Source organism: Oryx dammah, unplaced genomic scaffold, assembly GCF_014754425.2.
Source record: "Oryx dammah isolate SB20612 unplaced genomic scaffold, SCBI_Odam_1.1 HiC_scaffold_28, whole genome shotgun sequence".
Taxonomy (NCBI): Eukaryota; Metazoa; Chordata; class Mammalia; order Artiodactyla; family Bovidae; genus Oryx; species Oryx dammah.
The window spans coordinates 111,272,605-111,343,951 of NW_024070212.1; the positions used below are offsets into that span (position 1 = coordinate 111,272,605).

The window sequence follows — 71,347 nt, forward strand, 5'->3', positions numbered from 1 at the left end:
CTGATCCAGGGATTAAACCTGGGTCTCCTGCTTTGCAGGCAGAGTCTTTACAGTCTGAGCCACCAGGGAAGCCTACAAGCCTCTAATACAGGAAGTAAAAGAAGCTTATAGCTCAGCTGGTAAAGAATCCACCTGCAATGTAGGTAGACCCCAGTTCGATTCCTGGGTGGGGAAGATCCCCTGGAGAAGGGAACGGCTGCCCACTCCAGTATTCTGGCCTGAAGAATCCCATGGACAGAGGAGCCTGGCAGGCTACAGTCCATGGGGTCACAAGGAGTTGGACGTGACTGCGCAACTTTCACTTACACTTTTCAGAGGCTTACAAACTCTGGTGAGAGCCTCCTCATAAGAATTCCTGGACAGAAGGGAACTGTGTGGCCTTCGCTACACAGTATTGATGGTCCTAGTTTTCTCAACCTCTTTTTTTTTTTTTTAAATTGTCCCCTAAGGAACCTCCTTAAGCATTTTTTTCCCTAATCACTCCCCACCATGAAAATGTAATACCACAAAGATACTATATATTTGATTATCCATATCTGTGCTTTGTACCTCAAAAACTAAAATTTCCTTCACACACACACACATCCCACCCCACTGTGCAAGAACCAATATTATCTGTTGTGGAGCAGTCTCACCCTGTTGAAAATTCATGCTCTTGGTTTTCACAGCAAACTCAAGGAAGCCTCGATGCGCGGCTAACACCATGGCTGCAGATATGTAAGCAGCCAGGCAAATTATAAACCCAGTCTTATCTGTGATCAAAATTAATCTTGGAGAATATTTATGGTCACAAGAGAAAAACTGTCCAAGATTTTGAAAATGTCATAAAACAGGCACCGAATGGCCTCCCAGAGGCAGGCTTAGGGATGTCCGGCTGCTTCTGAAGGATGATCTAGACTATGGGAGTGTGTGTCTTTGATTGACTGTGATGGTCTAGGCTATGTCTCCACGGGGATAGAAGCTTAGTTTCAGGAAACTGATCATGAAAATGATTCCTGTCTGTGACAAGGCAATGAAATTTTGACTGGTAAAGAATATAGATCTCTAGAAGTAAAATTCCCATTTTAACAGATTTTAACATCTTATTAGTTTCCCAGCTGGTGCTAGTGGTAAAGAATCCACCTTCCAATGCAGGAGACCCAGGAGATGTGAGTGCAATCCGTGGGTCAAAAAGATACCCTGGAAGAGGGCATGGCAACCCACTCTGGTTTTCTTGCCTGGAGAATCCCATGGACAGAGGAGCCTGGTGGGCTACAGTCCATGGGGTCACAAAGAGTCGGACATGACTGAAGCAAATGAGCACACAGGCAACATCTTACTGGTTCCTTCACTAATGAATAACTGAAAAAAATTGACACAGATTACATTTTACAATGTGCCTGTTGTTTATCGCCTGTTTATTGCCACTGATCATTTATCAGACTTGGGTATTGGTCACGGTTTTTGTAATTTTCTAAATTTCCCGATGCTTTGATTTCTTGGGGTCTTGTGGACCCGAAAGACTGCCTGGGGGATAGTCAGTTCCCAGAGTCAGCAAACAACTCCGCCACCAGCAAGCTTGTTAAACCAGTCCAGAGCCCACACCCAAGCACGTCCTCCCTCAGCCCCTCATGCTCTGGGCCACTATGCTGCTGCCGTTTAGTCGTGCAGTCGTGTATGGCTCTTTGCAATCCCATGGACTGTAGTCTACCAGGCTCCTCTGCCCATGGGATTCTCCAGGCAAAAATACTAGAGCAGGTGGCCCCTTCCTCCTCCAGGGGATCTTCTCCACGCAGGAACTGAACTCGTGTCTCCCGTATTGGCAGGTGGATTCTTGACCACTGAGCCACCTGGGAAGCCCTGGACCACTGTACACCTGCTCTAATCACGCTGGGGCCAGGGACCAGACCGCTCAGGGAGTCCCAGCACCCTGGAGCTGACTAGCTAATCTAGAGCTTCTCCCCTAGAGAAGCCACACCTGCACACGTTTCCCCCTTGGTCCCTCTGCCTCCTGCCCAAGCTGGTGCTTTCCTGTGGGACTGCATGGCATGGCATGCCCCTGTCTCTGTGCGTAACAGACTAGTTTTTCAAGGTGATCCTCTCCTGAGCTGTTGGGCTCACTATGAAAGTGAAAGTGAAAGTCGCTCAGTGCTGTCTGACTCTTTGTGACCCTGCCAGTCTCCTCTGTCCATGGAATTCTCCAGGCCAGGATACTGGAGTGGGTAGCTGTTCCCTTCTCCAGGGGATCTTTGATCCAGGAATCGAACCGGGGTCTCTTATGCCTGAGTAATAATAAAACCTAGATTTTAAAATTTGTTTTGCAAACCTCTTTCCTGTGCTCCTGGACCCCGGCATGCCTTCCTCACGGCTGCCGTGTGTCTTTCTGTAAAATAAGCTTGCTATGGAGAACTCCTAGGGACTTCCCTGGCTGTCCAGTGATTAAGACTCCGAGCTTCTGATGGAAGGATCCAGGTTCAATCCCTGGCTGGGGAACTAAGCTCCCACATGCTGCTCAGAGTGGCCAAAAAAAAAAAAAAAAAAAGAGGAGGAAGGAACTCCTAAAAGGAATTCCCTGGTGGCCTAGTGGCCTCACTACAGAGGCCCAGGTTCAGTCCCTGGTCAGGGAAACTTCCTGCAAGACAGTGACATGATGGGGCAGAAATACACACACACACACACACACACACACAAGAACTCTTATAAGGAACAACTCCTTTGCTACCCATCCTCAAAAGCTCAAGGATAGTCTAAAATCCAGCAACTCTCTAAGTGTGCTCTGCAGACCAGTAGACACATCACTTGAGAACTTGTTAACAATGCTGTCTTGGGTTCCACCCCATACGTCCACTGAATCAGAAGCTCTCACGATGGGCCCCAGAAATCTGAGTTGTACCAAGCACTCAGAGGATGCTGATGTTCTGATGCTGACGCTCCTGTTGTACAAGGCCCAGCGTGATCTTGGCCACATTCTCCATTAGTCCTGTCAACACCCTCTGCCCCACGAAACAACCTCTCCACTGGCAAGCACCCATGTGCCCTGCGTCTGCCACGTCTCTGCTCCCCCACACCTACCTGCTTCACTGCTACTCAATATCTTTGTTATTTGGCTCACCTGCTCTAAGACGACGAATCCCAAACCCACCGAATCAGAATACAGAGGAGCTTTGAAAAATTGTGAGCACCCCACAGCCCAGTTGGTCCTCAGGGGCCCCAGCACCTAGCCCCGCTCTGACAACAGTCAGTAAGTGTGTGCTGAGCCGTGGATGGATGTGCAAGCAGGTGACCAAGCTCAGAGAAGCGCCTAGGGGGAGGAGGCCCTACCTCCGGCACCTGCAGGCAGCGGATAAGAGCATTCATCACCACGGAAGGCTCGGCGGTGGCCTTCTCCGTGATGATCACCGAGGCCAGCCTCTTCCTCATGTCAAAACCTGCCCCTGCAGTGTCCGTTTTGGTTGACTCGCTCTCCATGATGTTGAGGAGGTTCGTGACTTGCTGGAAGGTACCTGAGGCAATGGTGGTCGATGTGAGGGCAAGATGACTGTTACAGTGGGTGCCCCTGGTGCCCCAGTCTCCCTGACACCAGCCCAGCCCTAGCTCCATCTGGGGCATGGGTGGGACCTTCCTGCCCACTGTACCGATGGGAAAACTGAGACCTTGGTTGGGGCTTACCCTCAAGGAGTTAGAAGAGAAAACGAGGCAGGAATGGAGGGAGGGGGTTGGTTTTCTTACCACTGTCATCTGGTTCCAGAGGTCCCAGGTCCTCTGCTTCCTCTGATGGGTCCTCATGTGACTCTGTTGCTGCTTCTGCCATCTCTTCTTCAAGTTCTTTGGAGGTAAGATTGATAATATTTGGCATGTCACCCATTCTAGGATGACCCCCCCAGTGAGTCCCACCCTGCATAACCCCCTTCCCTAGAGTGTGGGAGGAACCTGTAACTTGGTTAGACCCATATTCTAGTGATGGCTCAGCGGGTAAAGAATCTGCCGGCAAGGCAAGAGATGCAGGAGACTTGTGTTCGATCCCCGGTTCAGGAAGATCCCCTGGAGGGGGAAATGGCAACCCACTCCAGTGTTCTTGCCTGAAAAATCCTAGGGACAAGGGAGCCTAGCGGGCTACAGTTCAAAGGGTTGCAAAGAGTCAGACATGATTGAACATATGTGTGCGTGCGTGCACACACACACACACGCTAACCAATAGTACATGGCAAAGGTGAGGGGAACCTCTCGTGATGGTCTCACTCCCATGATTACATTATGTCTCATACAACTCCATCTTAGCACACTGGAAATTCTCATGCTGTCTTTGAAAAGTAAACAGCAGTGATGTAAACTGCCTGCGTCACAAGGAACCAAGGGCCTCAGTCCTATAACCGAAAGGAACTGGATTCTGGCAACAACCACATGAGCCTGGAAGAGGACTGGGCTTCAGAAAGGCTGTAGCCCAGGTGACATCTTGAGCGCAACCTGTGAGACCCCAGGCAAATGACCCCGCTGAGCCATGGACTCCCAACTAGACACTGTGAGATAATAAACGGTGTCATTTTAAGCCATTACATTTAGGTGGTTAGTCATGCAGTGACAGGCCACCACCCCTGCTTAGGAAGGGCCTTTGCTCCCTCTCTTCTGGACACAAAAAATGAATGATTAGTGAGGAATCCCCCTGAGAGGCCCTCATTGCACCTCTCAAGGGGCTCCTCCACACCAGCAGCTTCTGAATTGCTGACAAACACCAACACAGATGTCAACACGGAGGATCAAGACCTCCCTGATCCTTTTTCCTCCCGTCCCAAGTTTTTCAAACTCCATCCCAGCGTCTTTCACTATCCTGTGCTCCCTTCGTCTTGGGAGTCCTTTAAGGAGTAAGTCTGGGACCTATATACTGACCTTTTCTCCGAGTTCTCTCCTGGACAGAACAAAAATACACCACAAGAAAAGCCTCTGTTCTCTGCCCAATACACATCAACAGTACTGTGGATGATGGCAGGATGGGCTAACAAAGGAGGAGCCCTTTGGGGTCCTCAGTCATGACTCAATGGGGAGCAGGTCCCCTGGCAGGGTGGGGGGTGGGTTTCACTGGACTCATCACCGTTGGGTCCTAGACCCTTGGAACTCTCAGATCCAACTGCCTCTCTGAGCTCTGTGAACCCACTCTTGGAGGAGTGCACAGCTCCCGGTGATTAAAAACTCACATTAGCTTGTCACTCAACGTTTCTGTCACCCACATGTGTGGTGAGGTCTGGCGGCCTTTTTGGGGAAAGGAAAATTGGCGGGGGTGGGGATTCACAGCCAAGACCCCTGAGGATGTAGGCATAGGAGCCCAGGGTGGGGAGGTGTGGTCTGGGCAGTTGGAGGAGATGGGTGGACAGAGGGGTCCTGAGAAGAAGAGTCCTCTTCCCCAAGGACTGGACAGATTGCAGGATGGGACAGGGTGGTCTCACTGACAGAATAAGTAGAATATAAAGAATTTCAAAGACAAGTGAAAGGACCCTGTTTCCCTGAACCAAAAGTCAGGCTCGAAGAATGTCCTTGTCATTTACCTGAGAGAGAGCCCTGATCAGCAGTTTGAACAATAAAATAATGAATTTCTATGCATTACAGATCAAACCAGTCAATCCTAAAGGAAATCAACCCTGAATCTTCATTGGAAGGACTGATGCTGAAGCTGAAGCTCCAGTACTTTGGCCACCTAATGTAAAGAGCTGACTCATTGGAAAAGACCCTGATGCTGGGAATGATTGAAGGCAAAAGGAAAAGGGGACGACAGAGGATGAGATGGTTGGCTGGCATCACCAACTCAGTGGACATGAGATTGGGTAAACTCCAGGAGTTGGTGATGGACAGGGAGGCTTGATATGCTGCAGTCCATGGGGTCGCAAAGAGCTGGACACAATTGAGTGACTGAACTGAATTGTTGTTGCTGAAAATACCCTTCTATCCACCTGCATCTTTTTCTCCACTTGTTCTTTAATTTTGCCCACCCCTTTGTTGGCTTGTTTTCTTCTTTGTGTTACACATAGAAGTTTCAAATATATGGGTTTCCATTTGGAGCTGGGGTCATACTAGCTAGGATTTCTCCTGACCCCAGCCCACTTTAATCCTTCCCTAGGTAGCTTTGCGGAGAAGGCAATGGCACCCCACTCCAGTACTCTTGCCTGGAAAATCCCATGGATGGAGGAGCCTCATAGGCTACAATCCATGGGGTCGCTAAGAGTCGGACACGACTGAGTGACTTCACTTTTACTTTTCACTTTCATGCATTGGAGAAGGAAATGGCAACCCACTCCAGTGTTCTTGCCTGGAGAATCCCAAGGACAGAGGAGCCTGGTGGGCTTCCGTCCATGGGGTCACACAGAGTCGGACACAACTGACGCGACTTAACTTAGGTGGCTTTGGGAACACAAGCTGTTCACACCAGTTATGTTCTCAAAATCTTGGCTCCTGGTCCACAGATGCCAAATAGAAATACGTAGACAGAGTTTGGAAGAAATAGAAAAGAGTAAATTATTTTTTCCAGGCAAAAGCGAAACAGCAGGCTAACACCTCGAGAGCTGTGCCCCTCCCTTGGGGATAGAAAGAAGTTTTATATCCTCTAGAAGGTCATGCTTTTTTTTTCTTCCTCAGAGTTTCAGAATGGCCACAGCTGGTATCAGGCAACTCAGCCACTGGGTCTGGGGTCCCTAAAGTTATTGACTTGTGACCTTTCTGAAATATACAATGCTGCAAGAGAGTGTGGGCTTCCAAGGTGGAGCAAGTGGTAAAGAACCTGCCTGCTAATGCAGGAGACATAAGAGATGTAGCTTTGATCCCTGGGTTGGGAAGATCCCCTGGAGAAGAAAATGGTAACTCACACCAGTATTCTTGCCTGGGGAATCCCATGGACAGAGAAGCCTGGGGGGCTCCCGTCAGGTTACAAACAGTCAGACACAACTGAACAACAACCCCCCGTCTCTGTATCTACCACACGGAGAGCCATAGTTGCGCACAGTCAGGGTCTTTGGGATGGAACTGCAGTCATGTCACTTGAATAACCTTTGAAAGAAAAAGACAGAGGAGAGTGGAAGGTAGAGCAAATGTGGGCTGTGCAAGAAGGGGTGTGTGATAAGTGCCTTCTGGGGTCTGCTCCATACTGGTTAACAGGTCCACAGAAGGCAGACTGAGGAACGATGAGAGAGTTTAGTGGGGATGAGTGTTGGGCACTACATGGAGGATACTTGTTTTCTGACCACCTGGATTCAGTGAAGTAGAAACGGACTGCTGAGGGTCATGGGCTCCCTGGTGCGAGAGGCAGCACGCAGAGGCTGAAGCAGTGTGGACAGACATTGGGTGGGAATTTTAATTAAAAAGCCTCGGACCTAGGTGCCTTTGGGTCTTGCTCTGTTGACCTGTAATGCATTTGTTATTGTTTCAGTAGCCAAGTTGTGTCCAGATCTTTGAGACTCCATGGACTGCATCCTGCCAGGCTCCTCTGTCCATGGGATTCTTCAAGCAAAAATATTGGAGTGGGTTGCCATTTGAGGGAGGGCTGGTCAAAGAAGATGTGCTGGGTGCGGTGTAGGAGTGAGGCCAGCAGGTGCAAGGTTCAAGGGCCCAGGACTGGCTAACCCCCCCGGCCATGTCAGGTGGGTTCGGCTTAGATGGCCTTGGCAGAGATCCAGGATGGGCAGCGGGCCAGGCAGGGCTGAAGTGGTCAGTCAGCGGGTCAGAGTGTGGTTCTGGAGTAGGTAGGCTGAGACAATGCTGGCAGGGCAGTGGGGGGGTGGGGCCCTACCATCTCATCACAAGGCTGTGCACTGCCCAGGATGGCTGATCCCAGTGCCCCTTTCCTGCCTGCCCCCAGAAATTTTGGGGGAGGCTCCTGTCCTACATCATGGAGACGGACCACACGGAGGTCTTGACCCCCATCTGTGCCAGCCTCACCAATCTGGCCGAATGCCAGCTCCACGCCAAGGATGAGGAGGCCAACGCAAGCAAGAGCAGGCTTCCTTCTCCAGGAAGCAGCCCAGAGCCCAGAGAGCCAGGCCTTGTCAAAGATGCCGCCCTTGCCAAAATCCGAGGAGGTTAAAATCATACACTCTTTCTCTGGCAGCCCACTTCTCTCCTCCCCACCTGCCCCTAACCCTGGCCCAGACCCCAGGGCAGGGGTCCAAGCTCAGGCTTCCCCCAAGTGTGAGCTCTCTGGCCCCCAAGAGCCCACTGGAAGGACTGTATATCCCATCCGAGTCCTCTGGAACCACTCGCACCAGGCCCTCCCACTCGCCCCTGATGATTCACTTGTTAGCATCAGACCCTCAAGAAAGGGACTAGACCAACCTACTTATGGGGGACCCTGCCATCCAAGGGGGCTGCTGTCATGGTCCTGGGGCTTTGAGGATGGATGTGTCCGGTGACAGGAGGTGACTGGCAGCCTTACAGGTCCCAGCGATGGTGAAGGGCAGAGCCAGCTCTGAGCATCCGGCTAGATCACCCCCTGGTCTACCTCCTGCCCCAACCCTGAGTCTGGGGCTGGCTCCCTCCTGGGTGCTGCCCCTCCCTGCAGCTTCTCAGCAGGCCTGCCCCTCCCTCACCCGCTGGTCCAAAAGCTATGAGTTCCTGCTACTCCTGGGCTCCCAGCCTCCCAGAGCCTGCAGAGGGAGGGGAGGGGAGCAGGCCGGTGTCTAGTTACTGTTGGCTTAACAAGGCCAAGACTCACAGTAGCAGAGAAACACTCTCATGGCCAGCCTGGTGTGCACGCCCAAGAGGGCACATCCTGAAAAGAGCACAGTATATTAACACATATATATGGAATTTAGAAAGAAGGTAACATGACCCTATGTGCGAGACAGCAAAAGAGACACAAATGTAAAGAACAGACTTTTGAACTCTGGGAGAAGGCGAGGGTGGGATGATTTGAGAGAATAGCTCTGAAACATGTATATTACCATATGTGAAATAGATTGCCAGTCCAGATTCGATGCATGAGAAGGTTGCTCAGGGCTGGTGCATTGGGATGACCCTGAGGGATGGGATGGGGAGGGAGGTAGGAGGGAGGGTCAGGATGGGGAACGCATGTATACCCATGGCTAATTCATGTCAATGTATGGCAAAAACCACCACAATATTGTGAAGACTCCAATTAAAATAAATAAATAAAATTTTAAAAAAAAGAGCATCTTCTCAGCCCTAGCCAGTAGCACCAGGCTCCTTCTTCCCGGGATGGCCAGTTGTAATGATATTCTCTGTGGAAAATCCCCTGTCCTGACCCCTCCTGCATTCTGGAGGGCGATGGGATGCTGTTGGGGCAGCACCTTGCAGGGAGAAGCTCCCCCAGGGCACAGGAGCGGGGCAGCCTCAGTATCCTGTATCTTTCTCTCCCCAGTGGACCTGCCCGTGCCACAGAAGCTGCTGGCCCCTCTCCTGGTGGGAGGCTCACGGGGACTGTGCGCTGGCCTGGCCCCCGCTGTGTCCTGCGGCGCGCCTCCCATGAGCTCCTAATCCCCAGGGCCTCCAGGGGCAGCATGGAGCTGGATGCTTGGCAGGAAGAGCTTTCCAGCCTCAGCGTTGTCCCTCTGGGGAGATGCGGCAAGGGCAGCAGGCTCCCAGATTTCTCTGCTGGGCCTTTGAATGGCCCCAAGCATCCTCAGGACACTGTCAGCAGCCTGCCCTTCCCTGGGGGTCAGCTCTGCCCTGCACCCATGCATCTTCCTCCTTGTGTTGACCCTGCTCCGAGCTCCATGGAACCCTGGGTGGGCAGTGAGTCTGCACTCTTGTTTCTCTTTTCCTCTCTTCAGCATCCTCTGCAGGGATGCTCTGATCCTGAGAATCCTCGCAGCTCTGCTTGAAAGGCCCCATCCTATCCAACTCTCCCTTTATGGGTTTGGACAGCGAGGCCCCAGGTTGGGGTGCATGGGGCCTGGGGCTGCCCAGCCCGGGAGGGGCCCCACTGGAGTCTCGGTGTTCCCCAGGTACTGATGTCATCCCCCTACAAGGGGGGGGGGATGCTCAACCTTCTGAAGACCCTGAGCCAAAGCATTGCCCCCTCCATGGCTGACATGTGGGAGCTGGAGATCCCGCTGCTGGTCAAGTACCTGGAAGGTGAGATGTCCCGGGTATGTGTGCGAGCCACCCGCTAAGCGCACATGCCGGGTACTAGACGTGTGGCCTGAGCAAAGGAGCCTGTGGTGCTTGTGTTATCCCTACTGTACACCCCTACTGTACATGCCATGTACTAACCACCTGGTCTGAGCAAAGGAGCCCAGGGTGTGTGAGCCACCTCCAGGCAGTGTACCTGCCGTGTACAAGTCACATGGCCTGAGCCAGGGCGCCCAGGCTCCCGGTGGCCGGCACAGCCTACTCTGGTCCTTGGGAGGGTGGGGAGGGAAGTGCGGCGTGTGGGGAGCCCGTCCACGGAGGACCCCAGCTGCTGCATTTGGGAGGCGGCATGGAGGAGCGGCAGGAGGGAGGAGCACGGGTGGCCTTCTCTCTGCAGAACACACCGAGTTTACGTGGAACCAGAAGACGTGGGAGGACAAGCTGATTCAGGTAGAGGCGATCCCGCCACCTGAGGCCGGCGTGGGGGGCGGTGGGGAGTTTAGGAGCCCCTAGGGAACACGTCCCCTCCTGTCAGAAGGCTTGGGGAGCATGAGCAGCCACAGCAGGAGACCCCACCCTGGAGACCAGGAGCCCCGGAGGCGGCCCAGGGGAGCCCCTCCCGGCGGCACTAGCTCTGGGCCGGGGCTGAGAGAGCGAAGCCCTCCAGAGGCCGGGGAAGGCGCTAGAGAGGGACAGTCGCTGCTCAAGGCGCACAGCCCTCTGAGCACTGCGCACCTCTGCCTTCTCCCCCACCCCCAGTTCCTGAGAAACTCCCTCAAGAAGACTCGGGGTTCCAACTGGAGCCTGCGTCTGAGCAAAGAGCTGAACAACCAGATCGAGAGCTTCGACAGCCCCTCCCTGGAGAAGGTTGGTTCCCGGAGGCAGGGCTGTTCAGACAGGGAGGGGACTCCGGGGACAGCGCGTGGGAGAGCAGGTGCGCCTGAGGCTGTCCCCAGCGCCCCGGGAGGGGGGCGGCCGCCTGCTCTAGGCCCGGGGGCTGTAGTGTTTTGTTCTGTCTTGTTTTCCCTCAAGAGCCTGCTTTGTTGGAGCTGGGGGCAATGCCCCCCAGTCACCCGCTTCCCCAGTCCTCTCACCTCGCCCCCCACCTGCAGCGTCACCCTGCAGAGTCCCTGGCAAGGAGTGAGATGTCTGAACGTGTTCTGGTAAACAGTGCAAAGGGCGAAGGTGACACCGAACCCCAGGATGCCCAAGCGGGAAGATGAGGCCTGGAGGGGGACCAGGGCTGGGGCTGGGTGGGGAATCCACCTTTGGCAGGCGGGGTAGAACAACAGCATACCTTCTCTCAGACCCTGCCGCACACCCACCCCCATCCCTCCACACACTGGTGTCTCCTCCCCGCCTCATCCAGCTACTGGCTCATGACCACCGCATGTGTGTATATCATCGTTAAGGGGTCTTTACAAAACTATAAACATTGTTGACAATCAGAGAAGGTCTTGACCAATGGAAAGCATGTTCACAGATTGGAGGACAATATATTTAAGATGGTGACAATTGCCAATTTATCTATAGATTCAACACGACCCCCACTATAATCCCAGCTGGCTTCCTGCCCCCACCCCCAGAGACTGACAAGGTGATTCTAAAATTCCTGTGGAAATATAAGGGGCCTGGAATAGCCAACACAGTTATGATTTAAAAACGAACAAAATTGGAAGACTCCGATTTGGGGATTTCAAGACTTCTCGCATAATTACAGTAAACAAGCAGGGTGATACTGGCATCAGGACAGGTAATGGATTGATGGAATCGAATTGAGGGTCTGGAAATAGACCTCACATTTACTGTCAATTGATTTTCAACAAGAGTGCCAAGACAATTCAGTGGGAAGGAGTAGTCTTTTCAACAAATGGTGCTGGGAAGATGTGAATAGCCACTTACAAAAGAATGAAGTTGGGCCCCTTCCTCATACCATACAGAAAAATTAACTCAAAATGGACCATATATGTAAATACAAAAGGTGAAAATATAAAATTCTTAGAGTGAAACATAACTATAAATCTTCATGATCTTGGCTTGAGCAAAGTCTTCTGAGAAATAACACCCAAAAGCACAAGTGATGAAAGAAAAAATAAGTAAATGGAACATCATCAAAGCTAAAAAGTTTTGGGCTGAAAATGGTACTGTCAAGAAAGTGAAAAATCAACCCACCAAATGAGAAAATATTTGCAAATCTAGTTCCTGAGAAGGGAATTGTATTTAGAATATATAAAGAACTTTTATACTCAATAATACAATGACAAATAAGCCAATTTAAAAATGGGTGAAGGAAAAATATACAAATGGCAGGTAATCACATGAGAAGATATTCAAGATCATTACCATTAGGGAAATACAAGTCAAAACCACAAGACATTACTCTACACTTACAAGGATGGCTATAATAAAACAACACAGATGATAACAAATATTGACAAGAATATGGAGAAATTGGGACTCTGATATATTGCTGGTATAAATACAAAATGGTACAGTGTTTTGGAAAAACAGTTTGGCATTTCCTTGAAATGTTAAATATGGAGCTACCTATGACCTAGCAATTATGCTCTTAATTATATATGCCCAGAAGAAATGAAAACATATGTCCACACAAGAGCTTGTACGTAAATATTCAGAGCAACATCATTCAGATAGCCAAAAAGCGGAAAAAACTCAAGTGTTCATCAGTGGATGAATAAGTAAACAAACTGTGCTATATCCACACAACAGAGTATTATTCAGCCATGAAAAGGAGTGAAGTACTTACATCTGCTACAGAAAGGATGATCCTTGAAAGCATTACACTAAGTGCAAGAAGCCAGATGCAAAGGCCCACGAATGATATGGCTCCACTTATCTGAAACATCCAGAACAGGCAAATCTAATGCGACAGAATATTAGACGGGCGGTTGTCACGGACGAGGGGAATGTGGGGTGATTGCCAGTGTGTACAGGATTTCTTTTTGGGGGGTGATGAAAATGTCCTAACCTTGGCTGTGATGGCCATCGCACAAGTTGGTGAATGTGTGAGCTTAAAATTTATAAAACTTAATGGGCTCATTTAGCGGTATGTGACTTATAACTCAATAAAAATGTTTAAAAAAGATTTTTAGAAGTGTCAATTTAGGTTTTTGCTTGTTCAAATATGCACCCTTCATAACAGCATATGTAAAATAGACACAGCATGTCTGTCTTCTGTAAATGCTGTATATTTGTGGGTGTAAGGTCTTATCAGATGTCAGTTCAGGGCCAGATGCCCATTTGAAAGAAACTTGTATGTAGTATTTAATAAGCCAATGCATACAATTCAACCTTATTACAATAATTCACCTAGCTTAAAGGAAAGTAAACAAATAAATAGGGTTTCATTGGCTCAGATAGCTTAAAAAGTCATGACGGGATACTGTGCCTTAAGGAATTTCATCAGGACTCTCCCAGACTCTTCATCACTCAGACAGGCATCTTCTGGGGGTAGGGGGAGCAAGGCTGCTGAAGCCTCCAGATTTGTAATTCCAGTAGATAGAGTTGTTCTTTCCCCGAAAGTAACCATCATCTCCCCTATAAACAAACAAAACAAAAATACGACATAATGAAAAGAGACCCTATTCAAAGCAGCCACAAAAATGTAAAATTTGCAACCAAATAAAAATAGGGAATATGTGAAATATGTGGAACCAAGGTGAAGAACCCCAAATTACAAGAAGGGGCAGAAAGGCTGAAAGAAAGCCTGACCAAACATTCACAACCTCTGCTTCTTGGATAGGAAGTCTCCGTGCTCAGGTGCCCTTTTTTTCTCAAGTTAATCTGCAGTACAGGGACTTCCCTGGTGGTCCCCTGGTTAGGACTTTGTGCTTCCACTGCAGCGGGGAAGGGTTTGATCCCTCGTCACGGAACTAAGATCCTGCACAGCAAGTGATGCGGCCAAAAAAAAAAAAATCTTCAATGCAATTTACTTCTAATTTCCCAAAAGGGAAATTTGTGGAAATCTGACAGTTTTATTTGACAAGATTATTTCTACGTTTGCTCTAATGAAAAAAATGTAAGAGAATAATAGCTAAGAACATATTTTTAAAAAAGCTCATTAGAGAAGGATTTGTTCTCCCAGAACAAAGATGTAAGTGTATGAAATGAAATACAACCATGGAGTGACAGGAAGAATATACTAATGAATATTTTTATAGTCTTAACATGGAATAGAACAAACCTTCATATGCATGAAAAGAATCTTTTAGAAAGACAGAGGAAAAGAAAGAGACTGTACTCTGTGAAAATGAAAATTGTCTGCATGACCAAATGATATCAGTATGAATAAAATCAAAAGTGAAATGAGACACTGGGGAAATAGACCACAGGAGTGATCACTTAAGAAGTGAGTCTTAGGCTATGCCTGGTTTTATTCTTTCCTTTAAGTTTTTTTTTTTTTTAATGTGGACCACTTTTTAGAAGTCTTTCTTGAACTTGTGATGGTATTGTTTCTGTATTATGATTTGGCTTTTTGACTACTTGATTTTAAACCGCAGTTCTACAACTTCCTGCTAATTTGCTCGTCTCAAAATACCTATTTGCATTTAAAGTTGATGTGCGGATAAAATGAGATAATATTGAAGAAGAACTAAAGTGCCTATTGATGAATGTGAAAGAGAAGAGTGAAAAAGTAGGCTTAAAACTGAACATTCAGAAAACTAAGATCATGGCCTCCTCCCATCATTTCATGGCAAATAGATGGGGAAACAGTGGCAACAGTGGCTGACTTTGTTTTTCTGAGCTCCAATATCACTGCAGATGGTGATTGCAGTCATGAAATTAAAAGATCCTTACTCCTTGGAAGGAAAGTTATGACCAACTTAGACAGCATATTAAAAAGCAGAGACATTCCTTTTGTCTAGTCAAGGCTATGGTTTTTCCAGTAGTCACGTATGGATGTGAGAGTTGGGCTATAAAGAAAGCTGAGTGCCGAAGAATTGATGCTTTTGAACTGTGGTGTTGGAGAAGACTCTTGAGAGTCCCTTGGACTGCAAGGAGATCCAACCAGTCCATCCTAAAGGAGATCAGTCCTGAATAGTCATTGGAAGGACTGATGTTGAAGCTGAAACTCCAATACTTTGGCCACCTGATGCGAAGAGCTGACTCATTTGAAAAGACCCTGATGCTGGGAAAGATTGAGGGCAGGAGGAGAAGGGAATGACGGAGGATGAGATGGTTGGATGGCATCACTGACTCAATGGACATGGGATTGGGTGAACTCTGGGAGTTGGTGATGAACAGGGAGGCCTGGCGTGCTGCGGTTCATGGGGTCGCAGTCGGACACGACTGAGTGACTGAACTGAACTGAACTGAACTGATGTCTGTTCTCGCTAATTTTTCCCAAATGTACACACAACGCTTTGTAAACAAAAAATAAGAGAAATAATCCAACAATGGAGAAAGAATAGAGGCAGAAATATGAAAAATGGGCCATGAGAAGATGCAAAGATGACTAACCAAATGCAAACATTCCACCTCTCATGGATAATATCCTAAGGCAGAGAGAAGGCAGGAGGATAAGTGCTCCTAGGTTTGTTGGTGGGAATGTAGATTGATGCAGTTTATATAGGAGAGAAACTTGGTCCCCACTCTTGGTAACATGCCTGCCCTGCTACAGCCTAACCTCTCAGATTAGCCTGGATACTTGTTTTTAAAAACATACAAAAGGCATATTTTTAAATCTGGAGGGACGAGTAGAGACCTCCCCTTGGCAGTGACCCCAGAGGGCTGGGTTGGAGGTTTGAAGCTCCCTCTGTCCCTCCGCCCCGCCAGGGCTTTCTGTACCGGGCCTTGGGCTTCACGCTGGCCACGGGCCTGGAGGCCGACAAGGTGGAGGTGCTGCTGCTGGAGCTGCTGTACAAGACGGACTACAGCAACGACTTCGACCGGGAGGTGAGGGTGCCCCGCGGTCCCCTCCGGGCCTTGGGAGGACGTGGTGTGTGCATGCCTGTGCGTGTGTGCGTGCCTGTGTGTTTATCCATGTGTGTGTGTGTGTGGGGGCAGCAGACAGGGTGTTCCCCAGCACCCCCGCCCTCAGCCTGCCCACTGGGTCTCCCTGCAGGGTGTGATCCTGTGCTTTGGCCTGTGTGCCCGGGGCCAGGTGAAGACGGTGCTGGCTGTGCTCCATGACTTTGAAGAGAGGATCCAGGAGTCGGAGCAGTCCTGGCAGATAGGTGCCTGGCGGGTGAGGCGCCCTTGCTCCATCGTCAGCTCTCTGGAGGCCTCTTAGAATGGTGCTCTCAGCCCCCAACCAAGGCTCTTCAGTTCAGTTCAGTTCAGTCGCTCAGTCATGTCCGACTCTTTGCGACCCTATGGACTGCAGCACGCCAGGCCTCCCTGTCCATCACCAACTCCCGGAGTTTACTCAAACTCATGTCCATGGAGTCGGTTATGCCATCCAACCATCTCATCCTCTGTCATCTCCTTCTCCTCCCGCCCTCAGTCTTTCCCAGCATCAGGGTCTTTTCAAATGAGTCAGCTCTTCACATCAGGTGGCCAAAGTATTGGAGTTTCAGCTTCAACATCAGTCTTTCTGATGAATGTTCAGGACTGATCTCCTTTAGGATGCACTGGTTGGCTCTCCGTGCGTTCATACTGGAGCTCAATAAGAAATTTCCCTCTGTGTCTCCTTCGCCAAAGTGAAGTGGGAAATTGGACCGAGGCAGCCAAGGGCCGGGTCTGGAGGCTGTCCATTCCATCCACAGGGCACAGTGCCCAGGGCTGCCTGAGCCCTCTAGGGGCCACCAGCTGAGAAACTGATGCTTCAGGTTTGGGCCTTGGATTGGACCCTTCCCCTGGGGGTCTGGTAGTTTGAATATAGAGAATTGGGAGTGTCCCGGCTTCTGTCCTGGCTTCTCCACAAAGTGGAGCCTGAGACCTGGATTTCTAGTCAAAGCCTGGAGAATGTGGGCTCCCCTGCTCTTCCTTCCATGGTGGGTTGGGTGGCCTCCAACACCTCCTCCCAGAAGAGCTGGGCTGAGGCTCTCTGTTCCCAGTGAATCACCAGCATCTTGGGAGCCCCTGGCCCAGAGCAGGTGCTCAGTAGGTGAAGGCATGAGGCGTGCACAGCCGCCTCTGGTCGGGGCGTCTGCACAAAGCCCCTGCGAACAGCAGTCATGGCCATGTCTGACCTGCTCACACGCTACAGCCAGGGCGCAGGGCACAGCAGGAGCTCAGTAAAGCTGTGCCCGATGGATGAGTACACGACTGAGCACTTCCGGTGCCCAGGAAGCACCTGAAGGAACAGACCCTCTCCCCGGTGGCCACAGTGGTTTCTTCCCCTTCTTGCTGGCCTCACAGGACCATCCCTGGAGGCGGGAGATGGTGAAGGGCGCGCTCATGGTGATGTACAGCTGCGTTGTCTCCTACTGCTGCCCGCAGATGCTTCTCATCCACGTGGACAACCCCATCACCACCAAGATCATCCACCACTATTCCAGCAGCTGCCAGGTAACCCCAGGATCCCACAGACCCGCCATGCCCCGATGATGCCCTCCTGAGCCCCAGACTGGGGCGGGAGTAGAGCCACCCTGCATCATTATCTGGGCACTGCCAGCCCCACGCAGGAGATTCAAGTCCTGGAGTCCTGCCTGTCACTCAGCATTTGGGAAGATCATTGCCCCAATCTCTCTGCTGCAGGGGGGGTCAGTGGTGGGGAGCAGCCCTTCCCCCATTACTGAGTAGGGGTGAATGTGGGTTGCTGAAGTCATAGGACAAGCCCTTGCCCAGCCCTTTGCGCATGCCTTCTCTCACCTCTGCCCCTATCCTGACACCTGACCCCAAGACCTTTCATAAGGGTCAAGAAAGGGGCTGTCTTCAGAGAGGCAAAGGGACTGGCTGCTTTCTTGGAAAGGCAAGGAGGAGAAGAGCAAGAAATAAAGGAGAAATGACTTTATTATTACTGTTTTGAAAACTGTGGTGAAGTAAACGTGACGTAAAATTTGTCATCATAACCACTTTTAAGCGTGTAGTTCATTGGCCCTCAGTTCAGTTCAGTTCAGTCGCTCAGTCATGTCCAACTCTTTGCGACCCCACGGACTGCAGGACGCCAGACCTCCCTGTCCATCACCACCTTCTGGAGTTTACCCAATCATGTCCATTGAGTCAGTGATGCCATCCAACCATCTCATCCTCTGTCATCCTCTTCTCCTCCTGCCCTCAATCTTTCCCAGGATCAGGGTCTTTTCAAATGAGTCCGTCCTTCACACCAGGTGGCCAAAGTATTGGAGTTTCAGCTTCAGCATCAGTCCTTCCAATGAACACCCAGGACTGATCTCCTTTAGGATGGACTGGTTGGATCTCCTTGCAGTCCAAGGAACTCTCAAGAGTCTTCTCCAACACTGCAGTTCCAAAGCATCAATTCTTCTGTGCTCAGCTTTCTTCACAGTCCAACTCTCACATCCATACATGATCACTGGAAAACCATAGCCTTGGCTAGACCGACCTTTATTGACAAAGGAATGTGTCTGCTTTTTATATGCTGTCTAGGTTGGTCACAACTTTTCTTCCAAGGAGTAAGCGTCTTAATTTCATGGCTGCAATCACCTTCTGCAGTGATTTTGGAGCCTGAAAAATAATCTGCCTTCAATTCAGGAAACTCATGTTCGATCCCTGGATTGAGAAGATCCCCTAGAGAAGGGAATGGCTACCCACTCTAGTATTCTTGCCTGGAGAATCCCATGGACAGAGGAGCCTGGCAGGGTACAGTCCATGGAGTCTCAAAGAGTTGGATACAACTGAAGCAATTAACACTTTCATTATCCTCACTGCCTCTATCAAAAAGTTCAGTCCTTTCATGTTTTAACAGCAACTGACCTGGAGGCAGGGCTTCCGGGAAGAAAGTGACCACCTACCCCAAAAGGGGATGAGAGGCCTTAATGAAGGGGCCACACAGAGGAGAGGCCAGCATGGCACACGGCCCCCTTGGTGGCTATTGCCCCTCCTTCTCCTGGGGGAGCAGACACCCCAACCTCCTTCCCTGCCCTCCATTCCAGTACCTTCCTTTGGCCCAACCCCAGCAGAGGCCAGAGACCAGTGGCCTGGTTACTGCAGGGGACGGGGCGAGGGAGATCTGGGGAGAGGGGATCTGGGGGGTTGCAGCCAGGCCCCCAAACCCCAGGCTCCTGGCGGTGGTAGCTCCCGGCAGGGCTGCTGAGGGCACCCAGTGCTGGCTATTGGCTGAGGGGGCACTGGGGCTGCATCTGTACCCATGGGGCTTCTCAGTAAATGTGCCCAAGGTGTCACATGGGCCAGGAGGGCTTGGGTCCCAGGCAGCCCCCTGGGGCTCATCAGCCCACCCTTCTTTGGCTCCCTGAGGCCTTTGGGGGCTGCCCCCTAGCTTACTGATGGAGCGCCAGCTGCCAGCCCCGCCCCTCGAGTGGCCCCCGGGGCCGCCTGACGCCTCTCCTGCCTTCCTGTCCTGCGTCCTCCAGGCCTGCGTGGCCACCATGTTCCAGTGTGTGCACTTCTGGGGCTGGAAGGCGCTAGAGAGCTCCGCAGACCACAGTGACACCGCTGCCCCCAAGGAGATGACCGGTTTCCAGATGACCCTGTGCTCCATCCTGGTGAGGAAGCTGAGGCAGGGGACAGCCCCAGGGGCTCGGGGCTTCATCCTGTGGTCCTGCTAGACATGAAGTGTTGAGACCGGCTCTGTCTGACAGAAAGGGAATGCAAACCACACACCCAACTTTAAGATTTCTGTAGAAAAAAAGTGAAAAGAGGTGAAACCAAATTTAATCATAGATTTTATTTAACCCACTAGTTCCAAATCATTGCCATTTCAACATGCAATCAATAGACAATTATTAATGTAATAGTTTACCTCTTTGGGATAATGTCTTCAGTATCCAGGAGGCACTTTACACTTAATTCAGACTAGCCACGTTGGATGGCATTATTGAATCCATGGAAATGAGTCTGAGCAAACTCCGGGAGATAGTGAAGGGCAGGGAAGCCTGGTGCGTTGCAGTCCATGGGGTCCCAGGGAGTCGGACACAACTGAGCGACTGAACGACAGCAAGCCACATTTCAGGTGCTCAGGGACCATGTGTGGCCAATGGCTACCCTATCGGACAGTGCAGGTTGTGGGCGAGTGTGATCTCTCTGGGCCAGAGAAGAGTAACAGAAACCTGAAGGTCCTTAGGTTGCCTACCTGCTACTCTGCTGTGTGACTTTGAGATGAGCACTTGCCCTCTCTGGGCAGACCCTGTAGCATCAGACGGATGGGCCTCTGTGAGCAGATGACCGCCACCTGTGAGCAGCCAGTCTGCTGGACCTCCTCTTCCATGGCACTGGGTGTCACTTGTTTTTTGCAGACTCAGAAAAAGCCTGCCGTTCTCTACAACTTCTTGCTAGAAACAATGACCTATGTTAAAAGCAACTTGTCAAGGATCAGAATCGCTGCATGTAACTTGGCAGGTGAGCAGGCAGGTCTCCTGATGCAGGAGGGACCTTGAAGACCATCTGGTCAGACCCAGGTCTGGAGTGGGGACAGGTGTTGGGAGGCAGGCTCGGGCAGAAGTTCCCCGTGTGTGTCCCATGGCACTTCATACCTGCCTGATGCTGAACTAGGTGTCCTGAACTAAACCCTTAACAGGAACTCTCATCAGGAGAAACCAAATCTCTCGCTGACCTAATATTCATGTGATGGGCATTTCTGACTGTCATTTTAGGAAACATTATGAAGCAGATGTCTGCGCATTACTTGAAAAAGCTGAATTTTCCAGCATTACGGAATTGTAAGTAGTGGAGACTCAAGTGTGAGTCAAAATGAGTCTACCCTGCTCATTTGGGAGCTTAGTGAAACCGCCGGAGGGGAGAGTCAGCTGACCCTGGTTGTATTTGGGGTTGGCGGCAGGGGTGGCCAGGGCACAAAGAGGTGGATGAACCTGCGGGGGGCTTTCTAGGAAGACAGCTCTGATGGTTCCCTGTGCTTTCTGCCTGCTCCCCATCATACACATTGATGCCTCTGGCCGATTGACACAGCAGCTGGGGCCTGGGGGGCATCTTCCTGTCCCTGTTGACGTGATGGAAGACCCCAGGAATGGGAGATGTGTGTGGAGACACGACTGCACCTGCCATCTTCCGAATTCACACTCAGGGTGGGGATGAAGTTCTAAGCCCCGTGAGCCCCTCGCCCCGCAGTCAGCTCTCATCAGGATGCACCACCCAGAGCGGGTGGAGGACGAGGGCCTGGCTGCCATGTCCCCATCCTCCTCGTACACTCACTCTCAGCTCTCCAGGAGCTACAGCTGGACTCAGATCCTGGTGTTTGGAGGGCAGCGCTGGAGATGCTCAACATCTTGGATACCTGCAGTCAGCAGCGGCTTTTGGCTTCACCTGAAGGAATCTCCTAGGTTGTCTGAGTTCAAAACGTACCTGCCTTTCTCCTGGGGGCCAAACCCCACTGCACCACCGCGAACCACTTTTAATTCCGTTTGTAAGAAAAAGTATTTTACTTAAATAATGAGTGCCCCTTTCCTTCCTCCCCTTGAAATAAACCTCCCTTGCTATTTGGAGAGCAGATTCCTGACTGCAAGGAGATGACGCCCCAGAGCTGAGACAGTGGAGTGAAGGGAAATTCCAGTCCTAGTGGGGATTTGATTCCTGTGTCCCCTGAGTGTGTGTGTGTGTGTGTATGAGGTCAGAGGATCTGGGGTCCCCTTTGTGTCTTCACTGCATTTCAGTTCCTCCCACGTGGATGGTGTGTCCACTGGGCTCTGTTTTGGGGCCCCAGGGGAGCCCTGCTGCTGTCCAGCCCTGCTTCTAGTAGCCCCGCTCTTAAAGGGAAAGGAGACCTCTCCCAGCACCCATGATGCACCCAGGGTGAGGGAGGGTGGCCACCAGTGGGGGCAGTGCTGGTGCCCATCAGCAGGGTGTAACTCAGGGGGGCCTCAGGGAGGAAGTGACACCACACCGTCCACCCTCGTCTCTTTCATATCAGGGTCCACTGGGCCAGGATGGGAAGGGACCCAGCGAGGCCTGGAGCAGAACCCATGAAGGGCCAAAGGGAGGAGTTACCTTCAAGTCCAAGAAACAGGCAGGGGGAGAAGGGCAGGGAAACTCTTCCTACACTCACGCTGCCAGTGGGACAGTCTCGGGTTGTCCCCAGAGCAGATGGAGGTGGGATTTCCAAACCAGTCCCACTGTAACAGCCCAAGGCAGTCACCACCCTGGGCCCATGGGTGGGAGGATTGCAAAGCAGTCCAGAAAACCAACCTGCACTGGAGGCTTCCAGGCAGACTGGTCTCACACTCTTGGTGGTGCCCAAGAAACAGACAGTGGAGTTACTTCCTGCTGAGTGATGAAGATGGTGGCTGCTGGAAGACTCAAGTCCCAGTGACACAGCCGGAAAGGAATGTGCCCTTCACTATAGGCCCTGGGGGAAGCCGTACGATTGCACAGTCAGGTCTCTGATCAATTCCATTCATGCCTGTGCAAAACATCTCCAGATGGTTTATAGACCTGAACTCAGAAAGCAAAAATTTAAGACAATATAGTCATTTTGATCTTGAGACTAGGGTAGGATGTCCTTTAAAAGTAATAAGAGAAACCAGTTAAAAATTAAGGATTAACCTTTGTAAGTTAAAATATATCTTCTGGGACCCCCCTGGTAATCTAGTGATTAAAATTCCATGCTTCCACTGCAGGGAGCTTAGGTTCTGTCCCTGGTTGGGGAACTAGGAACCTCATGCCATGCAGTGCAATAAAAAAAAAAAAAAAGAAAAGAAAATTTATTGAATAAAAATGAAAATACAACTTATCAACATAAAAGTTAAAAATAAATTTACCTTCTGTACAATAAAATATTGTAAAGTTAAGTAAGTCACAGATGGAAGAAGTTACTTGCAATTTATAGAAAACTAGGTTGGTTCATATAAGCAGATTGGCATACAGAATATGCCCAAATCAGTAATAGTGCAAATTAAAAAAACAGTGTCACAAGAGGATGCTTGTAAAGCCAGTAGGAGGCTGGTTTGGGAGGTGACTGGGCTTGAATGAGGTCATGAGGGTGGGGCCCCTTTATAAAAGACACTAGGTAGCTCCTCCTCCACGTGACATGAGAAGGAAGCCATCTGCAGGCCAGGAAGTGGGTCCTCGCAGAGCCCAGCTGTGCTGGCTCCTGGATCTCAGCCTTCATCTCCAGAGGCAAAGTTCTGTTGTTTAAGTACCCGGTCTCTGGTGCTTTGTTATGGCAGCAAAGCTGGCTAAAACACTCAGGTGACGTTGCAGTGTAAAGCTGTGGGTGGAAAGGAAACATCCATACAGGGAGAGCGTCACCTCAGGTAGGGGGATGGGAAGGAAAGGTGTGCAACTTAATCTTTAACAACTTAAAAAACCATTACACACAGCAACGTATTAACCACCATTTACTCCGGATGTTAGTACATGGGTTTTGTCACTGTATTGTGAATATTTGCAATATTTTATTTAAAAGTTAGTGTCCATTAAGTAAATTAAAAAGCTTTTGCACAACGAAGGAAACTATAAACAAGAGGAAAAAATAACCTTTAGAATGGGAGAAAATAATAGCAAACAAAAGAACTGACGAAGGATTAATCTCCAAAATATACAAGCAGCTACTTCAGCTCAATACCAGGGAAACAACTCATCAAAAAGTGGGCAGAGGACCTAAACAGACATTTCTCCAAAGAAGACTCATTAATGACTAATAAACACATGAAAAGATGCTCAACATAGCTCATTATTAGGGAAAAGCAAATCAAAACTACAATGAGGTATCACCAGACTCAGGTCAGAATGGCCATCATCAAAAAAATCCACAAACAATAAATGCTGGACAGGGTGTGGAAAAAAGGGAACCCTCCTGCACTGTTAGCGGAAATGCAACTTGATATAGTCACTGTGGAGAACAGAATGGAGACTGCTTAAAATACTAGGAATAAAACTACCACATGACCCAACAATCCCACCACTGGGCATATACCCTGAGGAAACCTTACCTGAAAAGGACACGTGTACCCCAGTGTTCACAGCAGCACTGTTTACAATAGCGAGGACACGGAAGCAATGTCCGTTGACAGATGAGTGGATAAAGAAGCTGTGGTACATACACACAATGGAATATTACTCAGCTATAAAAAGGAATGCATCTGAGTCCATTCTAATGAGGTGGATGAGCCTAGAGCCTGTTACACAGTGTGAAGTCAGTCAAAAAGAGAAAGACAAATATCACGTATTAACACACATATATGGAACCTAGAAAGATGGTACTTCTGAACTTATCTGCAGGGCAGCAGTGGAGATGCAGACATAGAGGACAAGCTTGTGGACACAGAGGGAAGGAGTGGGCAGGGTGAATTGAGAAAGTAGCATTGAAACCCATAGGTGGCCAGTGAAAATGTGTTGCGTGACATAGCTCAAATCCAACATTCTGTGACAACATAGTGGGGTGGGACGGGATAGGTGGTGGAAGGGAGGATCAAGAGGGAGGGGACATACATATTCCTATGGCTGATTTCATGTTAATATAAGGCAGAAAACAGCACAGTATTGTAAAGCAATTATCCACCAATTAAAAATAAATTTTAACTGTCTGTATCTTATGATGACCTAGATGAGAAACTGTCTTTACAACTGAAAAAAATCAAAACAAGAGTTAAAACTTAAATGTTGGGACGTCTCTGGTGGTCCAGCAGCTAAGACTCTGTGCTCCTGACACAGGGAGCTGGGGTCAGGGAACTAGATCCTACATTCCACAAGGAAGACTGAAGACCCCACATGCTGCAGCTAAGAACAGGTGCAGCCAAATAAATACATAAATACTTTAAAAAGGGACATTTGCATTTATTAAATTTTTTAAAAATGCTACATGTATCCAAAAAGTAAACAAAATTAAAGGGTATACATGAAAAAAAAAAAAGAAAACACCAAACAAAAAGTCACTGTGATACTCTATTATAAACAGCTTCAATAAAAATCATGAGATATCACAGGTGTTAAGTGGCTGCAGGTGTTTTGGGACTATCACAGAACTGTTTCCATTTTCATCTAAAAATATTAAGCTGTTTGGAATTGCTTTTATGGGTGAGTTTAACAGTGATTCAATTTGCTAACTTCTAATATTGGAAGGTCTGGTGCTGAAGCTAAAGCTCTGTTACTTTGGCCACCTGATACCAAGAGCCGACTCATTGGAAAAGACCTTGATGCTGGAGAAAGATTGAAGGCAAGAGAAGTGGGTGGCAGAGGATGAGATGGTTAGATAGCATCACCGACTCAATGGATATGAATTTGAGCAAACTCTGGGAGATAGTATTCTGGCCTGGAGAATTCTATGGACTGTATAGTCCATGGGGTCGCAAAGAGTTGGACTGAGCAACTTTCACTGGGAGTCAGTGGAGGACAGGGAAGGTTGCCGTGCTGCAGTCCATTGGGTTGCAAAGAGTTGGGCATGACTTAGCGACTGAATAACAGTAACAAATATGGAAGATGCCAAGTCCTGCTGGATTGAATTTAAAAGGCTAAGCAGCCGGACTTTCTTTCTAGGGCTTAAACCTAGGTTTCAGAGCAAACAACTTCTCTGAGGAAATAGGAAACGTAAAAGAGGATTTCTGGTCATGTCTAAATTTAACAAAGAAAATATGAGAAAAATAGACCTGTAAAGGACAATATTAAAAATTTTAGTTGAGCAACTTTATTCAAATAATTTCCAAAAATCCAGAGTCACGTCAATGGAACCAATTTCATTGAAATTTGCTTTGAACGACAGATAAGTGAAGCAAGTTCTTGGACTTCCTTGAGAATTAAAAAATACACAAAAATCAGTGCAAAGAGGGAATACTCCAAAATAACTTGGCAATAGATTTTCAGCTTTGAGTTTTTCTGACACAAAATCATTTGTCTCTTCCATCCCGAAAGATGCGTCATTCTTTCCTCTAGGGGGGAAAAAAAAATTCAGTATAATTTCACTAGAATTCCCATGTCAGCCCCCCAAAGCTTAACTGTTATTTATTTGTGTTAGTCATTCAGTCGTGTCCAACTTTGCAAACCATGGAACCCACCAGGCTCCTTTGCCCATTGTATTCTCCAGACAAGAATCCTGGAATGGGTAGCTATTCTCTTTTCCAGGGGAAGAGAATATACATAAATACTTGAGTCATTATAAATACCCTAAGGAATGTAAAGAAACAATAGTAACAGTAGTTCCTCAAGCAGGCAGCACAACTGGTGGTTAAGACCATGGGCTTTCAAATCCTGGCCCAGCCATGCATGCCTGTATGGATTCAGGAGCTAATGCTACATTTCCTTGGGGACTTCCTTGGTGGCCCAATGGCCAAGACTCCACACTCCCAATGCTGGGGACCCAGACCCGGCACAGCTGGAACACACACACACACACATGACCACATTTCCTATAAAAAGACAAGCTACCATCGTCCATTGGACAGAACCTATCTAAACAAAGGGTTCAAGTGGGGCTTAAAGAAGGAAGGTGTAAAAAGGGGTCAACACAGCCTGGTACATGGAGTTTGGGTTCACAGCTCAGAAAGATTTGGTCCTTTTCCTCAATAAAATATATAATATTTAGTGGAGAATATTAAGTAGAGAGTCCCCTGGACTGCAAGGAGATCCAACCAGTCAATCAAAATCAGTCCTAAATATTCATTGGAAGGACTGATGCTGAAGTTGAAGCTAGAAGACTCTGGCCACCTGATGTGAAGAGCTGACTCATTGGAAAAGACCCTGATGCTGCGAAAGATTGAAGGTGGGAGGAGAAGGGGACGACAGAGGATGAGATGGTTGGATGGCATCACTGAGTCGATGGACATGAGTTTAAGCACCCTCCAGGAGTTGGTGATGGACAGGGAAACCTGGCGTGCTGCAGTCCATGGGGGTCACAGAGTTGGACACGACTGACCAACCGAACTGAAAGAAGAAAAAATACAGAAAACAGTTAAGCATGTTTGTATCGTAGTTCCGGAAGGAGCTGCCAAACCAAACCCAGTCATGTCCCATCAGTCTGCTGAGTGACACGGACTCAGATGCATTGTCAGAAGCCCCACGTGTGGCACGCTGAAATGCTTGCTGGGAAAGGTGGCGCCCACCTGAGGAAGTTTAGGAACTCACAGCAGCCTGTCCACCCGCTCTTCAGCTTGTCTCTGGAGAAAATGGTGCAGACAGCGTAAAGCTTCAGCTTAAGGGACCCGCACAAGCTAAACCGAGGCCGAGGTGGGGGCTCAGATGGGCTCTGATGTGGAGGGCAGGGGGCTGTGGGATCTCTGCGGGCTGGCTCCTACTCTGTTCCCACGAAGCAGTGAGAAGTGAGCAGAGAGGAGTCAACTCCCAGATCAGTTTCATGCCCAACAGCAATTTTCTGAGTGAGATAAAGCTGGAAATGACAGTTTGCTGAGGACGGATAGTGTCTTAAGGGATGCTTTTTAGAAACACCCCCAAAGTGCATTCCAGTGGGAAATGCGTAAAAATGCTAATGTTAGAGGAAGGAAAAGAATTTGGGAGACCATTTGGAAAATTTAACACCTAAGAATTGACAAACACCCACATTCAGCAAACAGAAACGCACCTTCTTCTCTTCCCATTTGAGCTTTAAGAGTTGACCTCCTTCCTGGGCCTTGGCACGGCGCTGCCCACAGGTGAGAAACCCCAGGGTCCGGCCCCCTCTCCACACACCTGAGGGTCTGATAATCGGCATCGCTTTGTGGGGACCTGATGGCCCGACCTGGCAGCAAGAGCAACGTCTATAGATGGAGGGGCCCCAACCGTGTTGGAAGCCAGGGGGCTTTTTACGCTCTGCTGGGGTGAGGATGACAGGCTTGGGGGACCCCAACAGCCGGAGTCTGGGTTGAACTTTACTGAGAAGCCTTCTTTTTGATATTGAACTCCCGCACGTGCTTTATCTGAAGGTGCCTGTGTCTGCTGAGGTGACTTTTGGCAATACTGCCGATGAAGCTTGTTAAATTTTTCTTTAATATTATCGTAGCGATCCCTGGCAAAGCCTAAAGGTTGTACCCTGGGTACTGAAATGGCTTTGCTGAATGATACCGATTTCTGAAACTTTCCTGAATCACTTCCTGGACAAACAAGGTCAATAGTCTGCTCTGGGCAGCCCATGCTGCAGGTGGGGTCGGTCTTTGAAAGTGAGGGTAAGGACCCACTCTTCGGCAGGCAGCTACCCACTCTGATGGATCTTCTGCCCAGGCCTTCAAAGGCCTCACTCAACCTCTTAGCTTTTGATCTGTAGAGAGGGCTGCTCAGCCTGTGGGCTTCTAAGCCCTGGGGGCTACCAGGGCTCATGGGACCACCTCGGTACACATCCACGGCCGAGCTGGGCGGGTAAGTCAGGCTGGGCCATTTCCTGGGACTCAAGCAATACTGTTGATAAAGCTTGTCAAATTTGATCTCAATTTCCTTAAAACGACTCCCCGCCTGGCCCTGCAGGATTCTGGGTCTGGAAGCTATTTTTACAGGAGAAATCAACCACTTTAAGGTCACGAATCTGTTTTCCTGATCAAGAGGAGACACTGCTTTGGAGTCTAAGTAAGTAAATGATGAATGCTTCCAGGGCATTCCCTGAAGCTCCTTCCAAGGTGGACTGAATGTATGGATCTGGGGTTTGTTTACTTTGAGAAGAGCCCTTTCTGATTTTAAAGCCGTCTTAGGGGCAGAAACTTCGGGCAAGTTCCCACGATCTCTTAAGGTCCCTGCATCCTCCAGGGGCTTGGAGCAGGGTGGACGTCTCTCCCGGGGGCTCCGCCGAGAGCGCCCCCCTCCCTGGCAGCTCGTTCTGTTCATTCTGCCCTTATACCGGTGCCTCCGCCTGGAGCTCCAGTTCTGGCCGATGAGTGTCTTGGTGGAGATGACGCAGGAGGGCCTGGCGCCCAGCAGCCGGCTCATGGAGTGCAGCATGCCCGCGTACAGGTCGCTGAGTGTCGCGTTGCACACGTCTTCCGCCTCGGAGCAGGGGCTGCTTGAGAAGATGCCGCCACTGGTCCCTTGTAAGGGGATGCCGTCGCCCCTCAGCACCACGGCCTGGCTTGCTGAGCAGGAGTGAGAGGCGTCACCCTCCCTGGGTGATGGAGGCGGCTGGAGTGGACCACCAGGGCTGTCTTCAGAGACGTCCTCGCAGTATCCTGGAGAAATACACACACAAGGCAAAGCCGCGTGACCATTTGCAGCCGTCCACACACAGAGATCGGTTTCCTTGGTGGCTCCCGTGACAAAGAGTCTGCCTGCAATGCTGGAGACCCAGGGTTCGAGCCTGGGGTCAGCAAGATCCCGTGGAGGAGGGCAAGGCAACCCACTCCGGTATTCTTGCCTGGAGAACCTCATGGACAGAGGAGCCTGGTGGGCTACAGTTTGTGGGGTCACAGAGAGCCAGCCACAACTGAGCGACCGACACTTTCACACACAGAGATCAGGGAAATGAAGGCTGGATCATGACCAGCATGGGTTTTTAAAAAAAGTTATCAGTTTTAACTGAGATATAATTCACATATAACATTATGCTAGTTTCAGGAGTAAAACATTGTGATTTTTTTTTTTAAAGCAATACAAAAAAACAAAAGCAACAAAATTTCACACATATTTGGGAATAGACTCTTCTCAGAGATTTTTTTCTAGCTATCAAAACAATTCACTGTCCACTGACCTTCCTAAAAGGAGCCTTTCTTCCCTGTATGATGGTTTAGAAACGGTTACCTTGTCAAAGACTAATGAGAAACCAGATAATAATGACCCCGCCTGCCAACAGGAGTGTGTGGGGCAGGGATTTGTTGTTGCTTAGTCGCTCAGTTATGCCTGACTCTTTGTGGCCCCATGGACTGTAACCCACCAAACTCCTCTGTCGATGGGATTTTCCAGGCAAGAATACTGGCATGGGTAGCCATTTCCTTCTCCAGGCATCTTCCTGACCCAGGGACTAAACCCATATCTCCTGCATCGGCAGGCAGATTCTTTACAGCTGAGTCAGTGGGGAAGCTGGAGGAAGACACAGGACTCCTGAATACAGCTCTTTGCACAGCTTTAACTTTTGCATCATGTTAAATGTTTTATATATTAAAAAAGTGAAATCAAACCAACAAAGATGAGGATAACTCTAAAGATGAATATAGGAAGGAAAAATGGCCCCATCTCTATGTCAAACTGACAACAATCAGAAGAGAAAATAGAATCCAAATAACGCTGAACATGGTCCCCCTTTTGGGACAAGGTCTGAGGAAAAAAATTCTGCTTGGAGATCCAGAACCTTCTTCGGCTCATTGTAGAGCAGAGTTGTTACCAGGTGCTGTGATTCTGAAGCTACTTGGTGCTTTGTGACCAACCAAATAAGCATCACCATCAAGGAGGAGGGAGGCTGCTCTGGAGTCAGGGTGGGGGATGAAGGGCTCAGAAACCCCTGGGGACAGGTCAGAGGATCCAAAGCCAGAGTGGAAGGGGCTCCTCCAGGCTGAGCGTGGGTTGAAAATGGACAATAGATTCCAATATGTGAATTAAAAAAAAGTCCATGAGTTCTTACTGATTCTGGAAAAGGTAGAAGAAAAAGCATGTTGGGAAGGATAAAGTAAGGGGACAAAGGAAACGGAAGGGACAGAGTTCAGCCTATTTATAGAAGAATGCCAACAAAGGGGACTTCCTTTCTTAGTAATAATGCACCTATGACACGCACGTGTCTCTCACAGTTCATGGTGATGAAACATGCCCAGTGAACACGGGGGACAGTGCCCAGCTAAGGTGCCATCAAGCTACTGAAAATGAACGGTCTGCTTCTATGTCATACTTACCCTGGGCAGGTCTGGCGGGTAAGGCCAATGATGGGGCCAGGGTGTCCTTTCCCTCTCTGTAACCAGCACGCTGAAACCAAAGCAAATGACTTTAACAAAAAGAAAGGAGAAAAGTCGCTCAGTCATATCTGATTCTTTGAGACCCCACAGACTGTAGCCTACCAGGCTCCTCTGTCCATGGGATTTTTCCAGGCAAGAGTACTGGAGTGGGTTGCCATTTCCTTCTCCAGGGGATCTTCCTGACCCAGGGATCGAACCCAGGTCTCCCGTATTGGAAGCAGACGCTTTACCGTCTGAGCTACCAGGGAAGCCGAAGCAAATGACTTTAACAAAGGCGTTGCTAAGTGTCAGCTCTGGCCACCCCATCCCCCAGTACCAAGCCCACAGGAACTGTTCCCCAACCACAGATAGAGCATGACTGAACCCGGATGAATTGTGCAGCTTCAAAACCCTCTGCCCAAGGGCTGGGGCCCTAGTGGACCCTGTGAGCAGCCCAGAACGTGGTGGGCAGCCGATTCCACTGCCTGAGGGGACCCAGAGCGTCTGCTCAGGAAGAGTAGGCGTCGGGGAGGCTGTGAGCCAAAGAGTTTGGAAACTGAGATGGTCTTTACAGGCTCTGGAGTGAACCAGACATAATCACACCTCACTGGGTCTCTAGCCTATGGTTTGCTCTGAGGACACACTCAGGGACACAGATTACCTCCAAGTACCCTCCATCCTGCAGTAGGATATCCACTTGCGTCAAGTACTTCCTTCTCAGCTCATTTTTCGAAGGGCTCCAGGGCACTGCAGGCTGACGCGGAGACAGAAGTCAGTATTTGTGAGCACTGTTGGGCACGGCTGAGCTCTGGGATTTGGGAACACACTGGCATAGTCATCAATGTATATGTGTTTACATGGAGTTTCTCAAAGTTACTTCTGCACTTCCTGCTGTTAACAGTACCGAGTGTTACAGGCCCTCTGAAAATCTACCTGACCTGCGATCCAACTGTAGGGAATTTACCCAGTGGGACCAATTCAAAAGGAAATAGAAAGACAAAACATACCAGTTTGGAGAAGTTTACGACAATATGACTAGCATCAAAAAAAAAAAAAGAATCGATAATCTTAGGTGAGTTTAGGACGCAACTACTAGGACCGATCCCAGTTGCTGTGTCTACGAGACAAGAAGTTCAGTGGCTTCCCCAGCAGTCCAGTGGTTAAGACTTTGCGCTTCCACTGCAGGGGGTATGGGTTCGATCCCTGGTCAGGGGACTAAGATCCCATGTGCCGCATCCAAAATATAAAATCAGAAAAGAAAAAAACAACAATGAAAAAAGAAGTTCACTGTCCAGCTCAGGGGACAGGGACAGGCCTCTCCTGTCCCTCGCCTGCTGTGTATTGGAAATAGGTCTTGGTCTCTGCTTTGCACCGGGTGGGGAAGTCAGGGCTGGGGCTGCAGCTGGCGTGGGGGTAACATGAACACCCCAGGGAAAGGGTGGCACCTCGACTGCTTACTCCCCTTCACTACCACTCCCACGAAATACCTCCCAAAGCAGCCCTCTCCTCGCCCAGGGCCACCCCCGATTCTAGTTAGACACGACAGGCCACACCTGGGTGCACGGGAAACCTCTGTACGAAAGAAGTGAGTTTAGAGGAAAATCACAGGCCAGCTCTTCTAGCGTCTGACCCAGGGGGCAGGCTAGAGACTCAGGTGGATTCTGTCCCGTGAGTTCTTGTCCATCCCGAGGGCTGACCCGGAAACGCTCCCCAGAGCACCGCCCCTGTGACGGTGTCTCTACGGGGTACGACCAACCTAGAACCCAGCTCTCCACACGGCAAGGTTTGTCCAGGCCAAAGGTGCACTGGGAACCACAGCTGGGGTTGCTCTGTGTGCAGAGGGAGCAGCCCTCACGTTGACAAAGGTTTGGAAAGACAGGCTGGATCCCGGGCCGTGAGTGCTAACCTGAGAAGGGGCAGCTTGCTGCCTTAGGGGATCTGAGTTGGGGGTGCTGAGACTCAAGGGGCGGCGTTAGCAAAGAGTGAGCCTCAGAAGCGGGCCTGGAGGAACATGCCGGTCACGAGAATGTTCACCTGTCCCCAAGCCCCAACTCCGTCCCTTTGTTATGAAAGACAGGGCTCACCATTAAGTTCCCAGCAATCACTTCTTCCTGGAAGAAAGCTGTATCAGCATCACTGCTTTTTGAATCTAAAAGCAAAAGAGGAAATTTCCATCAGAATGTCTTAAGAAAGCATGTATATTTTCTCCCAAGGATAGTTTTGGCATTACTTGAGTATATACTGCAGTGAAAACTCCTGTTGCTTCAAGCGGTCCCTTGTAACAGGGACGCAGTCATCTGTGGCCACGCAGAGAAGCCATCAGAACAGGATTATGCCCCGAGTCAGGGACACTAGGGAAAGCAGCTTTTTGTAAAACCTCTACCCTTTCGATGGCCTCTCATTCTGAAAGCTGAGTGCCTATAGCCCAGCACCGTCTAATAGAACTTTCTGCAATGATGGAAAAGTCCCCCCTCCGCTGTCTAGTATGTCAGCCACGAGCCACACGCGGTGGCTGAACACTTGGAATATGGCTAGTGAGGCTGGGAACTGCATTTTAAACTTGACTTCATTTTAAATGAATTCAAATAGTCATGGGTGGCTAGTGGCTACCACACTGGACAGTTCAGCTCAAGAACCACTTCTAATTATTTTAAGGAGCCCAGGGAATTCATGGACCTAAGGCTTTACAGAGTTGAAATCTGGATTAATACTGGTAAACCAATGACACCCACGAGCAAACATCTCCGGGGTCTTTCTGTGTCCAGCAGCATGATGTAACTGTGAGTGAGATGGCTCCCTAGATGAGTTGAGAAGGAACCACCAAGGGACTGTTCAAAGGTTTTAGTTTTTCAAACACACTTGGAGAAAGTCATAGTGAGGAGCCTAGACTTGGAGTGTGGAGGTAGACAGAGACTCATCCCCCCATCTGCGCCCCCACCCCGACACAGCTTTCCAGCACCAGGACCACTCACCATCGGCTGGTGTATTGGGAGGGGGAAGCTCGAGATCTCTGGCTGGGACTTGCACGGGCCCATCTCTCCTGCCATCTGTCTTCACCGGAGAGCCCTTGATAAGATAAGCTTGGTTCAGACATAACGTATTTCAAAGCAACTGTCAAGTAAAACACCTCTGATCCCCACCTTTAGTGTATGAGAGAAAAGGCAGGTTTCCGGGGGCTTCTCTTCTAGAACATTCCAGCATCAAAGGCCTCAAGACTCCTAGCAGATAGTTGAGCTTCCCCTTGGAGAAGGAACAGAGCTGTCATTCTCTGGTGGTGCCCAGGGCTGCTGTCTCAGAAACCACTTGGATGGTGACTGATGGGAGCAGGAAAGTGAGAGTGACCAGGTCCAGCTCGGCCCTGGCACGGCAGTGAGCTCAGGGCCAAAACCAAACAGGACAGCACAGTCCCCAGATCCTCAGGTAGAAGCTGGAAATTCCAGAGGCCCCTGGGGGATTTCTGTGAATCTTAACAGTGGCTTGATTTCTATGTCGTGAGACCTACAATCCGTTTAAAAGCTTCATTGTGTGGTGGTACCTGGTGTGAAGAGCCGCCTTCCAGCTGAACTCCGGCTACAGGGCGGGTCAGGTGTCCTGACCAGGACTCAGCCTGCGAGGTGGTCAGCGGACCAGCCCCAAGGAGGTGGTACACTCCCCACCTGCCCCCGAGAGCCTGATCTGCCCACCAGACCTGGTAGTTGTATTGCGTTGCATTAGCTGCTCAGTCGTGTCCAACTCTTTGCGAGCCCATGGACTGTAGCCCGCCAGACCTCTCTGTCCATGGGATTCTCCGGGCAAGAATACTGGAGTGGATTGCCATTCCCTTCTCCAAGCCTTGCTAGTAACCATAACTAATGCCACGGATGGGCTCTCGTTAGGGAAATTTGAGAATTCAAGATGCCGGATTAGCTAAAATCTTTTAGGCCCACCTAGCCTTGTAAGGCAGAGAAGGCAATGGCAACTCACTCCAATATTCTTGCCTGGAAAGTCCCACGGATGGAAGAGCCTGGTGGGCTGCTAGTAACCATAACTAATGCCATGGATGGGCTCTCGTTAGGGAAATTTGAGAATTCAAGATGCCGGATTGGCCAAAATCTTTTAGGCCCACCTAGCCTTGCAAGGGGAGAAGGCAATGGCAACCCACTCTATTACTCTTGCCTGGAAAATCCTAAGGACAGAGGAGCCTGGTGGTCTGCAGTCCATGGGGTCGCTGAGAGTTGGGCACGACTGAGCGACTTCACTTTCACTTTTCACTTTCATGCGTTGGAGAAGGAAATGGCAACCCACTCCAGTGTTCTTGCCTGGAGAATCCCAGGGACAGAGGAGCCTGGTGGGCTGCCATCTATGGGGTCGCACAGAGTCGGACACGACTGAAGTGACTTAGCAACAGCAGCAGCAGCCTTGCAAGGACAGGAGTGAGAACATGGCGAGGCCTGTCCCTTTAAGGGTGGCCCTGGGGCATCACCTCTTAGATGTCTGTGAACCCTGCCTGGGGATGTCACTGCCTTTGCCTCAGGAGAGGTGGGACCTGACGGAATTTCTGCTATCCTGTGTCTGGAAGCGTCACAGTTGGAGCAGAAGACATGCGTCTCAGTAAATCCTTACACACAAGAAATCAGGGCGGTTAACGTGAGAAAGGGGCTTCTGTGGTGGCTCAAACCCTAAAAGAATCTGCCTGCAATGCAGGAAACTCCAGTTCAGTTCCTGGGTTGGGAAGTTCCCCTGGAGAAGGGATAGGCTACCCACCGCAGTATTCTTGCCTGGAGAATCCCCATGGATGGAGGAGCCTGGTGGGCAAAGGTCCACAGGGTTGCAAAGAGTCGGACACAACTGAGCGACTAAAAACACAAGGTGGGGAGACCATGGAAGAACGCACCCCAGTGGCCCCTGGTGCAGCTCCAGCTCATCTCCACCTTTATTCGCATCAACGTTCCTCTCCAGCAAGGCACGCTGGCAATAAAACGTGACATTAAATACCTGCGCGTCTCCTGTGCTTCTTCTCTTCACGAGTCCTCCACCCCAAATTCGCAGTCCTTAAAAAAAACAAATAGTAATTACCATTTAAGTCATCATGAACTCTGAGCTTCAGTTTAATTTGTACACAAAGAAAACCTAAGGGACAGGCAAAGGAAAGGTCTAATAAGACCGAGATCTAACCAAGCCACATTACTGACATCCTCTTGTTTCTCATCTTCGTGAGGTTGAAAGTCTCAGAGGAAAATCTCATCTCCGTGAGATTTCAAAAATCCACACCAGATAAATTTATCACAAACAAAAATCTCTTCTGCCTGTAGGGAGCAGCTCGTTGAACCCAGGATTAAGCCAGAAATGAAACAGAAACAAGGAGCATACCCATGCCAAGCGCTGTCCTCAGAACACACATGTTGAGAGCAATCTATATACTACAGAGAGAGAGAGATACTGAAGGCACTTTTTAAGGGCAAACTTTCTACTCCATGGATAGAATAAGTGCTTTCTTGGGGCAACCTACACATTGTAGAACAAGTCAGAGGCACAGGAATAAATGCTGAGTTTTGGAGCCCTGCACTCACTAGCCAGCAGAATCTGGGCAAGATACTCCCCAAACCTCCACTGGCTCCTAGGTAAATTCAAATTAATAAAGAATGGGTCATTTAGTTGCGAGGCTTGAGATGGTTGTTGATAATAGCAGCAAAAATTCACTTGCTGCTTACTGTTCCAGGCTCTAGTCTAAATCTTCTCCAAGTACACCCCATTAAGCATTCACAACTCAGACACATGCCTTTTATGCTACTCCTAATTCCTTTGGATAGACACTCACTAAGGTCACTGTACAGATGGAGACAGAGGCAAGGAGAAAGTGAAATAACCAGCCCAGGCTATTTGCCCGCATGGTGTGGCCAGGCTGGGAACCCCGGGGGAGTGACTCTCTACTATGCTTTTTGGCCTTTCCAGAACAGAGTGACCCCTGACAGAGAGGCTTGGATTCAAATCAAATCTTTGCTACTTTGGCTGAGTGACACAGGCTGGTTCCTTGACCTCTCTGGTGGACTCTCTTCTATGAAACAACGATTCTAATAGTGCCTACCTTGCAGGGTTGTTGAGAATCAAGAATGTGTGACTGTTAGAAGCCTACCCTACTGTGTAGATTGGAACTTGCTTTAACTTACAGGAATTCGCCCTGCAAGGGGGGTCAGCTAGCACGTAATCAGGAAGACCACTCCCTGAGTACCTCTCCAGGGAAAGCTACAGGTCAGGGGACCTGTGCTCCCATCAGCAGGAAGGTTGTAGGAACACAGAACCGCTGGATCCACACTTAGCATCACTGTCAGTGAATCTGTTTGTACAAGCTCTCCAGGAGGTCTTCCACACGCTAAAGGGCTTCTTGCTTTGGCTACTGTTCTTGCTCTTATCTAACTGCAGTCCGAAATGAGTTTTCCACTGGTGAAATTAGTGATGTTCAAGATAAGTGGATTGACCAAAATATTCCAGACACTGCCCATCCTTCCATAAACAGGTCAAGAGAACACACTAAAGACTACTGATTGCACACTTAGGGATGATTTCTACATACTCCTGTGACCAGCCTTCAGGTTAGACGCAGGCTAGATGCACAAAACTCACTGTTGGAATACAGTAGCTTCTGTCTATAAAAGCTTTTCACTTAGGGTGCGGCTGGTCCAGCTAAGAAAGCAGAAGCTAGGATTCCATTTCCTTAGGAACTGATTTGTGTCTGTCTGTCCAGTGTACAACAGAACTGGGTCTCAGATTTGCTTTCATTAGTAGATAAAATTGAGTCAGTAATAAGGCTGAAGGGCTTCCTGGGTGGCTCAGCAGTAATGAATCTGCCTGCAAGGCAGGGGACACAGGAGACGTGGGTTCAATCCCTGGGTCGGGAAGATCCCCTGGAGGAGGGCACGGCAACCCACTCTAGTATTCTTGCCTGGAGAATCCTATGGACAGAGAAGTCTGGCGGGCTACAGGGTTGCAAAGAGTCGGACATGGCTGAAGCGATTCAGCACACATGCAAAAGGCTGAATGTGCACTGACCTCACCCAGTGCAAACTTTCCCCAGGTATTTACCCAAGAGAATCCATGATTTAAGTCTGTTTGCAACATCAAGCATTAAACAGGATGGCTCCTTCTCCTTAGATGCAGGTCAAATTCCAAAGTGCTCAGAACCTCAAGTCAAACAGGTCAATTAACAGTCTAGTGTTCACTAGTGCCAGGCTCCATCTCCTGTAAATGTCTAGCCAAGCAGCTGTTACTGTCACTATCTTTCCACTTTACAGATGAAGAAACCAACTCACAACTTGGCTAAAGCAATAAGCTCAAGCTGAGATGGCTATTAAATGACCAGCCGGGATGTTAAACCTAGACAAGGGCATTTTTAATCAGGATGCATCTATGTGTCATTGGAATTGTCTTCATAAATAACTGTTGGAAATAAGTAATTTAAGTGATTGATAGGTTCAAGGGAACTAGTGATGTATTAATGCTTATTAGGTGAACAGGTTTATTTTCAAAAGAGCAGGGACAGCATTTCAAACTCTATTAAGACACTATTCCAGTTACACTCTTAACCATAAATTATTCAGAAAGGCGGGGGGGTGGGGGTGCTGATTCGTACCCTGGGGCGTCTTGTAGGTCAGCGTGGACATGTGAACCACCGGGCCGTCCTCGAAGGGCTGGTTATACTGCGGGAGAGGAAGAAGGGGGATCCCATCAGATCGGAGGGCGGAGAGGAACCCCTGACCCGGGCTGAGAAGGCGCCAGCGCGAGGCTGTAAGTCTACGGAGCCCCGAAGCACCCCCCACCCCACCCCACCCCACCCCTCGGTCCCCCACCCCGACCAGGCCCTCTGCCCCACGGTCCCTGCCTCCTCCTCCCGCCCCTCCTCCTTCCCCCTCCATCCCGCCAGCGGGAGGGGCCGCACCTTTTCTATCAGCTGCTGCATTCGCCTCTGGAAGCGGCAGCGGCTGTCCCTGAGATTCCGCAGCAGCTCGTCCTCCGCCGGGACCTCGCCCTCCATGGCGCGCAGACCAGAGCCCCACTCCGGCAGGAAGCTGAACAGGGAACAAGAGACCCTGTAGCGATTCAAATAGCCCTTCCGACACGCCCCTCCAGTCTCCCATTGGCTGTCTCTTGAAAGACCGACCGCTGATTGGGCCTTTCAAACAGGTGGCGTCGCTCACTCCTGGCCAATCCGTGCCCTCGTTTCCGACCCCGCCCTACCCGGGGAGTGCGGGAGCGGTTGGGAGGAGGAGGGGTGGGGGTGTGGGAAGCGGTCTGCAGCCGCGCGCTGGGAGTTTGGTGGCTTGGTGTTACCTGGGTGAGTCTGCCTGTTCATCAGTATAGAGCCAGACGAGTAAGATGTCTGCCGTCGTGCACCGGCGATGTCCAAGCGACTTGCCCTGGGACTCGCCGCCTGTTGCGGGGGGCCAGCACTTCACCTGAACGTGGCCGTGGACCCTGCCCGGTGAGCCGGCTTCCTCGCCCCTCCCACCTCGGGTCCTCGTTAACAAGGGCTGAAAAAAAAATCACGGGATTACGAACACGCAAGGAGGCAGGAGAGTGAACATGCATTTAGAAAATAAACGTCCCACGATCCAGAAAACTCTCATACGGAATTTTTATTAAGCCCTGGCACATAGTTTTCGCACATGGTTTTTATTGCATACTCGACTCCATTAATTTTGTAGTGTTTTCTCTAGAGAATGGATAATTCAGCGCTATCACAGAGCCCGTATTTATGTGTTTGTGCTGATGTGATTATACCATGCTGCTGCTACTGCTAAGTCACTTCAGTCGTGTCTGACTTTGTGCGACTCCATAGATGGCAGCGCACCAGGCTCCCCCGTCCCTGGGACTCTCCAGGCAAGAACACTGGAGTGGGTTGCCATTTCCTTCTCCAATGCATGAAAGTGAAAAGTGAAAGTGAAGTCTTTCAGTCGTGTCCGACTGCTAGCGACCCCATGGACTGCAGCCTACCAGGCTTCCTCTGTCCATGGGATTTTCCAGATGAGAGTACTGGAGTGGGTTGCCATTGCCTTCTCCGTGATTATACCATAATATGGGATAAAAATGAGTATAACTTGGAGCACGATCAGGACTCTTAGGTGGAGCTCTTCACCTCCTCTCAGCCTGCACCCCCATGCTATCATGCGATCCAGCAGATATTAGGGGAGAAGGGGGAGTGAGAACATCCGGGGATCATGTAGGAAATATATTGGGATGGACACAGAGATATGCAGCCTAATTCCCTCTGCCCCCTTCCGCGCCAGGCCTCAGTGGCCAGGAGGGTTTTTCCTGGGCACCTGCTGCTGTCTTCATAGATTGTCTCAGTTGTAGAGAGCCCCTCACCCACGATCCTGCAACTCCAAGGCGGCTTAAATCCAATAAGGGCTCCAGGTGGGAACCTAAAGGGCTCCAGTCCAATAAGGGCTCCAGGTGGGAACCTAAAGGGCTCCAGGTTGGTCTTTTCAGCCAAAAAAGAGCGATCTTATGGGCCATCCTGATTAGTTCTCCTGAGGCAATCGGACTGATCTTTCCCTTCCTTCCACCGCTGCAATCTGGAGGATACTCCCTAGCAAACATCCTTCACCGTAACTCCTTCTCCCCGTCTGCTCCCAGGAGATTCCCACCTGTAACAAGCACTTTGCTGCAAGTGGCCACTGAATCTATGCATTCCGTTTGTAGCTTTCCCAATTTCCACAAATAGGATCAGTTTTCTGTCCCCTCCTCCCTTGGGAGTGCTCATAAATTTAGCGTGCTGTTTCCACTCAGTGTTTCCACGTGAATTCGTTTGGGACATTTAACTTACCACATTTAGAGACTTGAGAGGTCCAAACTGACCTCTCCTAGGACTTGATCCTCACTCCTAGGAAACCACTCCCAGGGTACTGGGCTTCCCTCCCTCACTTCACGGACTTACACGAGGATCTGCGTCTACCCCAGGGGCTCCTGGACAGCGTCTCAATCTCAAATTGGTACCTTCAATGGAACATACCCACTTTGGCCACACCCCTCTGAACCAGCTGAAGCACGTGCATTGACCCCGCTGGTGTCTGTCCTCTATGACAGCTTCCTACGTTCCACAATCCAAAATAATGGGTCAGCTAAGGAAGATGGACCCTCCCCCCACCACCCGCACCCCCACGATGCTCCTAATTTGACACTATTACTCCAAACACCAGGGCTTCCCTGGTAGCTCAGCTGGTAAAGAATCTGCCTGCAATTCAGGAGACCTGGGTTCGATCCCTGGGTTGGGAAGATCCGCTGGAGAAGGGAATGGCAACCCACTCCAGTATTCTGGCCCGGAGAATTGCATGGACTGTATAGTCCATGGGGTCACAAACTGTCGGATACGACTGAGCGACTTTCACTTTCTCCGAACACCAGTACCACCCTAGTAACCTAAACGTGTGGCCTCAGGAAACAGACTGGTATGCAAACTCTTTCCCCACACTCCCCAACGCCCAGGACGGATAACAAGTCAGGCAGTGGAAGTGGGTGGTTGCCACACCTCCGCGTCTCCCCGGGGTTTTTTTTGGTAGGTGGCAAAGAAGTCAGCGGTGCTCAGCTCTGCCGCCGCATCTCCGCCTCTGGTTGCACTTGCACAGCGCCCTCTGCTGGTCTAGCTAGAATTTTCACCCTCGAAGTGCTGTTAAAATGACATTTAGACAAAGGAAAACAATTCTCATTTGAATGGTTGCACGTCAGCTTTCATAAAATGTGCCACAATTTTTAAAACATGCATATAATATATGGAAATTTATTCTTCGCAGAGCTTCCATGTATGTAGTTTTATGTTGGAAAGGGATGGAAGTGTCACCACCTGTTTTTTCTGTGGTTGAGAGGTACAGCTTTTGGCTGGTCCCTTTGTTGACACAGAAACTGCTATCTAACAGTGAAAACGTCGCCGGAGATAAATTTACCAACCATAGCATCAAGCTGATGCCCTCGGCTGCCAAGAAAAGGGTATACTTTCCTTTGTTGTTACCAGAGCTGTTGGAAGCAAAGAGACTGTAAATAGTCAACAGCAAACTGATTTTCCAAAAGGTGTCAGTCGAAGTTCACAAGGGTTGTTTATTCTTTGATTTAGTGAGCCTATTTTTGTCCCTTCTTTTTAATTTTTTAAAAATTATGAGTGTATAATAACACATTTACAGAAGACTTGGAAAATATGGAACAAAATTACATATAGTTCCACCATATATTACAATTATTTTTAAAGTAGATAAATTAAGATTTTTAGTTGGAATTTCAATATCAAACTCTCAAAAATTAATAGAATGAATAGATAGGAAAGCAGAAGGATAGAGTAGACCTGAAAAGCACTCTGAACTAATTCAACATAAACAGTTCAGTTCAGTTCAGTTGCTCAGTCGTGTCTGACTCTTTGCGACCCCAGGAATTGCAGCATGCCAGGCCTCCCTGTCCATCACCAACTCCCGGAGTTCACTCAGACTCAGGTCCATCGAGTCCGTGATGCCATCCAGCCATCTCATCCTCTGTCATCCCCATTCTCCTCCTGCCCCCAATCCCTCCCAAATCAGAGTCTTTTCCAATGAGTCAACTCTTTGCATGAGGTGGCCAAAGTACTGGAGTTGCAGCTTCAGCATCATTCCTTCCAAAGAAATCCCAGGGCTGATCTCCTTCAGAATGGACTGGTTGGATCTCCTTGCAGTCCAAGGGACTCTTAAGCACCAATTCTTCGGCGCTCAGCTTTCTTCACAGTCCAACTCTCACATCGATACATGACCACTGGAAAAACTGTAGTTTTGACTGGACAGACCTTTGTTGGCAAAGTAATGTCATTGCTTTATAATATGCTATCTAGGTTGGTCATAACTTTTCTTCCAAGGAGTAAGCGTCTTTTAATTTCATGGCTGCAATCACCATCTGCAGTGATTTTGGAGGCCCCCAAAATAAAGTCTGACACCGTTTCCACTGTTTCGCCATCTATTTCCCATGAAGTGACGGGACTAGATGCCATGATCTTAGTTTTCTGAATGTAGCTTTAGGCCAACTTTTTTACTCTCCTCTTTCACTTTCATCAAGAGGCTCTTTACTTCCTCTTCACTTTCTGCCATAAGGGTGGGGTCATCTGCATATCTGAGGTTATTGATATTTCTCCCGGCAATCTGGATTCCAGCTTGTGTTTCTTCCAGTCCAGCGTTTCTCATGATGTTCTCTGCATATAAGTTAAATAAGCAGGGTGACAACATACAGCCTTGACGTACTCCTTTTCCTATTTGGAACCAGTCTGTTTGTCCATGTCCGGTTCTAACCGTTGCTTCCTGACCTGCATACAGGTTTCTCAAGAGGCAGGTCAGGTGGTCTGGTATTCCCATCTCTCTCAGAATTTTCCACAGTTGATTGTGATCCACACAGTCAAAGGCTTTGGCATAGTCAATAAAGCAGAAATAGATGTTTTTCTGGAACTCTCTTGCTTTTTCCATGATCCAGCGGATGTTGGCAATTTGATCTCTGGTTCCTCTGCCTTTTCTAAAACCAGCTTGAACATCTGGAAGTTCATGGTTCACGTATTGCTGAAGCCTGGCTTGGAGAATTTTGAGCATTACTTTACTAGCATGTGAGATGAGTGCAATTGTGTGGTAGTTTGAGCATTCTTTGGCATTGCCTTTCTTTGGAATTGGAATGAAAACTGACCTTTTCCAGTCCTGTGGCCACTGCTGAGTTTTCCAAATTTGCTGGCATGTTGAGTGCAGCACTTTCACAGCATCATCTTTCAGGATTTGAAACAGCTCAACTGGAATTCCATCACCTCCACTAGCTTTGTTCGTAGTGATGCTTTCTAAGGCCCACTTGACTACATTCCAGGATGTCTGGCTCTAGGTGAGTGATCACACCATCGTGGTTATCTTGGTCGTGAAGATCTTTTTTGTACAGTTCTTCTGTGTATTCTTGCCACCTCTTCTTAATATCTTCTGCTTCTGTTAGGTCCAGACCATTTCTGTCCTTTATCGAGCCCATCTTTGCATGAAATGTTCCTTTGGTGTCTCTAATTTTCTTGAAGAAATCTCTAGTCTTGCCCATTCTGTTGTTTTCCTCTATTTCTTTGCATTGATCGCTGAGGAAGGCTTTCTTATCTCTCCTTGCTATTTGTTGGAACTCTGCATTCAGATGCTTATATCTTTCCTTTTCTCCTTTGCTTTTTGCCTCTCTTCTTTTCACAGCTATTTGTAAGGCCTCCCCAGACAGCCATTTTGCTTTTTTGCATTTCTTTTCCATAGGGATGGTCTTGATCCCTGTCTCCTGTACAATGTCACGAACCTCAGTCCATAGTTCATCAGGCACTCTATCTATCAGATCTAGTCCCTTAAATCTATTTCTCACTTCCACTGTATAATCATAAGGGATTTGATTTGGGTCATACCTGAATGGTCTAGCGGTTTTCCCCACTTTCTTCAATTGAAGTCTGAATTTGGTAATAAGGAGTTCATGATCTGAGCCACAGTCGGCTCCTGGTCTTGTTTTTGTAGACTGTATAGAGTTTCTCCATCTTTGGCTGCAAAGAATATAATCAGTCTGATTTCTGTGTTGACCATCTGGTGCTGTCCATGTGTAGAGTCTTCTCTTGTGTTGTTGGAAGAGGGTGTTTGCTATGACCAGTGCATTCTCTTGGCAAAACTCTATTAGCCTTTGCCCTGTTTCGTTCCGCATTCCAAGGCCAAATTTGCCTGTTACTCCAGGTGTTTCTTGACTTCCTACTTTTGCATTCCAGTCCCCTATAGTGAATTGCAGCCATGAAATTAAAAGATGCTTACTCCTTGGAAGAAAAGTTACGGCCAACCTAGATAGCATATTGAAAAGCAGAGACATTACTTTGCCGACTAAGGTCTGTCTAGTCAAGGCTATGTTTTTTCCAGTGGTCATGTATGCATGTGAGAGTTGGACTGTGAAGAAGGCTGAGCGCTGAAGAAATGATGCTTTTGAAGTGTGGTGTTGGAGAAGACTCTTGAGAGTCCCTTGGACTGCAAGGAGATCCAACTAGTCCATTCTGAAGGAGATCAGCCCTGGGATTTCTTTAGAAGGAATGATGCTAAAGCTGAAACTTCAGTACTTTGGCTACCTCATGCGAAGAGTTGACTCATTGGAAAAGACTCTGATGCTGGGAGGGATTGGGGGTGGAAGGAGAAGGGTATGACAGAGGATGAGATGGTTGGATGGCATCACTGACTCGATGGATGTGAGTTTGAGTGAACTCCGGGAGTTGGTGATGGACTGGGAGGCCTGGCATATTGTGATTCATGGGGTCGCAAGGAGTCGGACACGACTGAGCGACTGAGCTGAACTGAACTGAACTGAACTGAACTCAGGTGTTTCTTGACTTCCTACTTTTGCATTCCAGTCCCCGATAATGACATCTTTTTGGGTGTTAGTTCTAAAAGTCTTGTAGGTCTGAAAGAGAACCGTTCAACTTCAGCTTCTTCAGCGTTACTGGTTGGGGCATAGACTTGGATTACCATGATATTGAATGGTTTGCCCTGGAAACGAACAGAGATCATTCTGTCATTTTTGAGATTGCATCCAAGTACTGCATTTCGGACTCTTTTGTTGACCATGATGGCTACTCCATTTCTTCTAAGGGATTCCTGCCCACAGTAGTAGATATAATGGTCATCTGAGTTAAATTCACCCATTCCAGTCCATTTTAGTTCTCTGATTCCTAAGGTTTATACAATTTTCACACAATGGCAGGGTACAAATTCTAATCAAGTTTCCATTGATTATGAGCCAGGAGACACTGGAATATATCCAGGAACATAAAACAAGGTGCAAAAATTTCATGGTCTAAAGGTATTGAGATCATACAGAGTCTGTTCTCTTTTCACTGTGGCATGATGTTAGAAATGAAAATCAAAAGATATTTGAAAATAACCCACATATTTTCAAGTAATAAGCCTACTTTTGAGACCTAGTCTAAGTAATCCAAGGTTATTGGCAAGGATTTAGCTGTTGGATCTTTAGTGAAACACTGTTTATCAAGTCCAATAACAGAAGGATAGTTGAGTGATGGATGGTGATATTAACAGATACGTGACTATGCTCCATTTAACAAGTTTGAAGAACTGTGTTTATTGGCACCGAAAATGTTACCTTTTGGACGTTACAAACGTATGTACTATATACTTGCATTCAAAAATATATATTAGGAGTTTGTGATTAACATATACACATTGGACTGTGCTTAGTGGTTCAGTTGTGTGTGACTCTTTACGACCGTAGACTGTAGCCTGCCAGGCGCCTCTGTCCATGTGGATTCTCCAGGCAAGAATACTGAAGTGGGCTGCTGTGCCCTTCTCCAGGGGATCTTCCCAACCCAGGGATCAAACCCAGGTCTCCCACATTGCAGGTGGATTCTTTACTACATATAAAATAACCAACAAGGACCTACTGTATAGTGTGGGGAACTATATTTAATGTTTTGTAATAATTTATAAGGGAAAAGAATCTGAAAAGAATATATTGTATATACACACACATATATATATAACTGAGTCACCTGAAACTAACACATTATAAATCAATTATACCTCAATAAAAATAGAAACATGAACACTGAAAATTCAAAAAATATTTCAGAAAGATAATTTTGTACTTCAAAAAAAGTAAAAAATTTACATGACATATTACAAAAAATTTGAGCATGAGTATATCAAAATGTTTCTAGTGTTATTTCCGGATGATAGTATTACAGATTCTTTTTAATACTAGTTTTCCTTAGCTGCATTTTCTATATTGAACATTGCTTCTGCTATTAAGATCATGATTACTCATGTGATAAAAAAAAACCCACAGCAGAACCATCGTATGTTTCTGTTGATTCTACAAAATTATTCACCCAGGTAAGACTTCAAACATTGTAAAGCTGCTGTCCTGCAGCTGATACAATGCAGGGCTCACAGGAACACACTCTCCTTGTTTCAGCTGTTGAGGGTGGTCCTGTTCTATGACACCTCTGGAGTTTCTACTGAGCTGGTTCCAAGGTTCCAATGTTTCCTCACTTGGAAACATTCTCGGGCATCCTTGGACCAATGTGGACACTCACTGGACCCCCTGAGCCCAAACTCCATTTGTTCTTCATCCCTGCGGGCAGGTGAAGCTCCTCTGCAGTGATCTGAGTTCTAACTAATTTCCTTGAGCTCTTGTTCCTGAATTTATCCTGGGTTGTTTGTTGTTCAGTCGCTACGTTGTGTCCAACTCTTTGCGACCCGGTGAACTGCTGCATGCCAGGCTTCCCTGTCCTTCACTATCTCCTGGAGTTTGCTCAAACTCATGTCCTTTGAGTTAGTGATGCCATCCAACCATCTCATCCTCTGTTGCCCCTTCTCCTCTTGACTTCAGTCTTTCCCAACATCAAGGTCTTTTCCAATCAGTCAGCTTTTCACATCAGGAGGCCAAAGTATTTTTAGATTTAGCACCAGCCCTTTTAATGAATACTCTAGGGCTTCCCTGGGGGCTCAGACGGTAAAGCGTCTGTCTGCAATGCAGGAGACCCGGGTTTGATCCCTGGTTTGGGAAGATCCCCTGGAGAAAGAAATGGCAGCCGAATCCAGTATTCTTGCCTGGAAAAATCCCATGGACGGCGGAGCCTGGTAGGCTACCGTCCATGGGGTTGCAAAGAGTCGGACACGACTGAGCGACATCACTTTCACTGTCTTTCACTTTCACTAAGGTTTTTAACCAAATAAGTCTTTGTTTAAAGTAATTAGATCTAGGTCTTTGTATAAGATCTTTGGACCTTTTGGACCTTGGCTCTGTCTCTTTGTTTTGCATCCATATTGAGTGGTGGTCTCACATTCCTTTCAGAGTACTGACATTTTCCTATTTTACCGTGCTGAAGCCATAATGGGAACTTTTGTCTCTAGTGTTCTTTCTGTTAAGATAGTTCAGTTCAGTTCAGTTCAGTTGCTCAGTCATGCCTGACTCTTTGTGACCCCAAGGACTGCAGCACACCAGGCATCCCTGTCCATCACCAACTCCCGGAGCTTGCTCAAACTCATGTCTGTCGAGTCGGTGAGGCCATCCAACCATCTCATCCTCTGTCGCCCCTTTTCCTCCAGCTTTCAATCTTTCCCAGCATCAGGGTCTTTTCCAGTGAGCCAGTTCTTCACATCAGGTGGCCAAAGAACTGGAGTTTCAGCTTCAGCATCAGTCCTTCCAATGAATATTCAGTACTTATTTCCTTTAGGGTTGATTGGTTTGATCTCCTGGCAGCCCAAGGGACCCTCAAGAGTCTTCTCCAACACCACAGTTCAAAAGCATCAATTCTTTGGTGCTCAGCTTTCTTTATAGTCCTATAAACTATAGGACTATAGTTAAAATAGTTTCTTTATAGTTAAGATAGTAGAAAAGTCTATGTCTTTTGTGTTTTCTCTTATTGTAGCAGAGACTAAATAAGATTAAAGTCTATACGGTTTAAAATATGCCTAAAATATATCAATACATGATGTACAATAAATTTATAGGCTAGTTCTAACTATCATCCTTGGAACTGTCAGTTGCACAATCAGGAATACACACTTTTGGGGAGGAACCAGTTTATAGAATAAATATTTTTCTAAGTAATCATCCATGTTTTTGCAAATGAAAGATGCTTTTATTTTTTTATATTATTTTAATTTAAATTTAAAAATTTACAATGTTCTGTTGGTTCTGCCATACAACAATGCAAGTCAACCATGATCACAGAACTAGAACAAAAAATTCACAATTTGTGTGAAAACACAGAAGACTCCAAACAGCCAAAGCAATCTTGACAAAGAAAAACAGAGCTGGAGGGATCAGCCTTCCTGACTTCAGGCTATACAACCAAGCTACAGTCATCAAAACAGTATGGTACTGGCAAAAACAGAAATATAGAACAATGGAACAAGATAGAAAGCCCAGAAGTAAAATTATGCACCTGTGGACACCTTTCTTTGGCAAAGAAGGCAAGAATATACAATGGAGAAAAGATAGCCCCTTCAATAAGTTGTGCTAGGAAAACTGGACAGCTACATGCAAAACAATGAAACTAGAACACTTTCTAACACCATACACAAAAATAAACTCAAAATGGATTAAAGACTTAGATGTAAGTTCAGAAACTATAAAGGTCTTACAGGAAAACATAGGCTGTGCACTCTTTGACACATCACAGCAAGATCCTCTGTGACCTACCTCCTGCTAACTGCTGCTAAGTCGCTTTAGTCGTGTCTGACTCTGTGCGACCCCATAGATGGCAGCCCACCAGGTTCCCCTGTCCCTGGGATTCTCCAGGCAAGAACACTGGAGTGGGTTGCCATTTCCTTCTCCAATGCATGAAAGTGAAAAGTAAAAGTGAAGTCGCTTGGTCGTGTCCTACTCTTAGCGACCCCATGGACTGCAGCCTACCAGGTTCCTCTGTCCATGGGATTTTTCAGACGAGAGTACTGGAGTGGGGTGCCATTGCCTTCTCTGAGTAAATGGTGATACACACACACATATCTATGTTCCATGAACTATAATTTTGGAGAAATGTTTTTATTGGCATCTAAAATGTATATGACTTTTAGTACAAAAGTTTACAAGCATGGATCATATATCTGCATTTAAAATATATGCATTTTATATTTTAAAATTTTAAGTGTGTAATTGTCAAAATATTCCCAGTGTTATCTCAGGATGATGGAATTGTGGATTATTTTAAGTATTCGTTTTCCTTAGCTGCATTCTCTAGACTAAACCCGTATTCTGTGACTGTGAGCATGCATTGCTTATATAATAAAATCCCAGCAGAACTGATCATGTGTTTTCACCTTGGCTCTACAAAATGAGAGACCATTTATCCAAAGAAGACACACTTGGCTCCAGATTTTCTAAACCTGCTCTTTTATAGCTGGACAGTGTTTTATCATGATCATACCTCACGTCCCCAGAAATGATTTTCCTGGGAAAAGTAGGGCTCCAAGTCCTCTTTTGTGCTGGTCTTGCCTCAGTTTCATGTGGTGGGAAATTGCTTTTTATTCTTCACCTTAGGCTTTTTGAAGTACAAATACATTCTTAAGGTCATGATTAATGTGTTTTAATGGGCTATCCATTTTAAAAATCAATGAAAAGAACTTGCATTAAAAATAGAAGGCAATTAGATTGATTTGGATGACCTATTTTTAATCAACCTCATTATTTATGAAAACTCTCAGGACATCTTTCTCTGGAACATTCAAGGATCAGCTCCTTCTCTGTTCCTCTGTGTGAATAACTTTAAAACGGGAGGCACCAGGATGGTTGATAATTTGCTAAATACTGTAGAAAGGTCACATTTTAGAGATGTGGAGGAACCTAGAGGCTGTCATCCAGAGTAAAGTAAGTCAGAAAGAGAAAAACAAATATCATCTATTAAAGCATTTGTGTGCGATCTAGAAAAATAGTATGTTGTTTCGTTGCTTAGTCCCTGAGTCATGTCTGGCAAATGGTATAGACAATCTTATTTGCAAAACAAAAATACAGACACAGCAGTAGAGATCAAACATATAGACCCTAAGAGGGGGAAGGAAGGGTGGGATGTACTGGAATTGAGATTGACATACATACACTATTGATACTATATATAAAATAGATAACTGATGAGAACTTGCTGAATAGCACAGGGAACTCTAGCCAGTGCTCTGCAGTGACTCTTAAATGGGAAGGAAATCCAAAAAGGAGGGGACATATGTATATGCATAGCTGATTTATTTTGCTGTACACTATGCCAAAGCCTTTGACTGTGTGGATCACAATAAACTGTGGAAAATTCTGAAAGAGCTGGGAATACCAGACCACCTGACCTGCCTCTTGAGAAACCTGTATGCAGGTCAGGAAGCAACAGTTAGAACTGGACATGGAACAAAAGACTGGTTCCAAATAGGAAAAGGAGTACGTCAAGGCTGTATATTGTCACCCTGCTTATTTAACTTATATGCAGAGTACATCATGAGAAATGCTGGGCTGGAAGAATCACAAGCTGGAATCAAGATTGCCAGGAGAAATATCAATAACCTCAGATATGCAGATGACCCCACCCTTATGGCAGAAAGTGAAGAGGAACTAAAAAGCCTCTTGATGAAAGTGAAAGTGGAGAGTGAAAAAGTTGGCTTAAAGTTCAACATTCAGAAAACGAAGATCATGGCATCCGGTCCCATCACTTCATGGGAAATAGATGGGGAAACAGTGGAAACAGTGTCAGACTTTACTTTTTGGGACTCCAAAATCACTGCAGATGGTGATTGCAGCCATGAAATTAAAAGACGCTTACTCCTTGGAAGGAAAGTTAAGACCAATCTAGACAGCATATTCAAAAGCAGAGACATTACTTTGCCGACTAAGGTCTGTCTAGTCAAGGCTACGGTTTTTCCAGTGGTCATGTATGGATGTGAGAGTTGGACTGTGAAGAAAGCTGAGAGCCAAAGAATTGATGTTTTTGAACTGTGGTGTTGGAGAAGACTCTTGAGAGCCCCTTGGACTTCAAGGAGATCCAACCAGTCCATTCTGAAGGAGATCAGCCCTGGGATTTCTTTGGAAGGAATGATGCTAAAGCTGAAACTCCAGTACTTTGGCCACCTCATGTGAAGAGTTGACTCATTGGAAAAGACTCTGATGCTGGGAGGGATTGGGGGCAGGAGGAGAAGGGGACGACAGAGGATGAGATGGCTGGATGGCATCACGGACTCAATGGATGTGAGTCTGAGTGAACTCCGGGAGTTGGTGATGGACAGGGAGGCCTGGTGTGCTGCGATTCCTGGGGTCGCAAAGAGTCGGACATGACTGAGCGCCTGAACTGAACTGAACAGTGGAAACTAACACAACATTGTAAAGCAACTATGTTCCAGCAAAAATTAATTTTAGAAAAATGAGGGGTTCCCCACCAAAAAAAAAAAAACCACCCAGAACAATAACAACAAAAAACCCACAAAAACTTACCTACCATAGAAATGTCCCGGGATTGCCTCTCCTTTTGCTTATTGTATCAAACTGTCAATCCATCACAGATGCTTCTTCCCGCCCATGGTTTACTGGAGGATGTCTGAAAGGCACAGGAGATGCTCTGTTCTGTTTTCTGAAAAGTTTTATAGAATCCAGTCCTTACTCGAAATGCCCTTTTTGACAATAGTGTTATCTCTTCTCTCAACCTTCTTTATCTTTTTCTATTCAACCACTGGCACCATTGCTTCTAAAGTTATTTCTTGCAATAACTTATTATCACAATTATTTAACGTTATTGTAAAATGCACAGAATTTAGATTTTTAAAAAGAAATTATCTCATTTTATATCCTGCAAATTTTCTATATTCATTGATTAGCCCTAGTAATTTCCTGGTGGTGTCTTTAGGGTTTTCTATGTTCAGGATGGGGGACACATGTACACCCATGGCTGATTCATGCTGATATATGGCAAAACCCACAATATTGTAAAGTAATTAACCTCCAATTAAAATAAATAAATTAATTTTTAAAAAGAAGGGTTGAGAAGCATTGCTCTACTTAAAAATAAAATATTAAAAAATGTGGAAAGAAAAGAAATTCTCCCTTGTTTTCTCATCTTCTGTGTTTTACATCTTTCTTATATCCCATTTTTTTTTCTATTGCTGAATGAATTTCCTTAAGTCTATAATTTTGCAAGTATTCGACAAGGAAATATAACAACTTCCATTTCAATACCTATTCCTTTCTATAGTCTCTGAGTAGTATTTTTATTAAATTTATTATGAAAATGTTATGTGTTTTTATTTGAAGTATTCTTCTGAAATTAGTAATATAATTTGTTAGTGTCAGAGGAGAAGAAACTACAGAAACCAATGTCTCCTTTATCTGAAATATCCTGTAATCATTTGCAATAAGTGCTATTGAACCTAATTGTTCACAAAGGAGCTGCTTGAATTCCTTGAACCCTGAAGGGTCCTCAGTTTAAGTTAGTATGTTAAACAATATGGGCATCCAGGGATTTCTCTGGAGGTTCAGAGGTTAAGATTCCGTGCTCCCAATGCAGGGACACCAAGTTCAATCCCTGGTCAGGGAACTAGATCCCACATGCTGCAACTGGGAGTTCCCACCCTGCAACGAAGATCAGAGATCATGTGTACCACAGCTGAGACCTGGTGCAGATGAATAAATAATAAACATTAAAAAAAGAATATGGACATCCAGATACAACTGAGATGATGTCATTATCAAGGCAGTGATGGCAAAAGCTTTCTCCTCCCATGTGGTCCCTGTTTATGTTTACTGTGCATTTTTTAAAAAGCTATTTTATTTTTTAAATTTTTGGCCACATGGTGTGGTCTGTGGGATCTTAGTTCTGTGACCAGGGTTCAAACCCATGGCCCTTGCAACGGATGCTTGGAGTCCTAACCACTGGACGGCCAGGAATTCCCTACAGTGCATTTTTGACTCACCAGACTAGGACCTTGTAATGGTTAATTCTACGTGTCAGCTTGACTAGGCCACTGGATAGCCAGATATCTGGTTAAGCATCGTTTCTGTGTCTGTGAAGGTGTTTGCGGAAGAGGTTAGTATCTGAACTGATAGAATAAAGGACCCAAATATGGGTAGGCCCAGGACCTCCCCCATGGCTCAGTGGTAAAGAATCCACCTGCCAATGCAGGAGATGCTTTTTCGATCCCTGGGTCGGGAAGATCCCCTGGAGGAGGGCATGGCAACCCACTCCAGTGTTCTTGCCTGGGAAACCCCATGGACAGGGGAGCCAGGCGGGCTATGATCCATAGGGTCGCAGAGTCAGACACGACTGAAGCGACTTAGCACACATACAGGCATGGGTGGGCCTCGTCCAGTCTTTAGGGGGCCTGAAAAGAACAAAGAACAGAGGGAAAGTTGGCTCTCTGACTGCATAAGCCAGGAAATGGGTTTTTTTTGTTCAGACTGGGGCATTGGTCCCATGGTTCTCAGGTCTCCAGACTCAGACTGGAGCCTCACCACCAGCTCTCCTGGGTCTCCAGCTTACAGAAGGCAGATCATAGGGCTTCTCGGCCTCCACAATCCTGTGATGCCTAATTTTGTATGTATATATCTATTTCCTATATATTTATAATTTATATTTCATTATTTAAAAGGTTGGTATCACACATACTCAAGTATGTTATACTATCTTCATTTCTCAAAAGCAGCATTTCAAAGTGTTACGTGCCTTGTGCTCAGTCGTGTCTGATTATTTGTGACCCCAGGGGCTATAACCTGTCAATGAGACCTTCCAGGCAAGAATACTTTGCCAATTTCCTTCTCCAGGGGATCTTCCCCACCCAGGGATCAAACCCACATCTCCTGTGTCTCCTACATCACAGGCAGATTCCTTAACCACTGAGCCATCAGGGAAGCCCCGATGCTGAGCATTGTTAACAAAGTGTTGAGCATTGTTCAACATCATAAACTACAACTCTGTTTTACAATGTGGTATGGGCGAAAGTCTAGGTAGTGTGCCAACTGCAAATAGTGTAAGCAAGTTTCAAACGTCTTTTTAAGCATATCAAAAGGAGAGCACATAGACAAGCATTTGTTACACCTTGTGTGTGTGTGTGTGTGTGTGTGCATCCGTGTGCTCCCTGGGGGCCTGTGTGCCACGTGGCATGGCTGAAGGCCCTATCCCCGCCCCCCCCAACATTCTGCTCTCTCGCAGCATGCTCTGCAGGACTGGCCCCTCCACATCAGAGCACGGTGCCTCCCCTGGTCCTCGGGGATGCCCTCGGTAGGATGACTCTGTTAGAAAATGTAAGGGGACGAGGAGATGGATCCTGGGGCAATCCCCTTCCTGCAGGGATAACATTAGAAATAGTAATCACACTATTCATTGAGCAGAGACTGTGCTCAGTGGTTTACATATATCATATCCATTGATCATCCCAACAAAGGAGAGAGGTCACCTGTCTTGAAGCCCCAGTCTTTCAATTTGTAACCAAGAGTACCTTGGGTAATTGACCTGAGCCTCAGTCATGTCATCTGTGAAATGGGAACAGTATCTAATCATGGAGTTCAGTTCAGTTCAGTTCAGTCGCTCAGTCGTGTCCGACTCTTTGCAACCCCATGAATCGCAGCACACCAGGCCTCCCTGTCCATCAACTCCTGGAGTTTACTCAGACTCACGTCCATCGAGTCAGTGATGCCACCCAGCCATCTCAATCCTCTGTTGTCCCCTTCTCCTCCTGCCCCCCATCCCTCCCAGCATCAGAGTCTTTTCCAATGAGTCAACTCTTCCCATGAGGTGGCCAAAGTACTGGAGTTTCAGCTTTAGCATCATTCCTTCCAAAGAAATCCCAGGGCTGATCTCCTTCAGAATGGACTGGTTGGATCTCCTTGCAGTCCAAGGGACTCTCAAGAGTCTTCTCCAACACCACAGTTAATGGAGGTTAAATAAAACATGCTAGGTAAGTGCAGACTTCCCAGGTGGCTCAAGGTGTAAAGAATCTGCCTGCAATGCAGGAGACTCAGGGTCGATACTTGGGTTGGGAAGATCCCCTGGAGAAGGGCATGGCAACCCACTCCAGTATTCTTGCCTGGAGAATCCCATGGACAGAGGAGCCTGACTGGCTACAATCCACAGGGTCAAAAAGAGTTGAACACGACTGAAGTGACTGAGCGCGAAGGCCTGTTATAAAGTATCATGGTTACTGATAATGTCGTCTCCTAACCGTGCTGGTGTGGGGCTGGAGAACACGCAGGAGAGAGAGGCAGGCTGCTTCCAAGTCACGTCACGATGCCGGGATCCACAGTGAGAGGAGTGGGAATCCAAGGCACATAGTTAGAAAACAAAGCTGGTGGAGGTGCCGTTCTCCAATTAACACCCTAAACCTCACTGTCTTACTGAACCTCAGAAAGAACTACCAACTTAGAGAACTACTCTTAGATCTAGCTTCACAGTTTTAAAAAGCCTGATGGAAACCAAAGAAGTATTAGTGCAGGTAAGAGGGCAGAAGTTTCTAAATGGCTCCATTACAGAGACTTTAGCTAAATGACTTTCCTTCTCCTCTTTTTGAAGGGCAACACTTTTGTGTTTTCCAGGTGTCTGCTTTGTGCTTTCTTTCTTGGCTTTTACTGGACACGTACTGTGTTGCAGATGAAGCTTAATGGACCATTTTGCCCCAGAGTGGTCTGAAACAATCACACTTCTTTGCCACAATTTTGAAAAGACTTCGAGCAGGGAATGTTGCCTCTCAGGCTGTGGCTTTCCTCCTTACCTGAGTGGAAGGCTTTTTACTAACCTTTCCGATGGCTTTGGGGTTTATGGTGAAGACATCTCTAGAAATGCCACCATGTGGCCTCAGGTTGCGTTCCATCCAGCAGCTTTTCTGTTGGAGAGGTGAGTTTCAGCTCCCGCCCATTGGCTGGAGATTGTTATATCTGTCTTGATGTCCACTTGCTCTCTGATTGAATAAAGTCTCGGGAAGGGGAGAGTGTCCTTAATGTCATGGAGAGGGTCATTTGATGTGAAACTGACTTCCAGGAAGTCAGGGCAAGCATCCCCTTGCTGGGAAGAGCAGGTCACAGGGGACCGACTTCATCATTCACAGAAGCACTTAGACCTGCCGCAGGTCAAGAGAAGGGTCACTCCACCAGAGCACCCAAGAAGCCCTCATCACCACCTACCCACACTGGCCTTACCTGCAATTCCATCCATCAGGAAAGGTGGGTGAGAATAGCTGGGGACACAGCTGCAAGGAAAACCGTTCCTTCGTCCTGGTTATTGGAGAGGAGAGAATAGTGCACAGCGCTGCCGCTGAGATAATGATAGCAACACTAGCAGTGACACTAAGGACTTCTCTTTCAGCGAAATCTTTTCTCTTTCGAATGTGAGGTTTATTATCACAGAGGGCTGCATACCACATCCACGTACAGTTGAAAGAATGTTCATGAGCAAACACCCCTGCAACTCCACAAAGATCAAGAAGAGGGACATTGCCAGCACCCCACTGTGTGCCCCTGCCCACTTAAGTGACCTCTGTTCTGGCTTTAAGATAATAACATCCTAACTCTCTAGTTTTGCAACACGGGCATGCATCGGTTCAGTCCCTCAGTCGTGTCCAACTCTTTGCAACCCCATGAACTGCAGCACGCCAGGCCTCCCTGTCCATTACCAATTCCCGGAGTTCACCCAAACCCATGTCCATTGAGTCGGTGATGCCATCCAACCATCTCATCCTGTCGTCCCCTTCTCCTCCTACCTTCAATCTTTCCCAGCATCAGGGTCATTTCAAATGAGTCAGCTTTTCGCATCAGGTGGCCAAAGTATTGGAGTTTCAGTTTCAACATCAGTCTTTCCAATGAACACCCAGGACTGATCTCCTTTAGGATGGACTGGTTGGATCTCCTTATAGTCCAAGGGACTCTCAAGAGTCTTCTCCAACACCACAGTTCAAAAGCATCAATTCTTCAGCAAATGTATCACTAAATGACAAATTTGTTTGGGTCCATTTTTTGAGCTGCATATAAATGGCAACCCACTCCAGTATTCTTGCCTAGGAAATTCCATGTACAGAGGAGCCTGGGAGGCTACAGTCCACAGGTCACAAAGAGTCAGCCGTGACTGAGCCAAGTAAACAGCAACAACAACAACATACATGGATATGTGCTATTTGGTTTCCTTTGTAATGTGCTGTCATCTCAGGTTGGTTTTCCAGGAAGAGGGCTCTGAGATTCAGTTCAGTTCACTTGCTCAGTCATGTCCAACTCTTAGCGATCCTGTGGACTGCAGCATGCCGGCTTCCCTGTCCCTCACCATCTCGCAGAGTTTGCCCAAGTTCATGTCTACTGAATTGGTGAGGCCATCCAGTCCTCTCATCCTCTGTCGCCCTCTTCTCCTGCTTTCAACCTTCCCCAGCATCAAGGTCTTTTCCACTGAGTCAGCTGTTGTTATGGATTATCTTCATTAATTTCTCAGTGTTAAATAGTCCCAGATTATGCCCTATTTGGTCAAAGAGTTTTGTCCCTTCTGCTCCCGGATTTCACCTCCATTGATCTTTGTAAGTGAGCCTGATCCATAGCATTGTTTCTTTTCCTGTATTGTTCAGATTTTTGGTTGTCTTAGCATTTCTTGCGTGGTAGAGTAAATTGGGACATTTTCCATCACATGTGCTTTGTGTGTATGTGTGTATATTTTGAAACTGTTAAGAACATGAGAACTATTTATTTAGCAAATTGGTAAAACCTTCTGGTAAAGCTTCTGTGATATTTGAAACACTTTTAACAAGTAGCAAATGTCTTCTGCTTAGTTCTTTAAAGTTACACATTTACATTAGCATATCCCAAACTATGTTTCATGGGAAACTTATTTTGCAAGATCTTATAAAGAAAAGCTTCCTGGTTGGAACCCCAGGTTAAACTAAGTTAAACCTTTTTTTTGGGGGGGGATACAAAATTCTCAGAACATTTGTATGCTAATTGCATCTTCAAGAGGGACTTACTTATCACTTCTCAAAATTGTAAGACACTTGCGTTCTGCAGAATACAATCTAAGTAATATTTAAAATTTTTTTAAAAAATTTAAATATTTAATTTTTTGGGGGTCTCTTCCAAGATATTTTAATTTTTGCTTCTTGCTGTTAGCAAGTCAACTTCTGTCTCACATTCTTAATATACAACTTTCATTTTTTTTTTTTTTGATGGACTGGAAACCATACAACTCTGGACCACCAGGGAAGTCCCAGTCTGTAGCATATTTTAAAGAGATTTCCCACATGAATAACTAAGATAAAAGGAAAATCAGTAAAATGGAAATCAAGCATCATCCAGAAGCCCCCTCCCATAAAGCTGCAGGTAAAGCAGCCGGAAGTCGCACACAAAATAAGAAGAATGGCCCTATCTTCTGAACAATATGTTATGTGTGTGCCTGGCCCTGTGATTTCCATCACTTAGCTTGGCAAGTCTCCATGCTGCCTGTCCATTAGAATCACTTGGGGAGCTTCTAAAATAGTGATGTCTGGATGGCCAGTTGCCACCCAGATACTCACGATCATTGGTCTGGTGTGGCCTGGGCATTAGTGTTTTTAAAATGCCTCCTTGAGAGCTCCAAAATGCAGCCCTGGTTGAGAATCACAGCATAACTCATTTTATATCTCACGATGACTCTAGAAAATTCAATCATCACTTTCATTGAACAGAGAGTCTATGAAACTGGGGTCACACAGCTAGTCTGTGATGAATGTGATTGGAACAAGGCAGTCTGGGTTTAAAGCAGACCCTCTTCAACAAGATCTATATGACCTATATATTATACTGACATGCTGGATACCTAAGCTTAATGTGATATAGTCTAGCATTTAACTGAAATATGGGTAACTAAAAAGACATGGTATAATTCAAAAGTACTTTATAACCGAAAAGGAACTATTTAAATATGAGAAGTTATTTCTGGTTTTATTAGTTCCCATTTACAGTCTTATTCTTTTACTGAATCAAATTTATGATCTAATCAATACCAGCTTCTTCATCCTTTTCTGTGAGTAAAGTCTACAAAGCCACTCTTCCTTCAGTGGGTTTTTTTTTAAAAAAACAAACTATCTAAATCTGAAATGAAATTGCAATTTAGAATGTTTGTAGAAGGCATCTAGTGTTTGAATCATTCAGAAGAAAAGAATTTAAACCTTGGGGTTTGAAACTGATGAAGCATTTCTGAGCTTGTCAACAAGGAACACGTCCTCCTAGGAAGGCTCTAGGGTTGGTTGGTTTGCCAGTTTTTTATGAAGTTCATGAATTACACAGCACATACCAAGCACTCTCTCCCTGACTGCTCTGGGAATACAAGAATGTCCTGAGATTACCAGGATGCAAAAGGCACCATCTCCACCCTCTTAGAAGTCACCACACAGAGGCGTGCGTACTAAATTGCTTCAGGCATGTCTGACTCTTTGTGACCCCACGGACTGTAATCCGCCAGGGTCCTCTGTCCATGGGATTCTCCAGGCAAGAAAACTGGAGTGGGTTGCCATGCCCTCCTCCAGGGGATCTTCCAGATCCAGAGATCAAATCCACATCTTTTAGTATCCTGCATTGGTAGGGGGGTTCTTTACCACTAGTGCCACCTGGGGAGCCCATGACACAGAAGGGAGCCTGAAAAATGAAGTGGCAATTATGGTCTCATGATGTAGGACTGGAGAAGACACTGGTGACCCACTCCAATACTCTTGCCTGGAAAATCCCAAGGACGGAGGAGCCTGGTGGGCTGCAGTCCATGGGGTTGCTAAGAGTCGGATATGACTGAGCGACTTCACTTTTACTTTTCACTTTCATGCATTGGAGAAGGAAATGGCAACCCACTCCAGTGTTCTTGCCTGGAGAGTCCCAGGGACAGGGGAGCCTGGTGGGCTGCCATCTATGGGGTCGTACAGAGTTGGACACGACTGACACGACTTAGCTGCAGCAGATGTAGGACTTGGGGAAACAAAGGACAGGAAGTGGCTGGTGCCACCTGAGAAAGTTCTTGAGACAGGAAGTGCTTGAGTTGGACCTTTGATGCTGAGCATAGGAGTGAAACAGGAAGTGCTTGAGTTGAAAATAGGAAGTGCTTGAATTGGACCTTCGATGCTGAGCATAGGAGTTAGCCAGGCAAGGAAGGTGGAAGAGAAAACGTCTGGATGCTAGAGCAAAACAACAGGCAAAGCATGGAGGAGAGAAAGCATGTGAGGCAATGGGGAGCTGATGGCTGCCAGGAGCGGAGCATGAAACCACAGGCAGTTGTGAGTAAGAAGAGAGGCATCCCCAGCTCGCTGTCACGGTGACAACCGCCAGGAGGCTGGTGGGAGTTTGTGAGCTGGGTTGGAATTCATTTATGTTGAAGTGATGGCATCACTGACTCGATGGATGTGAGTCTGAGTGAACTCTGGGAGTTGGTGATGGACAGGGAGGCCTGGCGTGCTGCGATTCATGGGGTCGCAAAGAGTTGGACATGACTGAGCGACTGAACTGAACTGAAATGAAATAGTCTGAGTCAATGGAGTGACTCCTTGCAATCGAGCTCATCTTACAGTTAACGCAATCTTCCCTAATGTAGCCAATGGTACTGCTTCTATCTTGGAGCCGTCTTCACCATTTTTTTTCCTAATTCTTCTTCCCTAATACTCAGAAAGTGTCTGTTCTGTATAGAGGAGGCACCTTTGTTATCATTAGAGATCCAGGAACCAAAAACAGTAGAAAAGCAAAAAAAAAAAAAAAAAAAGAGAGAGAGGATAAAACAGCTGTATGTGAAATATTATCAGCTGGACCTAAGTTTTGAGTTTTCATGCTGCCTAGGGCATATTGGCTCAGATGTGATAAAGTCTACCTGCAATACAGAAGACCCGGGTTTGATCCCTGAGTTGGGAAGATCCTCTGGAGAAGGGAATGGCTACCCACTCCAATATTCTTGCCTGGAAAATTCCATGGACAGGGGAACCTGGCGGGCTACAGTCCATAGCATAGCAAAGAGTTGGACACAACTGAGTGACTATCACGTTCACACTTTAAGAGGGTTGACCAGATGTCGTATAGAAACCTGGAATAGTTCTGATCTTGTAATTGCATGCGTGGCCACAACACCAAATAAGCCACCTAATCAGGAACATATCTACACGAGGACAATTCCTAAGATGCCTGTCGTGTTGGACTACTAAGGAGATCCTTAACAATAGCACTGTCTCTGTAATCAGAGAAGCTAATGGCAAAAAAAAAAAAAAAAAGTTGTAAAATTCTCACCTTAGTTTTGGGGGCAGTGGGTGCTTCATTGCAAGGACCCCCTTAATTTTGATCCTAACAGTGTACTTTTCCTTTCCATGTCAGTCATAGGGAGAAAAAAAGAAACCTTGAAGTGAAATCTATAATCTGTCCCTTTAAAGAACACATTAAAGTAGCCAGTCCTAAGTGGTTTTCGGCACACAGCATCACAGGACTTGATAAATAATTGATTTAAATTAATGGCCAATGAAAGAAACATATCCGCACTGATCTATAATTACTGGAAGCAACCTCATATATTTTTCATGAAAGTGTCATTTCATTGCAGTTTTTTTCTCTGAAATCCCATGTATTTAGAATTTAAATTGCTTTCAATAATTGCTTTCAACTGCTTCCAGTGGCGGGGTTTCTCTGTCAGTATGAGCATCAGAGAAGACTTGGGTGTTCCTTTCTTACCTTCTGATTCTGTCTGACTCTCTGAGCAGGAGTGGTGACACCAAAGAGGGAGATTGGGAGGGTTGGGAACACCTGTGGACACCCTTAAGCGCTGGTTGCCCTGAGGGTGGCTCTTCCTGAGCCTCAGGGGGAAAGCCATTGCTTCAGAAGTTGATGGGAGCAGAAGCCAGGTCCGCAGTTGGCCTGAGGGAGAGTTTACAGCCCAGACAATTGAGGGTTCCATAGAGTCTGGTGTAGACATAAGATTCCACAATGAAGTGAACCTTTTAGGCAGTGATTGAGATTCCAGCTAGGGTTCTCAATTATCTTTGCCAAAGCAAACATTCAGACAAAACAACAACAATAAAAACCTTTCTGATTTGGTAACTGACTTTTGTTAGTGAGTCATTGGTGAAAGGGAGAAGGTGATGGCACCCCACTCCAGTACTCTCACCTGGAAAATCCCATGGACAGAGGAGTCTGGTAGGCTGCAGTCCATGGGGTTGCTAAGAGTCGGACATGACTGAGCGACTTCACTTTCACTTTTCACTTTCATGCATTGGAGAAGGAAATGGCAACCCACTCCAGTGTTCTTGCCTGGAGAATCCCAGGGACGGGGGAGCCTGGTGGGCTGCCGTCTCTGGGGTTGCACAGAGTCGGACATGACTGAAGAGACTTGGTGAAAGCAGCGGCAGCATTGGTGAAAGAGAAAGTATAAAAGAAAGATGAGGAAAGAGAGAGAAGGAAAGACAGAGGCAGACAGAGATATAGACAGGGAAAGAAGGAAATATTCTTCAAGGAAAAAGAATCATGCTGAAACTCCAATACTTTGGCCACCTGATGCGAAGAACTGACTCACTGGAAAAGACCCCAATGCTGGGGAAGATTGAAAGTGGGAGGACAGAGGATGAGATGGTTGGATGGAATCACCAATGCAATGGACATGAGTCTGAGTAAGCTCTGGGAGTTGGTGATGAACAGGGAAGCCTGGCGTGCTGCAGTCCATGCTAAGAGTTGGACACGAGTGAGAGACTGAACTGAGCTGTGAAGATAAGTACTCATGCGCATTTCCATTCCACCCTGCAGCATAAACAGGATGGTGCCTGCTGCTCTCTACCTTTGATGCCTTTTGGTCACTTGACCCTAGAAAAAGAGTTGTTTGCAGACAAGAGTCTCCTGATAAAGGAGATGTCTTACCTTCAAGTGAAGGTAGAAAAGGGACTCAAATTCAACAGGAGGTGCTGTGTTCTCAGTGTCACATCACGGCACACATCATGGCCATCTGAAGTTACTGTGGTTGCATTCAGATGACTCGGTCCATCCGTCAGCCAATGAGCATTTCTTGGGTACCGGCAGTGCCAGGAACCACAGGAGACACAGTTATTGTGCTGCCACCTCTCCAAGGCCTAAGGTGGTTGACACCTGAGATATCACATCACACAGGAACTAATTTTCCATGTGTTTGTGGTTTATGGGAAAATAAACAAGCAGACATTGAATGTATTTATGTCTGGATTATTTATCCCATTCCGGGATTAGGAAAAAGTTAGTCAGGAGTCAGAAAAGTCCAGAAAAGTTCAAAAATTCACACACCAGTGCACTGACAGTTCCTAGGACTCCACGTCTATGTGCGTTGAGTCTTGCTTGTAGTCAGAGCTGTAAGTTTTTAGGTAAAGGCTGAAGAGGTACACATTAGATCCTCAACCCACATTCTCCAATTAATCAAAGATGGTATACTCCAAAGGAAGTACAAAGCCTTCTTCTGCTGTGTTTTGTGGCTCTAGGCTTCTCCATCTTGAGGGGCCTACATCTGATGCAGATAATACCAGGCCCTTCCTTGGATCCTTTGATGCTTGCTGGGATAGCTGGCTGCCATGGCTTTAGCTGAGCCTAATTGAGCATCAACGTGAACCCAGGCAACAGCATGACAACCTCAGGGATCAAAGAGAAACCAGGTGCAAATTGAGCTTTTCTGCAAATGAAAACTTGCCTTCTGAGGCAGCCACATCCAGGCAGGGAGGTGTTGCTCTGATGAGCAGAGCAGTGCAGTGGCTTCCAGGGTGAGTGCCGAAGCTAGCACTCAGGCACAGGCTTGGGACTCCTGTTCACTGGCATTTCTGACACAGCCTGACCATTGCCAGCAAAACATGGTCCTGTCTGCCTGGACTTCTACCTTTTCCATCTTTCCTGTGTTATTGTGTGTGCTGGGTGTGAGGTGCTCAGCTGTGTCTGATTCTTTGAGACCCTACAGCCTGGAGCCTGCCAGGATCCTCTGGCCATGGAGTTTTCCCAGCAGGCATACTAGAGTGGGTTGCCATTTCCTCCTCCAGGGGATCTTCCCCACCCAGGGATCGAACCTGTGTCTGTTGCCTCTTCTGCATTGGCAGGCAGATTCTTTACTGCTGTGCCACCTGGGAAGCCCACTCTGTTATTGTAATTAATGTAATAAAGGCCAATAAAAGTAATAATAGCAATCAATAAATAGTACCAAGGAAATGTTCTTAATTGGTCTCTGCTTAGCTGAGTCCTGAGTTGAAATTGCAACACACTCCAGTATTCTTGTCTGGAGACTTCCGTGGATATTCCATGGGGTAGCAAAAAGTCAGACACGACTGAGGGACTAACACTCTCACCTTTTTTCCACTTAGCTGAGTCACCAGATGTTAATGGTGCTGTTAATCTGCTCTGTAGAATCTTCTGGATTTGGTCCAGGTCACATCAAATCCTTGCTGCTACTCAGTCACTTTTTAGAAGGACTTTGAACCTCTCCTTCTACCACTGATGGAGAAGGAATAGCAACCCACTCCAGTATTCTTGTCTGGAGAATTCCGTGGACAGAGGAGCCTGATGGGCTGCAGACAATGAGTTGCAAAGAGCTGGACATGGCTAAGTGACTAACACACAGTTTTCACCAATAAAGGAAGCTGGTAAAACCAGCCTTGGTCCTTATAGCTCGTAACTAGGATCGTATCACTTAAGTTCTGTTCAGTCGCTCAGTCGTATCCGACTCTTTGCGACCACATGGACTGCAGCATGCCAGGCCTCCCTGTCTGCCCATTGCCAACTCCTGGAGTTTACTCAAACTCACGTCCACTGAGTCGGTGATGCCATCCAACCATCTCCTCCTCTGTCGTATCACTTAGGTTTATGTTATTCTCCTCCAGTCTACCTAGCAACAGGCTCAGGGAGTTGAAAGAAGAAAATCCAAAGAGCACATGAATTATGTGCTCTTGTAAAGAGTGCTGGAGCCAGGAAGCAGCCAGAGGACTTCCAAGAATGGGATTCTGACCCTGACTCCCTAGCTGGACATCTGCTTAGGCAACAGACTGGTTGACATGCCCTGCATTTCAGGTGGTAGGATAAAGATAAGTCTACTACAGGGCAGTTAGGATCCCCAAGGTTTAGCAGAACAAAGATGACAAGTGTCCCATGGGCAATGTGAACACCTCAGATGGAAGTTAACCTGGGCACTCTTTTCATAATTCACCCAAGAGGGTTGGTCATGTGCAAAGAAATCCCATCAAAAAAGTATAAAATAACGAATGAGAACCTATTGTACAGCACAGGGAACTCTACTATGCTCTGTGGTCACCTAAATGGGAAGGAAATCTAAAAAAGTGCATATATGTATATGTTGGTGGTGGTGTTTAGCTGCTCAATTGTGCCCAACTCCTTGTGACCCCAGGGACCCCAGCAAGCCAGGCTCCTTGTCCTTCACCATCTCCCGAAGTTTGCTCAAACTCCTGCCCATTGAGTCGATGAGGCCATCCAACCATCTCATCCTCTGTGGTCCCTTCTCCTCCTGCCTTCAATCTTCCCCAGCATCAGGGTCTTTTCCAATGACTGGGCTCTTCGCATCAGGTGGCCAAAGGATTGGAGTTTCAGCTCCAGCATCAGTCCTTCCAATGAATATTCAGGACTGATTTCCTTTAGGATGGACTGGTTTGATCTCCTTGTAGTCCAAGGAACTCTCAAGATTCTTCTCTAATACGACAGTTCAAAAGCATCAATTCTTCTGTGCTCAGCCTTCTTTATGGTCCAACTTTCACATCCATATATGACTACTGGAAAAACCATACCTTTGACTAGGCAGACCTTTGTCAGAAAACTAACGTCTCTGCTTTTTAATATGTTGAGACCCTGGTGCTGGGAAAGACTGAAGGCAGGAGGAGAAGGGGATGCTTATAATTACCTTGGCCGTGTTGGAGAATCCAGGAAAATCTTCTTCCTTAATTCCTCTTGGCCACGCAATCTAACATGTTAGTAGGTTCTGTGGAAAATTCTTAAAGAGATGGGAATACCAGACCACCTTACCTGCCTCCTGAGAAATCTGTATGCAGGTCAGGAAGCAACAGTTAGAACCGGACATGGACTGGTTCCAAATTGGGAAAGAAGTATGTCAAGGCTGTATATTGTCACCCTGCTTATTTAACTTATATGCAGAGTACATCATGTGAAATGCCAGGTTGGATGAAGCACAAGCTGGAATCAAGATTGCCAGGAGAAATGTCAACCTCAGACATGCAGATGACACCACCCTTATGGCAGAATGCAAAGAGGAATGAAAGAGCCTCTTGATGAAAGTGAAAGAAGAGAGTGAAAAAGCTGGCTTAAAACTCAATATTCAGAAAACTAAGATCATGGCATCCAGTCCCATCACTTTATGGCAAATAGAAGGAGAAACAATGGAAACAGTGAGAAACTTTATTTTCTTAGGCTCCAAAATCACTGCGAATAGTGACTGCAGCCATAAAATTAAAAGACTCTTGCTACTTGGAAAAAAGCAATGACCAACCTAGACAGCATATTAAAAAGCACAGACATTACTTTGCCAGCAAAGGTCTGTCTAGTCAAAGCTACGGGTTTTTCCAGTAGTCATGTATGGATGGGAGACTGGGCCATAAAGAAGGTAGAGTACTGAAGAATTGATGCTTTTGAACTGTGGTGTTGGAAAAGACTCTTGAGAGTCCCTTGGACTGCAAGGAGATCCAATCAGTCAATCATAAAGGAAACCAGTCCTGAATATTCATTGGAGGGACTGATGGTGAAGCTGAAACTCCAATACTTTGGCCACCTGATGTGAAGAACTGAGTGTTTAGAAAATACCCTGATGCTGGGAAAGGTCGAAGGCAGGAGGAGAAGGGGACAACAGAGGATGAGATGGTTGGATGGCATCACCGACTTGATGGACAAGAGTTTGAGAAAGCTCCTGGAGTTGGTGATGGACAGGGAAGCCTGGAGTGCTGCAGTCCATGGGATCGCAGAGTCAGATATGACTGAGTGACTGAACTGAACTGAGGTTCTTGGCTTTGGGCCATGGCCATCTTTGGGGGCTATGATTCAATTTACCATAGCATTTTCAATTGAATGCATCTCAGGAGTCTTTAAATTTTTGCTGCTCTTTAAAGAAACTACATCCTACCACCAGCTCTGATGCTGTTTGCAAGAGGGTTTCTACTGCAGTTGTAAGGAGCACAGTACAAGTGAATTAGAAACAATTGTGTATAAGCCTCCAAGCATGATCTGGACAGCTTGGTTGATTCCCCTTCTTTCTCATATCTTATATTCTAGACCTTTTATGATAATAAAAACCATCCCTCCCCTTCATCATCACTATCATTCTCCTCTTCTCTTATTGAGACAAAATTGTTTCTTCATTTTCCTTCTTAACTTGACCACTGGGAAGACTCAAGGTGATCTTCCTAAAACACAGCTCTGGAGATGACCCTGTGATAAAGCTCTTCAGTGCCTATGTGCTCCCAAGATACGTTCCAAAATCCTCTCCCAGGTTCACACAAGGCCCCCTCCCACCTGCTCAATCTCCTGTCCCTCACTCCAGCTTCCACCCTTAAACTCTAGCCACACCCATCTATTTGCTGACAGGCATTCCATGTTTGGGCTTCCCAGGTGGCTCAGACACTAAGGAATCTGCTTGACATTGGGGAGACCTGGGTTGGATCCCTGGGTTGGGAAGATCCCCTGGTGAAAGGGAACGGCACCTATTCCAGTGTTCTTGCTTGGAGAATCCGATGGACAGAGGAGCCTGGAGGGCTGCAGCTCATAAGGTTGCAAAGAGTCAGACACGACTGAGCAACTAACGCACATACACAAATCCCGTGTTTGGTTCTTGGTCCTGTAGGAGCATGATGGACGGGTAGTTTTTCTTATCCTCCTATTCTATGATGCGGCATCTTCATCCTCTGCTACGCTGCGATGCTGAAAGCAGGTACCAGGTCTTACCAGCCTCAGAGACTTGGGTGCCCAGTGTCAGACCCGTTTGTGGTTGGTACTCAGTTAGTGGCGGGTTGATGAACGAAACAAAGGATGGGTAAAGAAATAAATCAGTGAGTAAAGAGAAAGGGGAGAGAGGGAAATACCAGAAGGTGTGTCTGCACTTGGGCGCCAGGGTAGACTTGCCATTGAACCCCAGAGAGCACAGATTGGATGGCAACACGTGAGAACCGCAGAACATACAACACAATGTCAAGACCTCCCGTTAAGGTTTGAGGTGCAGCAATGACTGGACAGGAACTCGGGCAGCAGAATAACAACCCCAGGGAACAAAGGGCATTTCCATATGTGGAAACTTGAGTTCTGTGACTTATTTTGTTCATTTGGCTTTTACTGATCCCTGACAGCTCAAAACAGTAAAGAATCTGCCTACAATGGGGGAGACCTGGGTTGAATCCCTGGGTTGGGAAGATCCCCTGGAAAAGGAAATGGCTACCTGCTCCAGTATTCTTGCCTGGAGAATTCCATGGACAGAGGAGCCTGCAGGCTCCAGGCTCCACACAAAGTCTGAAACGACTGAGGAACTAACACAGCACCATGTGCCAAGCACTGTTCCAGGCCCTGGGGAAACGCTTGTCAAGAAGACAAGGCTGCTGTCTCCCTGGTGAAGCTGAGTAAAGGTTGGAGGGAGAGAGAGGTGGTCAGTAACACGGAGCAGCAGAATTGAACAGCTGGTGGTGATTGATGCAGGGATGGAAAACAGGACAAGGAGCCAGAACAGAGTGATGGACTTGGGGGATCGGGGAGGACTTCCTGAATGAGGGGATGGTTGAACAGAGACCTGGAGGAGAAGGCTATTAAGAATACAACAATGATGACAGTGAGCATTCCTGAATGCTTCCTAGGTGCGAAGTACTATCTTTAGTGTGTGTAACAGATTAATTAATAAAATCCTGACAAAATATCTGTGAGGATGGTGTAATTATTATCTGCATGTGCAAATGAGAAAACTGAGCCCAGAGAAGTCAAGGAGCTTGTCCAAGGTCACACAGCCAGCAGTGAGTGGTGGTCTGACTCACAATTGATTTGATGATGATAGTAATAACTAACCACAGTGTCTGGGGAGGCCTTACAAATAGCTGTGAAAAGAAGAGGGGCGAAAAGCAAAGGAGAAAAGGAAAGATACAAGCATCTGAATGCAGAGTTCCAAAGAATAGCAAGGTGAGATAAGAAAGCCTTCTTCAGTGATCAATGCAAACAAATAGAGGAAAAGAACAGAATGGGAAAGACTAGAGATCTCTTCAAGAAAATTAGAGATACCAAGGGAACATTTCATGCAAAGATGGGCTCGATAAAGGACAGAAATGGTATGGACCTAACAGAAGCAGAAGATATTAAGAAGAGGTGGCAAGAATACATGGAAGAACTGTACAAAAAAGATCATCACGACCCAGATAATCATGATGATGTGATCACTAATCTAGAGCTAGACATCCTGGAAGGTGAAGTCAAGTGGGCCTTAGAAAGCATCACTACGAACAAAGCTAGTGGAGGTGATGGAATTCCAGTGGAGCTGTTTCAAATCCTGAAAGATGATGCTGTGAAAGTGCTGCACTCAATATGCCAGCAAATTTGGAAAACTCAGCAGTGGCCACAGGACTGGAAAAGGTCAGTTTTCATTCCAATTCCAAAGAAAGGCAATGCCAAAGAATGCTCAAACTACTGCACAATTGCACTCATCTCACATGCTAATAAAGTAATGCTCAAAATTCTCCAAGCCAGACTTTAGCAATACGTGAACCATGAACTTCCAGATGTTCAAGCTGGTTTTAGAAAAGGCAGAGGAACCAGAGATCAAATTGCCAACATCCGCTGGATCATGGAAAAAGCAAGAGAGTTCCAGAAAAACATCTATTTCTGCTTTATTGACTGTGTCAAAGCCTTTGACTGTGTGGATCACAATCAACTGTGGAAAATTCTGAAAGAGATGGGAATACCAGACCACCTAACCTGCCTCTTGAGAAATCTGTATGCAGGTCAGGAAGCAACAGTTAGAACTGTACATGGAACAACAGACTGGTTCCAAATAGGAAAAGGAGTCCATCAAGGCTGTATATTGTCACCCTGCTTATTTAACTTCTATGTAGAGTACATCATGAGAAACGCTGGACTGGAAGAAACACAAGCTGGAATCCAGCTTGCCGGGAGCAATATCAATAACCTCAGATATGCAGATGACCCCACCCTTATGGCAGAAAGTGAAGAGGAACTAAAAAGCCTCTTGATGAAAGTGAAAGAGGAGAGTGAAAAAGTTGGCTGAAAGCTCAACATTCAGAAAACGAAGATCATGGCATCTGGTCCCATCACTTCATGGGAAATAGATGGGGAAACAGAAACAGTGTCAGACTTTATTTTTTTGGACTCCAAAATCACTGCAGATGGTGACTGCAGCCATGAAATTAAAAGACGCTTACTCCTTGGAAGAAAAGTTATGGCCAACCTAGATAGTATATTCAAAAGCAGAGACATTACTTTTCCGACTAAGGTCCGTCTAGTCAAGGCTATGGTTTTTCCTGTGGTCATGTATGGATGTGAGAGTTGGACTGTGAAGAAGGCTGAGCACCAAAGAATTGAGGCTTTTAAAGTGTGGTGTTGGAGAAGACTCTTGAGAGTCCCTTGGACTGCAAGGAGTTCCAACCAGTCCATTCTGAAGGAGATCAGCCCTGGGATTTCTTTGGAAGGAATGATGCTAAAGCTGAAACTCCAGTACTTTGGCCACCTCATGTGAAGAGTTGACTCATTGGAAAAGACTCTGATTCTGGGAGGGATTGGGGGCGGGAGGAGAAGGGGACGACAGAGGATGAGATGGCTGGATGGCATCACTGACTCGATGGACGTGAGTCTGAGTGAACCCCGGGAGCTGGTGATGGACAGGGAGGCCTGGTGTGCTGCGATTCATGGGGTCGCAAAGAGTTGGACACGACTGCGCACCTAAACTGAGCTGGACTGGACTGAGCTGAGCTGAGCTGAGCTGAGCCACAGTGCACGTTGCGTAGGAGAGGCAGCGCTCTAAGTGCTTCACGTGGCTTAACTCATTAGTTCTCACAGGAGCCCTGGGTAGATACTATGATTATCTTCAGTGCTTTCTAGGTGAAGAA

General features: G+C 47.2%; 2 protein-coding genes and 1 long non-coding RNA gene across 3 annotated transcripts in view; 1 reads left to right on the forward strand and 2 right to left on the reverse strand.

Annotated features, from left to right (window-relative positions):
* MROH2A (maestro heat like repeat family member 2A) overlaps positions 1-4,939 on the reverse strand; it is a 55,465-nt gene extending 50,526 nt beyond the window's left edge. Inside the window, exons 1-3 of the mRNA XM_040231958.1 lie at positions 4,864-4,939; positions 3,709-3,804; positions 3,301-3,482 (exon numbers count right to left, since the gene is read on the reverse strand). Of these exons, the coding sequence (XP_040087892.1) occupies positions 3,301-3,482; positions 3,709-3,804; positions 4,864-4,939 (354 nt within the window). The remainder of the gene's footprint in view (positions 1-3,300; positions 3,483-3,708; positions 3,805-4,863) is intronic.
* A 15,802-nt stretch (positions 4,940-20,741) lies between these two features.
* On the forward strand, positions 20,742-21,587 carry LOC120856479. The gene is made up of 2 exons (XR_005719443.1): positions 20,742-20,807; positions 21,304-21,587. It is a non-coding gene; the product is annotated as an uncharacterized LOC120856479 (long non-coding RNA).
* A 4,116-nt stretch (positions 21,588-25,703) lies between these two features.
* On the reverse strand, positions 25,704-38,908 carry LOC120856470 (Holliday junction recognition protein). The gene is made up of 9 exons (XM_040231805.1): positions 38,779-38,908; positions 38,473-38,539; positions 35,841-35,896; positions 33,839-33,932; positions 32,951-33,015; positions 31,528-31,620; positions 30,828-30,897; positions 27,611-29,177; positions 25,704-25,964 (listed from the first exon to the last, which is right to left on the reverse strand). Exons 1-8 carry the CDS (start codon positions 38,872-38,874, stop codon positions 27,634-27,636), a joined length of 2,085 nt encoding a protein of 694 aa, XP_040087739.1. The 5' UTR covers positions 38,875-38,908; the 3' UTR covers positions 25,704-25,964; positions 27,611-27,633.
* Positions 38,909-71,347: the final 32,439 nt, after the last annotated feature.

Excerpts from the sequence above, each read along its gene's own strand:
- LOC120856470 (XM_040231805.1), bottom strand. The coding sequence starts at position 38,874 with ATGGAGGGCGAGGTCCCGGCGGAGGACGAGCTGCTGCGGAATCTCAGG. Across the intron at positions 35,897-38,472 it reads GACCTACAAGACGCCCCAGG|GACTGCGAATTTGGGGTGGA; the intron begins GTACGAATCAGC and ends GTTTTTTTTAAG. Across the intron at positions 29,178-30,827 it reads ACCCGCCAGACCTGCCCAGG|GATACTGCGAGGACGTCTCT; the intron begins GTAAGTATGACA and ends GTATTTCTCCAG.